The sequence below is a fragment of the Hyla sarda genome, chromosome 6, assembly GCF_029499605.1.
Source record: "Hyla sarda isolate aHylSar1 chromosome 6, aHylSar1.hap1, whole genome shotgun sequence".
In the NCBI taxonomy this organism is placed as follows: Eukaryota; Metazoa; Chordata; class Amphibia; order Anura; family Hylidae; genus Hyla; species Hyla sarda.
Genome location: NC_079194.1, coordinates 55,403,614 through 55,475,702, shown reverse-complemented (window position 1 = coordinate 55,475,702; position 72,089 = coordinate 55,403,614). Strand labels below are relative to the sequence as shown.

The 72,089-nt window shown below is 43.4% G+C and overlaps 1 long non-coding RNA gene across 1 annotated transcript; it reads right to left on the bottom strand.

The window, feature by feature from the left end:
* Positions 1 to 25,705: 25,705 nt before the first annotated feature.
* LOC130277418 (uncharacterized) lies at positions 25,706 to 43,932 on the bottom strand. The gene is made up of 3 exons (XR_008845461.1): positions 43,798 to 43,932; positions 26,756 to 26,860; positions 25,706 to 25,903 (listed from the first exon to the last, which is right to left on the bottom strand). It is a non-coding gene; the product is annotated as an uncharacterized LOC130277418 (long non-coding RNA).
* Between the last annotated feature and the right edge of the window lie 28,157 nt (positions 43,933 to 72,089).

Below are 72,089 nucleotides of genomic sequence, written 5' to 3'. Positions count from 1 at the left end.
ACCCAGGTCTCATGGGTGTGGCGTCTCTTGTTGCCAAGTCGGCTTCTCCACGTCTCACGGTGCCCGTACGGATTTCTCCTTCAGCCAACTCCTCCCTCTCAGCCGTGGCCTGCTTGGACTCCGGTGCCTCTGGGAATTTTATTCTGGATTCCTTGGTGAATAAATTCCGCATCCCGGTGACCCGTCTCGTCAAGCCACTCTACATTTCCGCGGTCAACGGAGTCAGGTTGGATTGCACCGTGCGTTACCGCACGGAGCCCCTCCTAATGTGCATCGGACCTCATCACGAAAAAATTGAGTTTTTGGTCCTCTCCAATTGCACTTCCGAAATTCTCCTTGGACTACCCTGGCTTCAACACCATTCCCCAACCCTGGATTGGTCCACAGGGGAGATCAAGAGCTGGGGTACCTCTTGTTTCAAGGACTGCCTTAAACCGGTTCCCAGTACTCCCTGCCGTGCCCCTGTGGTTCCTCCTGTAACCGGTCTCCCTAAGGTCTTTACGGACTCTGCCTGCCATAAGAAGTGCCTCTCCCCCCCTCCCAGTCCAGTCAGGCAAGCCTCGGTGCCTCCTCATGGCCCCCGTCCTGGTGTCACACTGCCCCGTGCCAGGCCTCGCCCTCTGCCCTCCCTCCCCATTCCCACTCCTGCTGTACTGCCTGCTGTTGAGGAAACCCTCCATTCTTTCCCGGTGTCCTCATCCCAGGGGAGGCAGTTACCGGACAAAGAGAAGGGGAGACCTAAGGGGGGGGGTACTGTTACGCCTAGCGCTCCGGGTCCCCGCTCCTCCCCGGAGCGCTTACGGCGTCTCTCTCTCCGCAGCGTCCCGGTCGGTCCCGCTGACCGGGAGCGCTGCACTGTCATGGCCGTCGGGGATGCGATTCGCACAGCGGGACGCGCCCGCTCGCGAATCGCATCCCAGGTCACTTACCCGTCCCGGTCCCCTGCTGTCATGTGCTGGCACGCGCGGCTCCGCTCTCTAGGGCGCGCGCGCGCCAGCTCCCTGAGACTTAAAGGGCCAGTGCACCAATGATTGGTGCCTGGCCCAATTAGCTTAATTGGCTCCCACCTGCTCCCAGACTATATCTGATCACTGCCCCTGCACTCCCCTGCCGGATCTTGTTGCCTTAGAGCCTGGTGAAAGCGTTACTGTGTTTGTCCATACTGTGTACTTGACCTCCTGCTATTGCCTTATTGACTACGATTCTTGCTGCCTGCCCCGACCTTCTGCTACGTCCGACCTTGCTTCTGTCTACTCCCTTGTACCGCGCCTATCTTCAGCAGTCAGAGAGGTTGAGCCGTTGCTAGTGGATACGACCTGGTCACTACCGCCGCAGCAAGACCATCCCGCTTTGCGGCGGGCTCTGGTGAACACCAGTAGTGACTTAGAACCGGTCCACTAGCACGGTCCACGCCAATCCCTCTCTGGCACAGAGGATCCACCTCCTGCCAGCCGGCATCGTGACAGGCTGTTGAAGGTGTGCACAGAGTAAGACCTGCGAGAGGATGGACGATGGGGCAGATAGGCATCGGCCAACTGACTACGTAGGATGTCTCTATAGTAGGTCAGTTTGTCCTCCCTCTCAGTGGGTGTGAAAAAGGCCCCCATTTTGTGCTGGTAGCGAGGGTCCAATAAGGTGGAGAGCGAGAAGTCATCCTGCTGCCGAATGGTGACAATTTGGCGGTCACTACGCAAGCATTTGTTCATTGTGCCATTTATCCAAGTGATTCGGAGAGACTCCCTGCCTCCATCTCCACTGCATATAGCCACAGTGTGTCTCTGTCCTGTGCCTCGCCTTCTTCATAACCCTCTAGCTCCTCTAGCTGCACCTCCTTTCCTGTCAGACTACTGGAAAAAACGGCCATCTTGTGAAACCTAAACTGTGCTCCACTATGCCCCTCCCCCTCCTCCTCCTCCTCCTCCAGTTCAGCCCCTACAGGGCTCATGTGGCCGTGAGATGTAGGCACCTCATCTCCAGTGATCTGACCAGCCATCGTTTCCAACATGTGTTGTAGTACAGGGTGATCCATTTATATGGATACACCTTAATAAAATGGGAATAGTTGGTGATATTAACTTCCTGTTTGTGGCACATTAGTATATGTGAGGGGGGAATCTTTTCAAGATGGGTGGTGACCATGGCGGCCATTTTGAAGTCGGCTATTTTGAATCCAACTTTTGTTTTTTCAATAGGAAGAGGGTCATGTGACACATCAAACTTATTGGGAATTTCACAAGAAAAACAATGATGTGCTTAGTTTTGCCATAACTTTATTATTTCATTAGTTATTTACAAGTTTCTGACCACTTATAAAATGTGTTCAATGTGCTGCCCATTGTGTTGGATTGTCAATGCAACTCTCTTCTCCCACTCTTCACACACTGATAGCAACACCGCAGGAGAAATGATAGCACAGGCTTCCAGTATGCGTAGTTTCAGGTGCTGCAGAATGGGCAAAACAAGAATTGGAACAGGACCCTCAGTTTACGCAGAAGATTTTGTTCAGTGATGAGGCAAACTTTTATGTGAATGATGAAGTTAACCCGTTAAGGACCAAGCCCATTTTGACCTTAAGGACCAGAGCGTTTTTTGCACATCTGACCACTGTCACTTTAAACCTTAATAACTCTGGAATGCTTTTAGTTATCATTCTGATTCCGAGATTGTTTTTTCGTGACATATTTTACTTTAACATAGTAGTAAATTTTTGTGGTAATTTGCATCCTTTCCTTGTGAAAAATCCTAAAATTTGATGAAAAATTTGAAAATTTTGCATTTTTCTAACTTTGAAGCTCTCTGCTTGTAAGGACTCAAAGTAGGAGGAGCAGGAGCATCTGGAGCGACAGAAGGAGGGTATGACACACAGCTCCCTTCGGCTGAGGTGGTGAAGCCTTGATTGGCTGAAACAGGGAGTGGCGTACCACTGGGTGATGCAGCAGGCTGAACCACCGCATCGGAGCTATGGTTCTCCCAGGCCGCTTTATGGTGATGCTGCATATGTTGACGCAGGGCCGGGGTGCCAACATTGGGATCCTGGCCACGCTACACCTTCTGCCGACATATCTTGCATGTGACCCTGTTAGCCTCTTCCGGATGCTTGATGAAAAACTGCCACACCGCTGAGTAGCTGATTTTCCCACCAAAAGTCCACACTGATTGACTGCTACTACCGCCGACTCCAGGAATCCCTGTTCCACTACCTCCCTGGAAGGTAGGCTGCCGCAAAGCAGGTGGTATACCCTGGGCATGTTTGGCTCCAGACTTTCCACTTCTGCCACCATGCTGACTTCCAACTAGTGTTGCTCACGAATATTCGCAATTTGAATATTATTCGCGAATATAGCGCTATATATTCGTAATTACGAATATTCGTTTTTTTTTTTGGTTTTTTTTTCACAGTACACATCACAGTGATCACCCCTCTCTCCTTCCAGCTTGTGTGGTGTAAAGAAGGCTCTAATACTACTGTGTGAGACTGGCGCGCGAAAATTCGCGTATGCGAAAATTAGTATATGCTAATTTACGCATATGCGAATTTTAGCATATGATAATTTTGTATATGCTAATATTCACATATGCTAATTTTCGCATACGCGAATTTTCGCATATGCGAAAATAAAACGAGAATATAACGAATATGCGAATGTGCGCGAATATATGACGAATATTCGTCCATATATTCGCGAATATTCGTGAATTCAAATATGGCCTATGCCGCTCAACACTACTTCCAACCATGCTACCACCTTGCTGGCTCAGCTGCTGCCTTACGGGCAACCTGTAACCCTCTTCTCCTGATGATGATGAAGCACCTTCTGCCCCCGGCTCCCAAGTGCGATCAGCTTCATCATCATCGAGTTGTGTCTGCACGTCACTGATGTCCTCCTCAGGTTCCTCAAAAGTGTCTGCTTCAGGAGCCTGAACGCTAGCAACACAACCTCCCACGCCACTCTCCTCATCACTACTTGTCCCCCTAACGAAGGAAGCGGCAGATGTCTTCTCCACTTTTTGGCTGGGCAGAAGCTGCTGACTGTCCTCTAGATCGTCCTCACTAAATAGTGGAGCCGAATCCACAGCATAAGATACTTCTGTGGGGGAGGGAACAGCATAGGACAGAGGCAATGGAAGGACAGGGACTGCTCCCGGGCCATGCCAACTAAGGATTGTGTCTGATGAACCCAACAACTGTTGACTGGGGTGTCAGATGTCACTTGTAATGAAGTGGATGATCGTGTTAACCAATCGATGATGGCAGGTGAGTTGCTGGTCGAGAAACGCCTGCTAGCTGATACCGGAAGCCCAGGTTTTTCTCTGCGACTCCTGCTACCACTCACCCCTAGTCTGCTGTGATTTCTGCCTGATGAATTTAGGCCTCTGACACTCCTCTGTGCATGTCCTGGCACTGCTCTGCCTGACATACTTAGTGCGTATATGATGGGAGTACAATACACTCCACTATGCTTAAAACAGTATTTATCTACTACATCAGCAGGTGTGTACTTTTGCCTGGCCGTTTACAGTATCTAGGCCCTTGAGACTTTAACAGGAACAAAATAGTACACCACTTAGATGTACGTATGTGGCATGCACTTATGAAGGGAGGACAATGCGCTACAGTGCGCTTAAAAAAAAGTATTTGTGTACAACACCAGCCAGTGAATACTTTTGCCTGGGCTTTCACAATATCTAGGCCCTTGAGACTTTAACAGGAACAAAATAGTACACAACTTACATGTACGTATGGGGTATGCACTTATGAGGGGAAGGCAATGCACAACAGTGCACTTAAAAAGTATTTGTGTACAACACCAGCCAGTATCTACTTTTTCCTGGTCTTTCACAGTATCTAGGCCCTTGAGACTTTAACAGGAACAACATAGTACACCACTTAGATGTATGTATGTGGTATGCACTTAAGAGGGGAGGACAATGTGCTACAGTACGCTTAAAAAAGTATTTGTTTACAACACCAGCTGGTGAGTACTTTTGCCTTGCCTTTCACAGTACCTAGGCCCTTGAGACTTTCACAGGAACAAAATAGTACACCACTTAGATGCACGTATGTGGTATGCAGTACTTATGAGGGGAGGACAATGCGCTCCAGCACGCTTAAAAAGTATTTGTGTACAACACCAGCTGGTGAGTACTTTTGCCTTGCCTTTCACAGTACCTAGGCCCTTGAGACTTTCACAGGAACAAAATAGTACACCACTTAGATGCACATATGTGGTATGCAGTACTTATGAGGGGAGGACAATGCGCTCCAGTACGCTTAAAAAGTATTTGTGTACAACACCAGCCGGTGTGTACTTTTGCCTGGCCTTTGACAGTATCTAGGCCCTTGAGACTTTAACAGGAACAAAATAGTACACCACTTAAATGTACGTATGTGGTATGCAGTACTTATGAGGGGAGGACAATGCGCTCCAGTACGCTTAAAAAAGTATTTGTGTACCACACCAGCTGGTGAGTACTTTTGCCTTGCCTTTCACAGTAACTAGGCCCTTGAGACTTTAACAGGAACAAAATAGTACACCACTTAGATGTACGTATGTTTTATGCAGTACTTATGAGGGGAGGACAATGCGCTCCAGTACGCTTAAAAATGTATTTATGTACAACACCAGTGTCATGTCTGTATTGGTCTGTGTTCCCACCGAGCCTACTGGTTTTGCTGTGTGTGAATAGTTTTATGTTTCCTGGTCAGGGAAGAGTTAATTCTCTGGCTCTTTCAGCTCCAGCCTCTGTTAGCCAATAGTGCTGCTCGCGAATATTTGCAATGCGAATTTTATTCGCGAATATCGCATATTCGCGAATTCGCGAATATTCGCGAATATAGCACTATATATTCGTAATTCCGAATATTCTTTTTTTTCCACAGTAAACATCACAGTGATCATCCCTCTTTTTCCAGCTTGTGTGGTGTAAAGAAGGCTCTAATACTACTGTGTGAGACTGGCGTGCGAAAATTTTCGCATGTGCGAATTTTCTATTATGCTAATTTTTGTATATGCTAATTTTCGCATATGTTAATTTTCGCATATGCGAAAATAAAACGAGAATATTACGAATATGCAAATTTTGCGAATATATGACGAATATTCATCCACATATTCGCGAATATTCGCGAATTCGAATATGGCCTATGCCGCTCAACACTATTAGCCAATAGTCTTTTGGATGTGTCTATTTATAGTCAGCCCAGCCTAGTCTCAGCGCTGGTGATTATACTAATTTATTCCCTGACTTTCTGCTATGCTGGACATGCTGCTAACTTGCTACTGCCATGTGGCTAATGGAGGCTGGGTGAATCTCTTCATATTTGAGCTTTTAATCTACTATATCTGTTTTAGCATGCACTTTGTATTTTCTGGTTTTAGCCATGTTTTGTCATGCTCTTAGTAGATTTTAAGCTGTGTTTGTTTAGTCGGTTTTAGGATTTGTATATCCTTTCTGTTATGTGTCTGTCCACACTGTGTTTTCTCTTGTATCTGTTTATGTGAAGTTCTGTGTTTTATATTTCTGTTTTCCTACTGGGCCAACATCCTGAGCACACTGCGGTGTGTGTGCCGCTGGTCAGTAATCTATTTGGATTTATTATTAATGGTTATTCCTATAGTGGAGTGGAGTGTCCAGTTTGTGTGTCCAGTGTGAACAGTGTCCTATGTTAGGCATCCCTGTTTTTGCTCCATGGGGACAATCCTGTCTACTGGAGGTTTTCTGAGGGATTGCGATTCCTGTCTTTTTCAGTGTGTACTGTGTTCTATAATTATATCCTGTGTATCTAGATATCCATGTTACCTGTCCATGGGGAATCCGGGGAATTGAGAATTAGTACAAGATATCTCCGTGCTCCAAGGTGGACTCTAAGAGATTGCGTTCTAGTATCAAGACATTCCTGTTTCTAAGGAGGTTATCTAGGGGATTGCGATAATTCCTGTTTAGCTATTGATCCCTGTTTCTGGTCCAGTGGGACTTTGTGTCTATTGGACATTCTGGGGAATTATGCTATATTCCTCTCTGTTCCTATAGTGTGTTGACTTATCTGTTTTCCTGTCGGGTTTTCTGAACTCTATTTGTTATTTAGTTCTTTATTCAGATCTTTGGAGTTCTGTTCATGATCACTTATCTATGAGTCCTCTGTTCATGACCACTGATCTATAGAGTCCTCTGTTCACGGCCACTGAGCCCCCTGTTCGTGTCCACTGATCTATGGTGTCCTCTGTTCACGACCGCTGATTTGTGTCCTCTGTACTACTCTCTGATCTGTGTCCTCTGAACTTATATACTATAGAGTTGTATGTTCCTCTTAGCTTTCTGGTTGGTGACCGACTATTTATTAGTGTGTGTTTTTATTAGTGTGTGTCGGTCCCTCCCTGAACTAGCATTTTAGTTCAGGGAGGGACCGGCACCGAGTTGTCGATTCACTGTTTAGGGTGGATGGGCAAGTAGGCAGGGAGAGATGGTTTTAGGGTCAGTTTAGGGCTCACTCTCCCTGTCCTCCGGTAGGTCCCTGACAACCAGCAAGTGAGTACTTTTGCCTGGCCTTTCACAGTATATAGGCCCTTGAGACTTTAACAGGAACAAAATAGTACACCACTTATCTGTACGTATGTGGTATGCACTTATGAGGGGAGGACAATGCACTCCTGTACACTTAAAAAAGTATTTGTGTACAACACCAGCAGTACACACCAGTGCAGCAGCACACAGTCGCTGTGTACTACACCCAAAATTGTATTTTCTCTCTCAATCTCACTCCCTTCCTTATCAGTGCTTCTAGGCAGGATTTGTGCTTGAGCTGAATCGCTGCTGTTCTGTGCAACACACTGCTCTCTGTCCCTCTCTGTAATAGAACACTGTAGTGACTGGGAGGTGAATCGCTGCAGTAAGAATGCCTTTCTGTGAAACACACACTGCTCTCTGTCCCTCTTTCTGTGCAATAGAACGGTGATGTGACTAGAAGGTGAATCGCTGCTGGAAAAAAGCTTTTTTGGCCAACACACAGTGCTCTCTGTCCCTATCTATCTCTCTGCAATGAAAGGCTGAAGTAACTGGTCGCAATATGGCTGCAGATTATATAGGGCTGTGACATCACAGGGGTGACTGGCTGCTGATAGGCTGCATGCTGCATGTGATTCAGGGTCATCCCGCCTACCCTTGTTCCTGCCTTCGCAGGATTCCTTGCCCCATGTCCTCACATGTGGATCCGCCATTTTAGATGCCCTGGAGCCTGGACCGCACTAAATTGAGTTTAATAAAGCGATTTGCGCGATTGAATCGCACCGATATTCGCATTCGTTGTGAATCAAATTTTTCCTGAAATTCGTAACGAATTTGGATTCGTCAGATTCGATTCCCTCATCCATAGATGGCATCTTAATGATCTTATTACCCCTAACAGATGTCTTAGAAAGCATGGAGACAAGTAAACAGTAGGTTGTAGAAGATAATGGACATTTCACTGTTATAGTGAAAAGAAGCGATTCGTCCATGTGTCTACAGCAGAACAAATGTGCATATTGTATTTAAATAGAGAGGGCTCTGCTACATCTCTGGCATATAACTGTAAGCTAAGTTAAGGTGTTTTACACTTTTATGAGAAGGCTGTACTCATCGGAGAAGCTACAAAATGGGAATTCAATTTGTTACTGTTTAATAAATGATTGCAATACTGTAGATGCTGCAAAATTTAATTGGCTGCAGAAGTAACAGGATAGTTAATGAATGAGATGATTGTTACAAGTGCTGGCAGATTCACCAACTTAAAGGGGTATTCCCATATTTAGGCTCTTTTTATGGACCCATTATCCAGCAAATTCCTAGGGACGATTTTTTGTGCCTAACGGATCTTAAAACGGGTATCTTGGCCATATATACAGTATCTTATAATCACGGTCACACCCCCTTGTGATGTCTCACCACGCCCCCTTTATTCATGTCTATGGGAGGGGGCATGACGTCACGTCCCCTCCCATAGGCATGAATAGAGGGGGTGTGGCGTGACATCACGAGGGGGTCGTGATCGTGACGTCACGTCTCAGTCTCGGAGTCTCTTGAACAGCTCCTCTCAGCGGAGCTCAATGCTGATCGATCAGTAGGCGAACAAGCAAGTTCGTCCGCTGGTTGGATCTTTCATGCGGCACACAAAATTATTATGCATTAGACTGAAAATGATGCATTTGAATGGCCAAACAATTACTTGATCCTTGTAAAGGCTCAGCACACAAGTGGATCACAGCTGGACAGCATTCCTTTTTGTAAAAGGGCCCCTATACACTTATGACATCAATTTCTGGCAGGTGTGAGTCCTGATGGTGGGACCCACATCTGAATCCAGAACAGTGGTAGCATACTTGACATAGTAGACATTTATTGCATAATTGGTGGATAAGCCATGACTGTCTAAGATGGAAATACCATTTTAATACAAAAAAAATACTAAGCAGAATGATGTATTGATAACAGAAGATCTTGGGCAGAGTCTGCACTGCGGTATGAACTGGAATTAGACACATTTTCAAAGCTACAACTGGTCCTTTATCTGGAGATAAGACCAACAGCTGCAGTGCCTGAGGTAAAATACACGGAAGAGACATGAAATCAGCTCTGTATACACAAGACTAAACTCATGTTGGGTCAGTTATTGAGTGACTGAGAAAAGAAGAAACATTAAATCTCTTGAAAATAAGGCACTTCTTTTTGTGTAAAAATAATATTTATAATATCAGCTAAATTATAATGAGTCTAAAATTTTCAAAGCAATAAAAAAAATAACAATGACAGATAGAATAGAACTGTACAAAAATACATAAATTATGTTTATGGTGCTAATTAATAAGGAAAAACCACATGCTACATACCATAGCCCTCCATATGCTACATACCATTACCCTCCATATGCTACATACCATAGCCCTCCACATGCTACATACCATAGCCCTCCACATGCTACATACCATAGCCCTCCACATGCTACATACCATAGCCCTCCACATGCTACGTATCATAGCCCTCCACATGCTACGTACCATAGCCCTCCACATGCTACATACCATAGCCCTCCACATGCTAAATACCATAGCCCTCCACATGCTACATACCATAGCCCTCCACATGCTACATACCATAGCCCTCCACATGCTACATACCATAGCCCTCCACATGCTACATACCATAGCTCTCCACATGCTACATACCATAGCCCTCCACATGCTACATGCCATAGCCCTCCACATGCTACATACCATAGCCCTCCACATGCTACATACCATAGCCCTCCACATGCTACATACCATAGCCCTCCACATGCTACATACCATAGCCCTCCACATGCTACATACCATAGCCCTCCACAAGCTACGTACCATAGCCCTCCACATGCTACATACCATAGCCCTCCAGATGTTGCAAAACGACAACTCTCAGCATGCCCAGACAGCCTTTGGGAGCATGCAGGGAGTTGTAGTTGTGAAACTACAAGGCAGCAGTGAAGATCACTTACCAGATCTACACTGCTGCCTCTATCTCCACTGCCGGTCCTCGCCGCTGATCTTCCCCGCTGCCTGCTGCCGGTCCTCCCCGCTGCCTGCCGCTGGTCCCCCTTCTTCAACGGACCACAGCCATCGCCGCCATCTTCCCCAGCTCTGCCTATACTTCCAGGGGTGGGCAGAGTGGGGGATTTCATCTTTAACCCCCCCTGCCCTGCCATTGGCTGGACAGTCCTGACCGGCAAATTGCAGGGGATAGAAGGAGGTAGCACCTATCCTTTAGGATATTTGGGTCTGTCTGTGACAGACCCGATCATCCGTATTTTCCAGGCAATCAGGTCACTAGAGACCTGATCAGCCCGGAAAAGCCATGATTCGCCTGTCAGAATTGCCTACAAGGGGGGGTTTCAGGACCTCCCTCGGCGAAATGCCGGGATGGCTGCTGATAGATATCAGCAGTCATCCCGTTCTGATCACCAGCGTCTGGAGACACGGTGATCAAGGAACGCTGTGCACTAAGTAGCACTAAGTAGTTCGTTGTTAAGGGGTTAAAGGGGTATTCTAGTGGAAAACTTTTATTTTTAAACCAACTGGTACATAGGAGACTGGTACTTAGGAAATATGCAGAAAGAAGGGACATTTTTAAAGGATCTCTTATACCTGTTTTTCTCTAATGTTTCTAAATATCTGTAACGCCGAGCGCTCCGGGTCCCGCTTCTCCCCCGGAGCGCTCGCAGCATTACTCTCCTGCTTGCAGCGCCCCAGTCAGACTCACTGACCGGGAGCGCTGCTCTCTATCTCTCGGCGGGGATGCGATCCCCGCGGCAGGACGTGCCCGCCCGCGGATCGCATCCTGTGTTTCTCACCGGCCCCGTCCTCCTGCTCAGTCCCAGCGCGCGCGGCCCCGCTCTCTAGGGCGCGCGCCGGGTCTCTCAGATTTAAAGGGCCAGTGCACCTTTAATTGGTGCCTGGCCCAATTAGTTCCAAGCACTCCCTACACTATAAAAACCCACTTCCCTTCCTGTCCCTGCCGGATCTTGTTGCCTTGTGCCAGTGAAAGCATTCCCATGTGTCCTTTGCCAGTGTATCCAGACCCTTGCCGTTGACCTTGACTACGAACCATTGCTGCCTGCCCTGACCTTCTGCTACGTCTGACCTTGCCTTTTGCCTAGTCTTTCTGTACCGCGCCTGACTCAGCAGTCAGTGAGGTTGAGTCGCTATTGGGTGGAACGACCTGGGGGTTACCTGCCGCAGCAAGTCCATCCCGCTTTGCGGCGGGCTCTGGTGAAAACCAGTAACCCCTTAGATTCCGTTCCCCTGGTACGGCCCACGCCATCACCTCACTGACATTGAGGATCCACTACCTGTGTCTGCCCTGCATACCACTCCGGATCCTGACAGTAGATCCGGCCATGGATCCCGCTGAGGTCCCGCTGCCCATTGTCGATGACCTAACCTCCGTGGTCGCCCAGCAATCACAGCAGATCGTGCTACAAGGACAGCAGCTGACTCAGTTGACCGCTATGCTGCAACAGCTTCTGCCGCAACAACAGCAACCATCTCCTCCGCCAGCTCCTGCACCTCCTCCGCAGCGAGTGGATGCTCCCAGATTCCGCCTGTCTCTACCAGATAAGTTTGGTGGGGACTCTAAACCGTGCCGCGGATTCCTGTCCCAGTGTTCCCTACACCTGGAGATGATGTCAGACCAATTTCCTACAGAACGGTCTAAGGTGGCGTTCGTGGTCATCCTGCTGTCTGGAAAGGCCTTGTCATCCGCCACACCGCTTTGGGACAGTAGCGATCCTGCCACTGCTACAATCCAGTCCTTCTTCTCAGAAGTATGTAGTGTCTTTGAGGAGCCAGCCTGGGCTTCCTCAGCCGAGACTGCTTTACTGAATCTTGTCCAAGGGAGTTCTTCAGTGGGCGAATATACCATCCAGTTCCGCATCCTCGCCTCTAAGCTATCCTGGAATAATGAGGCCCTCTGCGCGACCTTCAAGAAAGGCTTATCCAGTCACATCAAAGATGTCCTGGCCGCACGAGAAATTCCTGCGAACCTGTCTGAATTTATAATTTGGCCACCCGCATCGACATGCGTTTCACGGAAAGACGCCAGGAGCTTCGTCAGGAAAAGGATCTTGTTCGCACCAGGCGGTTTCCTTCCCTGGCACCTCTCTTCCAACGTCCTTTGCAATCTGTTCCTGTGCCTCCTGCCCAGGAGGCTATGCAAGTGGATCGGTCTCGCCTGACCCAGCAAGAGAGGACTTGCCTTAGGAATGAAAACCTTTGCCTATACTGTGCTAGCACTGAACATTTCCTAAAAGACTGTCCTATTCATCCTCCGCGTCTGAGAAACGCACACACACACCTAGTTAACGTAGGAGAGAGACTGGTCTGCACCGTGCATTACCGCACTCAACCACTACTCATGAGTGTTGGAGTTCACCATCATGAACATATAGAATTTTTTGTGCTGCTCAACTGCACTTCTGAAATTCTTCTGGGCTTGCCCTGGCTCCAACATCATTCGCCTAGCCTCGACTGGGTCACCGGGGACATTAAGAGTTGGGGAACTTCTTGCCACAAGCGATGTCTCCACCGAGTTTCTTCCTGCCAGGTCTCCATGGCTACTCCATTGCCAGGTCTTCCTAAGGCCTATCAGGACTTTTCGGACATCTTTTGTAAAAAGCAAGCAGAGGTCTTACCTCCACATAGACCCTATAGTACCACATCGCCCCGTGGTAGGATTTACCCACTTTTTGCCCCGGAAACACAAGCTATGTATGAGTACATACCTGAATTGAGTAATCCCCCACTTATGTCTTATCGTAGGGCGACGAACCTAAAAGATAAATTAGTGAAATCTGATGTGTCCCTTGAGAAACCCAAACAAAGGTATTTGACAGTATACAATAAGGGCTCTTTTCCATGTTGCACCTGCGTCAACTGCACCTTCATGATGAAGGGAAAAGAATTCATTCATCCTCACACTGGTAAAAGATATACAAATTGATACTATCTTACATGTAACTCGAACCACGTTACATATATCTTGCAATGCCCTTGCAATTTAATATAAGTGGGTGAGACCACACTAGATGCCAAGACAAGATTAAATTAGCATCGTTATTCCATTCGCAAACACCGGACTGATTTACCAGTCCCTAGTCATTTTATGGAATATGGACATTGTGAAAAAGACTTAAAATTTATGTTAATCAATCATGTACCAATACCCAAATGGGGTGGCAATAGAGTGGCAATGCTGAAACATAAAGAATTACGATGGATCTATGAACTTAACACTTTGAGACCCTCTGGCCTTAATGTAGATTTCCATGTAACACATGAAATTTACAATGCATAACCAATTTGACTGTATTCTTGCTTGCTAACCCTCTGTATTCTTGAAAATATACTTATCTGAATATTTTTATGTTATTTTTTCTAGATTACTGGACACTGGAGATGGGATTCACTCACTCAAGAATTCTACACTCTATCTTCTGATTTGATTTTTTTAGAACAGCACACGCCTTCACAATAGGAACTGTATCACAAAGGATGCATTACATCATGAAGCCATCAATATGTATGAAAGCCACCCGAATTACATCCAAAGAAAGAGGATGCACTTCTTCATATGGTGCCAAACAGCGCCCCCGAAACCCGGTGACATCAGGGTAACTGGTGCTCAGGACAGTAGGAGGTATAGGTTTGCCAGACTGAGACGGGAATCTGCCTATAGTCTTGCTACATCTTGCGCTTGATCACGCACTGAAGATTGCTGTGCTCCCTGCAACGATGTGGACGGGTGTGCCCACAACTAAGATGGCCGACAATGTGTATGTTTATGTAGGGCGCATGCGCTACATCGCTCTACTAGCAAGGTCAAGTGATTCTCTGACAGAGCCGCAGCCTCCGGCTTCGGAATAGCGGCGTGTGCTGTCTCCCCTGGCAATGGCGTCCTCGTGGTGCCTCATGTGTACATTCCTGGTGAGTGGACTCATCTCTCCGCCCAGTTAATGATGATTTTAATCTTCACCTGTGCACCAATATTATGTAATTAATATTGTACATTGTATACTGTTAACGTTGATATATTTGGGGACAGGATCGGTTCTCTGGATTGTGTACCCCATATATATATGCGTCTTAAACACTTCACTATTGTTATATTTATTGCTATTTATATATTTTTTACACTTTTGTACACTAATTAATGTATTGGATCTTAATGATTGTATACCCTATATATATCTAACACTGAGAGTCATTTATTGCTTGAAAATGGCTGGGTGAGCCAGCTGAAACGTTGCCTAACACGTTTTTTTTTTTATTAAATCAGCTTTCTTTTTCGTCACTTGGTGTGCCACTGTTCATTTTGCTTACAGTATTAAAAGGGCTATAAGTTCAGTCCGTGTGTCTTGCAACAGCTGGAGGCACCCCGGTTGGGAGGGAACCGCTGGTTAAATGGGGTATTCCGGTGTAAAACTTAATTTCCTTCAAGCAACTAACTACAGTATTAAAAGGGCTATAAGTTCAGTCTGTGTGTCTTGCAACAGCTGGAGGCACCCTGGTTGGGAGGGAACCGCTGGTTAAATGGGGTACTCCGGTGTAAAACTTAATTTCCTTCAAGCAACTAACTACAGTATTAAAAGGGCTATAAGTTCATTCTGTGTGTCTTGCAACTGCTGGAGGCTCCCTGGTTGGGGACCTCTGCTTAAAAGGGTAACGCCGCTGGCAACCTTTTTTGCTCATTGTCACACTAGTGCAAATCACATTTGGTGTGACACTTGTTCAAATAAAGAAAAAATGTTTACCTTTTTTGGCTGTGAAATAAAACCAGTGCTACCTAAAGGGGGATCTCAATATGAGCTGCGTAAAGGGTAAAGGGGGCTCTATGTGCTGCCTAAAGGGAGGCTTTAACTATGTGCTGCCTAATATGGGGGAATCTATGTGCTGCCTAAAGGGGGGCTCTATGTGCTGCCTAAAGGGGGGCTCTATGTGCTGCCTAAAGGGGGGCTCTAACTATGTGCTGCCTAACATGGGGGAATCTATGTGCTGCCTAAAGGGGGATCTAACTTTGTGCTGCCTAAAGGGGTCTCTATGTGCTGCCTAAAGGGAGGCTCTACCTATGTGCTTCCTAAAGGGGGATCTAACTATGTGATGCCTGAAGGGGGCTCTATGTGCTGCCTAAAGGGGGCTAAAGCACGTTTTTCAAAATAATTTAGGAATGATAGGTGATTTAGGCCCTTTATGGATTAAAACCAGACTCTGCATCAACTATGTAATTTTCCATGGGAGTTTTGCCATGGATCCCCCTCCAGCACGCCACAGTCCAGGTATTAGTCCCCTTGAAACAACTTTTAAATCACTATTGTGGCCAGAAAAAGTCCCTGTGGATTTTAAAATTCTCCTGCCCATTGAAGTCAATGGCGGTTCGCCCAGTTCGCCAGTTCGCCGGTTCGCGAACATTTGCGGAAGTTCGCGTTCGCCGTTCGCGAACCGAAAATTTTATGTTCGCGACATCACTAATGGACATCTCAAATCACAAACAATAAAACATCCTGGATTAGCAACATGATGCATTTCAGGTCATGTGACCCTTAATCAGATGCATCATCTTGGAATACAATAAAAGGTTTATCATACTGCTGGCTTCTGCATTTCTTCTTGAGTTGGAGGCTTCGATTTGCCGTGTGGAGGATCAGGTGAGCTGACATCCTTTGCATTGATACAAGATTTGTAAATTACTTCTATTTAAAAATCTTAATCCTTCCAGTACTTATCAGCTGCTGTATGCTCCACAGGAAGTGTTTTTCTTTTTGAATTTCTTATCTGTCTCACCACAGTGCTCTCTGTTGAAACCTCTGTCTGGTAGGGTGGGGTGGGGGGGGGTTAAAGGTGAGATCCCCCACTCTGCCCACGCCTGGGAGTCCGGGCAGAGCTGGAGAAGATGGAGGCAACGGCTGCCGGTCGTTGAAGAAGGGGGACCGGCAGCAGGCAGCAGGAAGGATCGGCAGCGAGGACAGGTGGCGGAGATAGAGGCAGCAGTGAAGATCTGGTAAGTGATCTTCACTGCTGCCTTGTAGTTTCACATACAACTCCCTGCATGCTCCCAAAGGCTATCTGGGCATGCTGGGAGTTGTAGTTTTGCAACATCTGGAGGGCTACAGTTTGGAGACCACTGTATAGTGGTCTCCAAACTCTGCACTTCCAGATGCTGCAAAACTACAACTCCCAGCATGCCAGGACTGTCCAGGCATGCTGAGTATTGTAGTTTGGCAACATCTGAAGGGCTTTCGGCTGTCTGGGTATGCTGGGACTTGTACTTTTGCAACAACTGGAGGCACACTAGTCGGGAAACACTGTCTGTTTCCTAACTCAGTGTTTCCCAACCCGTGTGCCACCAGCTGTTGCAAAACTACAACTCCCAGCATGCACTGACAGACCATGCATGCTGGGAGTTGTAGTTTTGCAACAGCTGGAGGTACACTGGTGCGGAAACACTGCAGTAGTCTGTTACCTAACTTAGTGTTTCCCAACCAGTGTGCCTCCAGCTTTTGCATAACTACAACTCCCAGCATGCACGGTCTGTCAGTGCATGCTGGGAGGGGTAGTTTTGCAACAGTTGAAGGTTAGCCCCCCCCCCCCCCCCTACCCATGTGAATGTACAGGGTACATTCATTCGGATGGGGGTTTACAGTGAGTTTCGTGCTTTAAGTTTGAGCTGCAACTAATTTTCCGCCACAGCTCAAACTCCCAGCGGGAGAACCCCCGCCCATGTGAATGTACCCTAAATACACTACACTACACTACACCAAAATAAAGGATAAAACACTACATATACATTCACCCTTACACTGCCCCCCCCCCCCCCAATAAAAATTTTTAACTTCTCATATGGCAGTGTTTCCAAAACAGCGTAGGGTGTTTTGACGGTGGAGGCAAGCGCTATGATTGCATACGGGTCCACCCCTATGCAAATCCCTAGTTTAGGCCTCAAATGCGCATGGAGCTCTCTCATTCCGTGAGGGGTGTAGATTCCAAAATGGGGTCACATGTGGAGGGATCCACTGTTCTGACACCATGGGAGCTTTTGTAAATGCACATGGCCCGACTTCTATTCCAATCAAATTCTCTCTCCAAAAGCCCAATTGCACTCCTTCTCTTCTGAGCATTGTAGTTTGCCCGCAGAGCACTTTACATCCACATATGATGTTTTTCTATACTCATAAGAAATGGTGTTACAAATTTTGGGGGGCTCTTTCTCCGATTACCCCTTGTAAAATAAAAAAATTTGGGGTAACACCAGCATTTTAATGAAAAAAATTAAATTTTTCATTTTCACGTCCAACTTTAGTGAATTCGTCAAACACCTGTGGGGTTTTAAGGCTCACTGTACCCCTTGTTACGTTCCTTGAGGGGTGTAGTTCCCCAAATAGTGTGTCATGTGTTTTTTTTTCTGCTCTGGCACCACGGGGGCTTTCTAAATGTGACATGCCCCCCAAAAACCATTTCAGCAAAATTCGCTCTCCAAAATCCCATTGTCGCTCCTTCTCTTCTGAGCCCTCTAGTGCACCCACAGAGCACTTTACATCCACATATGAGGTATTTCCTTACTTGAGAGAAATGGGGTTACAAATTTTGGGGGACATTTTTACCAATTACCCCTTGTAAAAATGAAACACAGAATGGGTGTACAAGAACATGTTAGTGTTAAAAATGAAGATTTTTAATTTTCTCCTCCACTTTGCAGCTATTCCTGTGAAACACCTAAAGGGTTCACAAACTTTCTGAATATCGTGTTGAATACTTTGAGGGGTGTAGTTTTCATAATGGAGTCCATTATAGGGTATTTCTAACATAAAGACCCTCAAATTCACTTTGAATCTGAACTGGTCCCTGAAAAATTCCGATTTTCAAATTGTCATGAAAAATTTGAAAATTGCTTCTAAACTTTGAAGCCCTCTAATGTCTTCAAAAAGTAAAAACATGTCAACTTTATGATACAAACACAAACTAGACATATTGTATATGTGAATCAACATATAATTTATTTGGAATGTCTACTTTCCTTACAAGCAGAGAGCTTCAAAGTTAGAAACATTTTTTCATAACATTTTGGAATTTTTCACCAAGAAATGATGCAAGTATTGAAGAAAATTTACCACTATCATAAAGTAGAATATATCACGAAAAAACTATATCGGAGCCAAATTAATATGTTAAAGCTTCCCAGAGTTATTAAAGGGGTATTTCAGGCAAAAACTTTATTTTATATATCAACTGGCTCCGGAAAGTTAAACAGATTTGTAATTTACTTCTATTAAAAAATCTTAATCCTTTAGGATTAGGTTCTGAAGTTGAGTTGCTGTTTTCTGTCTAACTGCTTTCTGATGACTCCGGTCCCGGGAGCTGTTCAGCTCCTATGGGGATATTTTCCCATCATGCAAGGGATATTCTCCCATCATGCACAGCTCCCAGGACGTGACATCATCATTGAGCAGTTAGACAGAAAACTTCAGAAGCTAATAATTATTGGAAGGATTAAGATTTTTTAATAGAAGTAAATTACAAATCTGTTTAACTTTGAAATCTGTTTAACTTTATGGAGCCAGTTGATATATAAAAAAAAGTTTTTGCCTGGAATACCCCTTTAATGCTTAAAGTGACAGAGGTCAGATTTGCAAAAAACGGCTGCGTCCCTAAGGTCAAAATGAGCTGTGTCCTAAAGAGGTTAATGGACTGAACATAGGCTCCGTCAATTTCCAACAAGTATACATTTACTTGGAGATTGTTTAAATGGAGAGAAAATAAAGACTAGGGGGGATATTTATCAAAACCCGTCCAGAGGAAAAGTTGCTGAGTTGCCCATAGCAACCAATCAGATCGCTTCTTTCATTTTTCAGAGGCCTTTTTAAAAAAGAAAGAAGCAATCTGATTGGTTGCTATGGGCAACTGGGCAAGTTTTCCTCTGGAAAGGTTTTGATAAATCTCCCCCCAGTTGTCCATATTTGGTTCATTAATCTTCCTGAACCCTCGGACAATACACCAAGTACGATATTCAAGTTGGGGCCCTTGATACTTTTGCCCATATCTGATGCAGTTTCTAAAAGCTCAAAGGCCAAATTGCAAAAAAAATAAAAAAATAAATACTAATCATGAAATGGTATAAATTACATAAAAATAAACTTCTGCATTGTAGTTGGTGTATTGGCTAATGGCTCATTATGGTCCAAGAACACGGAAAACTCTTAGTCCATATCTATGTATATGAAAACAAAATCAGCTTCAACAGGCCCCTATGGAGTTATTTATTTATGTATGGATTCACATTGGCAATGTTAGAAGTGGATTAAGCATCATGAATATTTGGACATAAATGGACATTGAGTCTTATATTTATCCTTGGTATTAATTTGTTACAGGGTTTGTCTGGGGAATCTTTTCTTTAGTTGAATATGACCAGGACAGGGTAGAAATAAAAATAACTTGTACTCACCTGCCCTGATCCCCTGCCAATCCAAAGTTGCCCAGTCCTGCTGCTTGGCACTCCCTGGTCTGAGTCTACGAGTGGGCACTGGCTGAATGGGAACATCCTTGTGTTGAGACCAAGAGTTGAAAGTGCCACGCAGCAGGATCGGGCACCAATGGAGTGGCAGTCAAAGAAGGCAGCACACGTTTTTTTTTTACCCCGAACTGGCCAGAAAAGGACATACCTTTTTGTCTTTGCTTTCTATCAAGCTTCTACTTTTCAGTTCCTACTAAAAGAGCATTTAAGCTTATTAAAGTAATAAAATCTATGAACCCTAATAAAATATTAATTTGATAATAAACATTGGTTATTCATTTTAGGTTGTTTTATTTGAAATCAAAACAGATAAAACAATTAATTATTATAACATGAGTTGAGAGTTGAGTTTGGTGGACTGGCTGAACATTTGGAAAAAGTTTGGCTTGTGGCGAGATTCAAACTACAGAATTTTCGAGTGGAATTCCCCTTTAAAATTCTGGTGCAGCAGAATCCCATTACTGGCAATAGGATTGTAGAACTACAGAATTTCAGCAGCGGACATTCCGCCATCTTGCTCATTCTTTTAATGGAATCCAAGCCTGGAATACATTGCCATCTATGGGGAAAGCAATGCGCAGTCGGAATCTCCGGGTGGAATTTTTTCAGCTGGAGATTCTGTAGTGTGAGGCTCTAATTATAAAGACATTGCAAATTTGAAGTCTTACTGAACATTATTCTTCAAATTTGACTAGTTTTCCCAATTAACTTTCAAACATAATTACTTGTTAATAGTCACAGGCCACGAAGGATGCTGAAAGGTCCTTGACTGCCCCACACTACCAGGACGGTAGGTATAAACACAAGCGTTAGATCTGGCCGGTTCTCTCCAGTTCTCCCAGGCCAGTTATTAATATTTAGGCCCATTTGAGGAGCCAAGGAGGAGAGCAATCCTGACCTGTTTTTCCTGAACTGAATTATAACCATATACAATGTCTCTGCTAAATGTTTATGTGTTCTCAATGGAAAGAGGAGGCAGATTATCCTTCTGAGAACAATGGGGTCGGGCAGTTGAAATCCAACATACGTAACCCTTCTCATCACAGACATCTGTTGGGGGAGAGTTGGAAGGTTCTTTAGACAGAAGGCCAGTCCTGCCTAAGGCTAGTCCTGCTTAATGCTAAATCATTCCAATTATGGGAGTGGAGCAGATAAGAAAATGCTGCTGTTTTTTTTTCTTTGCTCAATTCCTGGGAAACAACAAAACTAGACAAGCGCCATTCAAAGGCAGGTCCATTGTTTGCCACAACACACTCTGCAATGAAGCTCCCGGATGGAGCTCCATTGACTCATATGTGAACACAAAAGTGGCTGCATCATCCAACATTTGACTAAAGTTTATGGGTACCTTAAAGGGGTACTCCACTGCCCAAGCGTATGGCACATTTAGTTCCAAACGCTGGGTGCTGGCTGTGGAGGTCGTGACGTCATGACCACGCCAATCATGATATCACACAACGCCCCCTCAAATGCAAAGTACCCCTTTAAGTTTATGGATACCTTAACTAATAGGTCGACCAATAAGAGGGCTAATGCAGCCTTTGTAATATAAAGAAAAGCAACATATATAAAAAGTAAAAAAAAAATAAATAAACTTTATTTTTGGACTAGAATGTTCCTTTACTACTAGACTTCTTTCTGTAATGCATTTAGTATATCATCATTTTGTTTATTATTAGTTACTGGTTACATCCAATCCGGATGACACGGAATATTAAAGAGATGGCTGAAAAATTTATTTCGGTAGGCAGTTTCGCTCAGTAGATCAAGTTTCTCTGTCTCTCACTTCAGCCTAGGATGGATGGGTACTTGCTCCCACTGCTGCTTGTTATGCGAGGTGCTGGTTTGCAGAATGCCAAGCTGGTTGCTGTTGCTTGGCAACAAGAGAACAATACAAAGAGTGCTGCCTTGCCCAGGTACCTCAGCAGGAGATCATCTTATCCATTGTTACAGTAAATACAGGCTGAAAGTAATCACTTGTACCATACTTGTACCAGAACAAAATGAGGGCAAATACCTGAACTCTGTAACGTTTCATAAAAAAAAAAACATTAAACATGGTTGAAGAGAGAGGTTTCTGTCTTTCGCTTGTAGTCACAGATGTACATGTTGCTCCACAGTAATATAATACTCAGGCCAGACAAGAAGCCAAACAATGTGCGTGCAAACTCTATAAACGTTTCTCTCCCAGAAAAAGTCTCTATTATTTATTTCTCCATTTTTATCTATTGTTTTCCAATGGTCGACCATCACCAACCAGAACTTTATGAGGTCCTCTAAATCCAGACCAATTTTTGCATCATTGCTCAGTATATCTTTGTCTTCTGTACCCAGGCTAACATCACATTAAGCACAAAATGAGTCTGTTGTGCTGTTAACCCCTTAAAGGGTACCCCGCCCCTAGACAGTGTCCCACCGCTTTGGACCCCCGCGGCTGTGACACCCCAGACATCTGGCGCACGGAGCGAACTTCGCTCCATGCCGGATGACTGGCAATGGGGGGTGGAGGCTCGTGATGTCATGGCTGCACCCCGTTCGTGACGTCACGGCCATGCCCCCTCCCATAGACTTGCATTGAGGGGGCATGGCCGTGACGTCATGAACGGGGTGCAGCCGTCACGTCCCAAGCCTCCGGCGCTGCACCAGATGCTCTAAACGAACACCGGGTGCAGCAGGGAGATCGCGGGGGTCCCGAATGGTGGGACCACCGCGGTTAGACATCTTATCCCCTATCCTTTGGATAGGGAATAAGATGTCTATGGGCGGAGTATCCTTTTAGGACACAGCCCATTTTCATTTTTGCACCTTTGCTTTTTCCTCCTTGCCCTTTAAGAGACATAAACCTTTTATATTTCCTTTTACGCAGCCATATGATAATTTTGCACAACCAGTTGTTCTTTGCAATGACACCTTTAACGTTACCATAAAAAGTACGATGAAACTTAAAAATAAAAATTTATGATCAGAAATTGGAAAAAACTTAATTTTGAAATTTTGGAAGGATTTTGTTTTTATTCAGTGCACTTTACGGTTAAACTGACTTGTTATACATATTCTGCAGGTTGATGCTATTAAAATGATTCCTATATTTACATAGCTCTTGTATTATTAGATTACTTTGAAAAAGCCAAACTTTTTTTGGACAAAATGAGTATGCTTAAAATTGCTGTATTCTGACCTCTATTACTTGTTTATTTTTGCGTATACGGGGCTGTATGAGTGCTTTTTTCTTGCGCCATGATTCGCGCTGAGAGAGGTCTAATAAGTGCACTGAACTTACCGGCACCTTCAATTTTACACGTTAGATGCCACGGCATTAATCATGCAATCTAAAGGGTTAATGGTGAACATCAGCATGATTGCTGATGTCAGTCATTAGCGGTGAGTCCCAGCTGTTGATAGCAGCTGTCACTCCCCGTCTATGAAGCTCCTGCAGCTTCTGCACTTGCTTCTTAGACAGTAAACACTGAAGGACGTACATGTACATCCTGTGTCATCTTGGGCTTAACATTGCCAACTGTGTTATACAATGGACATTTGCCAGCAGTGGCTGTGATCGGAGATAACTATAGTCCATGCTGCTTAACTACCTAGATGCTGCAGCTTTAATGGCCTGGATGGTCACTGTTCCACTCCTCTTCCAATGTGCAGCATGATAACAGGGTCCCGAGTTTATTACATGGCTGCAGGGGCCTAGTGAAGGGGGCCCTTAGGTCTCCCATTTAGGTACCTCTAGTTCACCTAGTACTAGGAGAGCTGGGGAAGTACAATAGACTTGCATTGTATTGTACCAGTGATCAAGCAATTGCTTGCTTAAGTAAAATATAGTTTAAAAAATATTTCAAAAAATTAAAACCATTGCCTAATAATCATGCAAAAAAAATTACAACATAAATATAATTGGTATTGCTGTATCATAAACATCTTAAACGTTAACGTGTAACTGTCATTTAGATAAACTTTCGAGATGTCACACAGTCCAATCTTCAGATCAGTTGGGGTCTCGGTGCTGAGGGAAAAAAGGTAGGTTTTCCAGCTTCCATAACAACAATACATTTATTTCAACCTGTAACACGTTTCTGAAGACAGGAACACCGGTGAATGGGGATCCGCTGGACCTGTGTGGCAGATGACTCGGACCGTATCAGGGAGCGGAGTCTAAGTTTTCACCAGAGCCAGCCACAAAGCGGGATGGACTTGCTGCTGCAAGCAACACCCAGGTCGCTACCTCTGGCACGGCTCGACCACACAGGCGGCTGAGGAGATGCGAGGCCCAGGAGGGATAAGGCAGCTTGTAGTCTGGATAGCAGAAGGTCAGGGCAGGTGGCACAGTAGCGTAGTCTAGACAAAGCAGGAGGTCAGTAGGCAGGCGGCAGAGGAGCAAGGTCAAGTCACAAAGCAAGAGATCAGAGACACGGCAAGGCAATGACAGGAATGCTTTCTCTCAGGCTCAGGGCAACAAGGATTCAGCAGGAAACTGAGGAGGGTGGAGGAATTTATAAATGAGCCACAGGTGGATTACACTAATGAGCATACTGGCCCTTTAAATCTTAAAGCTCCGGCGCGCGCGCACCCTAGGGGACGGGGACACCCGTGCCGGAGCAGAGAAGCAGAGGCAGAGGCAGGAGAAACACCCGTGGAGTGATGGACTGGGACTACAGCAGGTAAGGGGACCATGCACATGTGCGTCCGGAGCACATAACGTAACACAATCCATTAAAAAAGTGCAAAAAACGTAAATATAATGTGCAGATAAAAGCCAAATGAATCGCTGACGCATTTCAGTTTATTAATAAAACTTATTCATAACGAATGCTAAGACCCCCTCTGTTCATTAGTTGTAGCCAGGTAAAGCGCTCGGCACTTCACTCCCCTAATACCATGGAGTTATAATGCATTCAGTCATCTTTGCTAAAAGTTTGCTTCAGCTAGAACTCAAACTTCGGGGTGTTCAGTTCTGCAGAACTTACTAAAATAACATCAGTCACATGGTATAAAGGAGAAAGAATCACATGACCTCAGGGAATTCCCTCATTTTTCCAGGCATTTTTTCTGGAATTTTATCAACATATTTTTGGCTGCCAAACTCCAGAGCTAGATGCCAGCTCAAAGCCAATATGGAAAGATACATTGCACTAAAAACAATGGCCTTTTTGTATTGTTTTTGGAGTCGCTGACAGGTTATTCAAAACGAAGGCGGTTTAGGCAGGGTACTTCTCTCATAGACTTCTGCCAATTTTTTTTTTTTGCAACTGCTGGGGCACACTGGTTGGAAAACACTGTTCTACACCATGCTGGGAGTTGTAGTTTTGAGAAACTCTTTGGATATGTAAACACGGCGGAATTTTTACAGAATATCCATGTGGAAAATTCCGCACAAATATTGATTTCTGCTGCGCTGTTTAGACGGCAGAATCTCTACGCCAGATGTTTCTCCCGCACAAAATTCTGATTCCGGCATCCGCAGAAAGAACAGACACATGTCTATTCTTTCTGTGGACACTGCAAAGAAATGCATTGCCGTCTATGAGATTTTGCATTTCCATGCGGTCCTAGTGCCGGCCCGATCAGGCAATTGTGTGGAATGTCCTATCCTGTTTTCCATGCGGACATTCCATGTGAACCTGACCTTTGGGGACCCCTGATGTAGAACAATGGGGGAAAAAATCACAGGTGTGAATCTAGTCTAACTCAACAGACTTGTGTTCCCCTTCCGCATTTTATTTGGTCATGGTGTTGGTGTGGTACTATGGGTGATGTAGGGAAATACCTTGTTACTTCGTGATGCCAGGGCGCCGATAGCCTATACACGGTCCAAAGTTGGAGACAGCTTCTCCTGGGCCAGACAAAGGGATTAAAAGAACACACCGATGTCAGGTTACGGATATCTGTCTTTACTGAGCTGGGTGCAGATGTTAATACACACAGACAGTATGGTGCAGAGTGAAAGGATGCAGCGTAACCCTTTGGGAGCCCTGCTGCCTTTTTGGGACTTGTGGTGCTTTCACCCAATAGATTGATACTGACTTGAGAGACTTGAAGATTGATCCTGGTAGCAAGGGTTCTGTCAAAGTCTTGTAGCTTTCTCCGCCAGGGCATGAACTTCCACCGCGGGGGTGATCCTTGCAGAATGACCGGATAAAGTAGATTTGATCTGGGCCTTTCCTTAGAGCACACAACACACCTTACACCTTTACGACACTTGGTCATACTTAGAACTAGGCTGAACTGGGGCAACTCCTCCCCTATTACACTATATGGGGAAGAATTTCAGAGTTCCTATTGGCAAGCAGGGTCACATGGGGTACACTGCTCCTCTGCTTAAAGGCAAAGTAACATATAAATAACATACAGGAGGATAACAACAACAAAAATAATTATTAAAATATAATAATTCTTACTTAAGTGCAAACATAATTAATGTGGTGAGAAGTCCTTATGTGGACCCAACACCTATGCTGCTGGTCTGCCTGAAGCAGTTCAAAGCCACACGACAGCCTTTGGTGCTGGGACACCACATTGGATTATTATTACTACATCAGTGATCCCAAACTGTGGCCCTCCAGATGTTGCAAAACTTCAACTACCAGCATGCCCGGACAGCCAACGGCTGTCCGGGCATGCTGAGAGTTGAAGTTTTGCAACATCTGGAGGGCCACAGTTTGAGACCACTGTACTACGCTATTACCTTATAAATAGAATTGCACAGGAGACACAAATCTTCATCCTCTGAACTAGGAGATTCTGCGAGGGCATCATTATGTTTTGTTTGCTTCCATGGCAACCACCAATTCTGCATTTAAGAAAAAGATTTCAGTAGGAGTTTTACAATTCAATGGACCAGAAAAACATTATTTCAGCTTCTTGACAGATTTCTACAATGCCGGTGACAGAATTAACTCGACCTACAATCAAAGTGAGGACACTTAGTTACATATTATTGATTCTATAAATAAGGGAACAAGAAGGAGACAGTTCCACTGGTCAAAAAGACCAGAACTTCCTATTACCATGTACAGTCAATTGACCAAATAGAGGTTAAAGGGGTACTCCACCCCTAAAGTTTGTGGTGACCGCGGGGTGTTGCAGTGAGTGGTGGGGTCGGATGGTATTAACCCCTGGGGCAAGATTTTGTTAACCCCTAATGTTTGTGACGCCAGGATGTGATTGTATGGTGTATGGCACTGCCGACAACCAACCCAAAACGGCATGTGATGAATGAGAGTCCAAAGCAGAGATTTGATGCAACTTGAACTTTTACTTGAAGAAGGCAGATAATTTGCTTTACAAACAGCCAACTTCCACAGAGGTGACCGGGACACAGAGATTACACAGCACATGACATATCACATGACCTTAGGAAGGTCCTATACAGGGTAAATATCCTCATAACCTTTATATACAGTTTAAATTCACTGTACAATACTTATATTATAGGTACATACTTATTATACAATAGAATACCATATGATTGAGGGGGAACCCTGCAGGAGAGCCCTATGGACCTGAGGGACTCTACCTGAGGGGACTCCGGTGAAAACCTTTTTTCTTTTAAATCAACTGGTGGCAGAAAGTTAAACATATTTGTAAATTACTTCTATTAAAAAATCTTAATCCTTCCTCTACTTATTAGCTGCTAAACACTACAGAGGAAATAATTTTCTTTTTGGAATGCTCTCTAATGACATCACGACCACAGTTCTCTCTGCTGACGTTATTATAATAATAATGACGCTTTATTTATTGTTGTCCTTAGTGGGATTTGAACCCAAGTCCCCAGCACTGCAAGGCAGCAGTGCTAACCACAGAGTGACCATGCTGCCCTTAGCTAACATCTGCTATGCATCGTTGCTAAAATGGACAGAGATGTCAGCAGAGAGCACTGTGCTCGTGATGTCATCAGCGTTCCAAAAAGAAAGGAATTTCCTCTGTAGCATTCAGCAGCTAATAAGTACTGGAAGGATTAAGATTTTTTAATAGAAGTAATTTAGAAATATGTTTAACTTTCTGCCACCAGTTGATTTAAAAGAAAAAAGGTTTTCACCGGAGTACCTCTTTAAGGACTGTACAGAACCAGACAATGTTCTGTACCGAGACACCTAAACTTCTTATCCCTTATCCAAAGGATAGGAGATAAGATGTCTGATCGCGGGGGATCCAGCCGCTAGGACCTCCCACGGTGTTCTGAACACAGAAACTTGAAGCTTCCGTGTTCGTGATGTCCCCTCTTGCCCTCTTCATTCATGTCTGTGGAAGGGAGCATGACGGCTAGTACACAGCCGTCACGCTTACTCCAATAGATATGAATGGACAACTGTGGTCGCCCGTCATTAGGCAAGGAGCGGAGTTTGCTCCGTCCACCACACGACCGGGGTGCCACGCCGGAGATCGCTGGGGGTCCCAGCTGACGGACCCCCCGTGATCAGACAGGCCCTTCTGTGTACAGTAACTATCAGTGTTGTTAGTTTTTGCCCCAAAAACTTACAAAGAACCTTCATAGCCAACTGGGTGGTCACCACTGGTCAGTTCTCAAGACTCATTGCAGTGGTGGCCTCCCCCTTGGCTATCTAGGTCCTTCTTAGCATACTGAGCCCCTAAACTAAAAGCAATGATCGTTAGGGAAAAGGGGGGCCTAAAAATAAATAAATGAATAAAAAGGGCCATGGAGTAAAGGCTTCACATAGATCATGATGACGCAAGTTTTATAAAGAAGCCACGGATCTTCTCTGACTTCTCTTTGAGAAAAAATGCTGTGGCAAGATGTTTGCTGTAGGTCAATAGGGGACTTTGAACCAACTACAAACATTGCTTTTTTTGTACAGTTTTTTTCCGACTTTTAATGTGATTTTGGTTGGGTCCATATGTTTTTTTTTTCATGCAACAGGGAGGTTTTTCAAATATTGTTCCATATACTTTTTCATATAAGAAAAACACAATTTAAAAGAATGCTTGTAAAAAAACACATGAAATTCTTAGTATTTTTACTGGTCAAAAAAATATATATTTGAAGGAAACCTTACAAGGTTTTGCAGCAATTGTCATTTATCATCTATCCACAGTGGCGAGACCATTAGCGTTCAGACTTTTACAACTTTTCCTGTGGTTATTTTTTTAATTTGTGCTATAAAAACAAACTTATAAGTAAGATAGAAATACATTCATAGTTCCCAGACTTGTGTGAACGCAGCCTTAAATGGGTATTCCAGGCAAAACCTTTTTTTATATGTCAACTGAGTCCGGAAAGTTAAACAGATTTGTCAATTACTACTATTAAAAAAATCTTAATCCTTCCAATAGTTATTAGCTTCTGAAGTTTTCTGTCTAACTGCTCAATGATGATGTCACGTCCTGGGAGCTGTGCATGATGGGAGAATATCCCCATAGGAACTGCACAGAGCAGTTAAGACAGAAAACAACAACTCAACTCCAGAAGCTAATAACTATTGGAAGGATTAAGATGTTTTAATAGAAGTAATTTACAAATCTGTTAAACTTTCTGGAGCCAGTTGATATATAAAAAAAAGTTTTGGCCTGGAATACCCCTTTAAAGTGTCATCATGTCGTTATACAAAACTTTTGACTTGTCACAGCAATTTGTAAAAAGTTTTGATTGTTCGGGATCTAAGTGTTCAGATTCCTACCGATCCTTAGATATAGCCTGATGACGTACACAGTATTGCTCTTCACTTTCCAGCTGGCCACAATCTTTGTCCAGTTGCAGGAGACTGCTCCATTTTAAATATATGTAGGGTCCTCTTAAAGGGATACTGACAGGCTGTTCACTAAACCTAAAATACTGGGCTATAATGCGGTTAAACTGCTTGAAAAACATTGGTCACTTACATTAAACTGTGGTGTAGTATCAGAGTTCTGGCTGTTTATCCATCCATGGTTACTGTGCTACTGTGTGCAATAGAGGTGGGGAGCCGGCTAGCCGAGCTCCCCTGCCTCCTTAATATTCACTGCCCGTCCCTATAATAAATATTCAAATTTCTTCACTCCCCTTGAAACATGAGTGCTCTGCATATTCATCACAGTAACGGGCTGAACAGTGAATATTGAGGCAGTGGAGCCCCACGAGCAAGCTCCCCATCTCCATTGAGCACAGGAGCACAATAGACATGGATGGATACATGGCCAGAACTCTGATACTACACAAAGGATTAAAGTAAGTGGCCAATGTTTTAAAGTGGTTCATCTGCACTATAACCCAGCATATTTTCCTTTAACCCATACAGGATGCAGGGCATACAGGTATGCCAATGCATCCTGGTACTTAAGGATGCAGGGCGTACATGTATGCCCTGGTCCCGTTACCAGTGTTTGAAGTAAAAAAAATAAGTAAAAAGTGCAAAAAAAATAAGTTAATAAATGGGAATAAGCCTAATAAAAGATTGAATCACCCCCCATTTCCCATTTATTAATTAAAATATGTAATGTAATTAAAAATAAACATAAACATATGTGGTATCACCACATGTGTAAATGTCTGAACTATCAAAATATAAGGCCAGTTAAGCCGCACAGTTGATGGTGTACACGTAAAAAAAATACCAAAATCCAAAATTGTGCATTCATGGTAACAAATTTTGGTGCATGTAGTTATATTTTCTAGTAAAAGTAGTAAAATAAAATAAAACCTGCATAAATTAGGTATCCTTGTAACCATATGGAACTGCAGAGTAAAGATAAAGAGTCATTTTTACCGAAAAGTGCACTGCGTAGAAACGGAAGCCCTTAAAATTTACAAACCAGTGTTTTTTTTATTTCACCACACAAATAATTATTTTTTATTTTGCCACAAATTATGTTATAAAATAAGTGATGTCATTACAAAGTACAATTAGTGACGCAAAACACAAGCCCTTATGTGGATCTGTAGGTGAAAAATTTAAAGCTATATGATTTTTAGAAGGGAAGGAGAAAAAAACAAAAGTGCAAAAATTAAAATTAGCCGGGTTCTTAAGGGTTTAAGGTTCTCTTAAAGGGGTACTCCACTGCTCAGCGTTTGGAACAAACTGTTCTGAATGCTGGAGCCGATGTTGGGAGCTCTTGACATCATAGCTACGCCCCTCATGTCATGCCCCACCCCGTAAATGCAAGTCTATGGGAGGGGGCGTGATGGCTGTCACGTCCCCTGCCATAGACTTGCATTGAGGAGGCGGGACGTGACATCATGAGGGGGCGGGGCTATGACATCCCGAGCTCCCAGTGTCGGCCCCAGCGTTCGGAACAGTTTGTTCCAAATGCTGAGCAGCGGAGTACAAAGGGGTTGGGGAGTTTTCACAAACAGCTTTTTACCCAACAGCAGAGCAAAAGCTCTGGCAAGATGGCTACCTCCATAATAATGTATAAAAAAAATCCATAATAATGTATACAAAAATATTTAAAAATATATATATAAAAAAAATAGAAACAGAAAAAAAAACAAGAAAAAGAAAAATGTTTCAGTATTTGGCTGTAATCAGTAGAAACAAATTTAGGTGACACATTCCCTTTCACATTGAGCTGTCAAATTAAATAATGAAAGGTTTTTTATATTTTTGTACAGCTAATGATTGATTTATCAGCCCAAATAAATTCATTGTAGTTGTATGCAATCTTGTGGACTGCAGCTGTCACTCAATAGTTAAAGTCAATTAGTGGCGCTACAAAAACTCTCCGTGTAGCCCTCGCCTTAATTAACCTGGATTTTTGTAAGAACGCGCCCCACAATTACTACCTTGGCCTGTTTTGTCTGCACCGGATCTACTGTGGCATTTTCATTAATTAGCATAACTGATTAATTTTTTCCACCTGTTTATGATGTGACAGCTCAGCACCATCTCACTTCGCTCATGTACTTACTGTATATTTCCTTATAATACAGACAATATGCAGCGCCTTGTGTTGTGATTACAAAATAATGTTTCACATTCTACTGAGTCTATTTTTACGCCTTTCTTATTACCTTGTAAGACATAAAAATTATTTTGATTGTTTAAAATAAACTTTACCATGGATCATTGCTGCTAATTACAACTTTTCCCCAACCAGTGGGTAGCATTATTACTGCCCAAGAAAAGATAGAATGGTTGCTATGCACCTGTGTGAGTATGGGGGCCTCCCAACCAGGGGTATACAGATCCTGTGTATAGCTGGTATCTACCTCTATATGGCCTTGTATATAATCACTTATATGGTATACAAATCCTGTGTACAGCTGGTATCTTCCTCTATATGCTCCTGTACATATTCACTTATATGGTATACAGAATTTTTTAGCTGATATCTACCTCTGTATAGTCTTGTTGATATTTACTTATATGGTATACAGACCCTGTGTACAGCTGGCATCTACCTCTGTATGGTCCTATAGATAATAACTTATATGTTATACAGACCCTGTGTGCAGCTAGTAAAAACATTTTTTATGGTCCTGTATATAATCACTTATATGATATACAAATCCTGTGTACAGCTGGTATCTATCGCTATATGGTCCTGTATATAATCATTTATACGACATACAGATCATGTGTATAGCTGGTATCTATCTTTATATGGTCCTGTATGGGAAGTATACCAGTCTGTATACAGTGGTTTTATTCACTAACAGTCTGGCGCATTAGTCAGTCACTTTGTGATGTATAGTGTTTTTCTACGCCAGTATTATTTGTACGCCAGTATTATTTGGCCCTTATGTTCTGGTAATACTGTATTGGTATTGTTAGTCTGTGTATAGTGGTTTTTACTCAGTATGGTGTTATTATCCAGCCTTTGTGTAGTAGTATATTTTGTTCCATGTATACCTGTATAATGATCCTAGTATAAAGATTTTGGTTAGTAATAGCATGATTGTAATCTGTATAATGATAATATTCCTCCTTGTAAACTGGTAATTTTGGTCTTGGAAAATTATCTTGGGCAGGCCTTGCTCCCAACTCTCCCCTGACAGATTATATTCGGAGAGAGAGGAAGAACACATGTTGAATTTCAGCTCCCCAGTCATTTTATTCCTGTGGAGATAGGTCACCACCAGAAGCACCTGCCAGCCCCTTATCCTTACCCTTCAGCATGAACACATGAACTGAGCATTCATGTGTATGGGGAAACCAGGAAAGATATATTTCTGCTAAGAAACATTTTACCAACAGCTATATGCCTAAAAGATACCCAACACACAAACATTGATGAAAAGTTGGCCGAGCGCATCAGTCGTTAATGAGTCTACTAAAAATAGTAGATACATGCTGCTATGCTGGGTGTCTCTCCGCCACCACCAGGCATCCACTACATATGAGTCAGCCCGTGAGTCCCTCCTCCACCCCCAGACCTCCACCCTGTACTTACCATCCAAGTCAATCTAGGGGTGGGGTCCCTCCGCCACTGGTAGGAGTTAGTATGGAGGGGAGAGCACTCCTCCACCACCAAAATTATACCCTGTTAGAGTCGTCTGATGAGGCATCCCTCCACCACCAAAAGGCTTGTGCGCTGTACGAGTCAGCCACCACCAGCCATCCACCGAGTATAAGTCAGCTCGGTGGCCTCTCTGCCACCACCGAGTTTCTGCCCCATTTTAGTCAACCAGAGGCTGGGGAGGTCACTTGCTCACCACCTGCCATAAGTCAAATACAAGTCAGTTGGCTGACTCGCATACGCATACTTCCACCACCACCAGGAATCTGTCCCATATTAGTCAATCGAGAGGTCCTCTGCTACCAGGCTTGCCCTCCAGATAGGTCAAATCAGCCCTGTACCAGTCAGTCCAGTGGCATGGGGGGGGGGTCTCTTGGCCGAAACCAGCCTTCCACCCTATAAAATCAGTGGGTCCTTCTGTCCCTCCCCCCCCCAGCAGATATCCACCCCATACTTCCCGTACCAGTCAGCTCGGGAGCAGAGGATTCCTCGGCCACCACCAGCTGCCTGCCCCATATGAGTCAGCCTGGGGAGGAGTGACCCCTCTGCCACCACCAGACATCCACCCTGCACTTCCTGTATGAGCCACCACCAGGCTTGTACACCATACAAGTCAGTCACAACCCTTTACCACCACCAAGCATCCACCCCATACAAGTCAGCACCTTTCCCTCCCAATACTTTTAATATGAATCATCCGTTTGGCCTTTGCCACCATCAGGAATCTTCCCCAAATGAGTCAGCTGAGGGGTTTCTCCGCCATCTCCAGGCTTGCAAGCTGTATGAGTCAGTCATCACCCTCTACCACCTCCAGCCGTCTACCCTGACAAAGTAAGCCCAGAGCCCACCCTGTACCAGTCAGCCAGGGGGGGCCCTCGGCCACCACTAGCCGTCTGCCCTGTACAAGTCCAGGGGAGGTCCCTCCACAATCACTAGACTCCCACCCCATACTTCCCTGACAAGTCAGCCCCAAGGGGGCCCTCTGCCACCACCAGAAATTTTCCCCATATAAGTTAACTATTGGGCACTCCACCACCAGGCTTGCACACCGTACAAGTCAGCCACCCTCTGCCACCACCGACCATCCACTCCCTACGAATCAGCCCAGGGGTCTCTCCGCTACCACTAGGTGTACACCCCGTACCGCTCAGCCCGGGGTTGAGGGGTCCCTTGGCCACCACCAGCTGCCCACCCTTTACGAGTCAGCCCAGGGGGAAGGGTTCATCATCAGACATCTACCCCTTACTTCCAGTACGAGTCCCTTGGCCACCACAAGCTGTCCACCCTTTACGAGTCAGCCCGGATGGGAGGCCTCTGCCACCTCCAGGAATCTGCCCAGTATAAGTCAGCCAATTGGTCCCTCCACCATCACCACCAGGTTTGAGCACCGTATGAGTCAATAACCACCCTATGCCATCACCAGCCTTTCACCCCTTACAAGTCAGCCCGAAGGTCTCTCTGTCCCCACCAGCTGTCCACCCCATAAGAATCAGCCCAAAGGAGAGGGGCCCTTCTGCTGCCACCAGGAATCTTCCCTGTATGAATCATCCAAAGGGTTCCTCCACCACCACTGTATGAGTCAGTCACCACCCTCCCCCACCACCAACCATCCATCCCATAGGAGTCAGCCTGGAGGTACCTCCTCCACCACCAGACCTCCACCTTGTATTTCTTTAGTCAACATGGAAGGGCTGGCACTCTGACGCTACTGGGAATCTGCCCCATACCAGTCAGCCAATAGATCCCTCCGCCATGCCAGGCTTGCCTGCCGTACAAGTCAACAACCACCCACCGCCACCACCAGCCATGCTCCCTGTACAAGTAGGCTCGGGGGTCCCTAAGCCACCATCAGAATTATGCCCTGTACAAGTCAGCCTGGAGAGGGAGTCCCTCTGCCACCACAAGCCATCTGTCTTATACGTGTCAGCCTGGAGGGGCACGCATATTTCATGCTACGGATGCGCAGAGGAACTGCAGAACAAGCTTCTGGCTTTAGCCTGTGTGTCCGGTGGTAGTGATAGATTACTTGCGTCTACGATTGGACACAAAGACCTACCCAGCCACAGCTTAGAGCTTGCCCTGCAGGCCCTCTGTGACTGCCGTCGGTGCATACGCAGCATAAAATTTGCAGTGGATGCACTCCGTGTCACCCTGCCGTTAAGTTGATTTTTTTTAATAAATAAATTGTGATTTGGAGATTTCCTGTAGCCACACCTCTTTTTGTGTTTTTTGAGGTTTTGGTGTAGAATTTGGGTTGTATTTTTGCTGAACACAATAGTGAATCAGGGCCACTGGGTTTCACCAGAAAAGCAATGATGAAGTTATTTGTACTTGCACATATTCCTATAGTGATGAATGATTGCGCTACTGTGTGGTATTGTAGTACGCAGCTGTTAGGAAGTAATTCTTCTTCTACAGTCTGTTTTCTCAAGGACTGCACTATTGTGTGAGGTAAGCTAGTTTATTTCTCTGTTTAAATGGTACCTGTCACCATTAATGAAATTTAATATATTATAGATTGGCCTATTTGAATTTATTTTCTAATATACTTCTTAATACAATTTTGTAGCTTTATGTGTTAAATTAACCCCTAAAAGTATGGCCACCAGGGGTCCTCCTTTTAGTACTGCTTGCAGATTGTCTCCTGTAGCGACTTGGCAGAGACAAAAGTCAGGAAATGCAGGTGGGACTTTAGCTCAACATAGTGTATTGAGTGTATAGAGCATAATATTTCAGCTCTCTTGAGCTGAGCTTTACTGTAGAGCAGCAGCTGTTGCTGGAGGCACCCTGGTTGGGAAACACTGCTGTAGAGTCATGATTCCCTTAGTGCATAGTGCTAAACATTTTGTTGGATATTTCTTCTCCCTTTTGCAGCTGCTGGACAGAGCTGACAAAATGTAGAGTTCAGGGCAGAGAGCTTGGGGGGGGGGGGGGGGAATTGGTCTCAGCCAATTACAGCCCATCTCATACTGAACTGCTCTTGACCCCGCGATTAGACATCTTATCCCCTATCCTTCGGATTAAATGAACCTGTTGTTGTTAATTTAGCGGAGTACTCCTTTAAGCATGTCAATTCTTGGGCATACAGAGAATCCTAAGGAAAAGCACCTGTTAAAATGCTGCATTCTGAATAAAGCCACAAAAGGTGCACCAAAATTATATAAATCTGCCAAAAACATTTTTCGGAGGAATTTATAATTTGTGCAATGGAGTTTGTATGTTTTCTCCGTGTTTGTTTAGATTTCTTTCAGGTACTCCAGTTTCCTGCCGCACTCCAAAAATGGTCAGTGGGTATGTTCATACAGAAAAAATATGGCTGTTTTTTTTTTTTTTTTTATCTATGATGTTGTTATCTGTAAATAGCAAAAAAAAAATTATAAAAAGATTGTTTTTGATGGCAATTATTTTAGCAATTAACTGATAAAAATATATCAGTAAATAATGTACAGCCATATTGTTTATGTTATATTGTGTGTGTATAAGTGAACAAAATAAGAAATAAATGTACATTTGATCTTTTTATAGTTTTTTTTTATTGTGCGCGCAACGGGTGAAAAGTTGCAACATTTTTGCGTGAAAGCATTTAAACTCTTAAGAAAACAACTTGAATGTAGGGTGACATGGTTCGCTTTTTTGCAGCAGTTGGTTGTTACTTTTTTATATTGTTGCAAAACTTGAATGGTTGCTATGGGCAACTGCACCACTCCACAGATTTTAATACATCTCCCCCATTGAGTGGAGTGAAATTGCACAGAAATTGGTGTGAAAAGTACTAAAGTGACACCTATGCTCTTTTTTTTATTCCCCCAAAAGCCAAGCCCCTCTTAGAGTAGAAGCCATGTCCCTTTATCAGACATGACAAATTGTATTTTGGGCAATTGTGTCCGTATTCTGCCTCAGCAACAGAATAATCACCAATCCTAACAATGGTGCCAGCTGTATGACTCTACCAGCACTCACCATGTATGGAGCAGGCCAAGCTCCTCAGCCTGCTCCATACTTACTTAATGGTGCAACAATGTCCATGTATGGCAAGGAGTGTTCAGGGTTTAAAGGGGTATACCGGGCAAAAATATTTTATCCCCTATCCAAAGGATAGGGGATAAGATGTCTGATCGCAGGGGGGCCCGCTGCTGAGACTAAAACGCGATCTCCCTGCAGCATCCACAGGTGGGAGCTGAATCTCCAGTTTCGGAAACCTCCGGGTTTCTGGGACTGGGGACTTGACCTCATGCCATGCCCCCTCCATTCATGTCCATGGGAGGGGGCGTGACGGCCGTCACGCCCCCTCCCATAGACATGAATGGAGGGGGCATGGCCTGCAGGGAGATCGTGGGGGGTCTCAGCAGTGGGCCCCAACGATCAGACATCTTATCCCCTATCCTTTGGATAGGGGATAAAATGTTTTTGCCCGGAATACCCCTTTAAGGAAACTGCCAGGAAAGTGTTCACGAAGCCCTAAAAAATATCACTTTCACTCTATTTAGTGACAATTCTTTATTTTTTGGCTAATAAAAAGCACAATATAAAGATCACTTTGTGAACTAACGTGACCTTTCCTTGTCCAGTGGCTCATGAACCATGTCATCCCTTTATGCTCATGGGAAGCTGTTCCACTTCTTCGTCTATACTGTAAACACTGTATTTCTGCTTCCACTATGTTGGCAGGAGGGAAGACACTGAACAATTTGCGTCTCTTACTAGTTCAGCGTCTTCACCGAATGGAATGAGCTAAATTTAGGCTCCAGATATTTGGCACGTTGCCTGCTCTGAAGATGATTGGTTCAGGGCAGTAACTCTCACGGCTCATTATGCCTTGACTTACTGAGGCTCACCTACATTTAGGAAATCTGCATGTGGTTTTCTATGCATAAGTGTGTGTTCGAAGACCTGTTAAAAGGTCACATGTACAGAAACATTATTTACATTATGTACATTTTACCATAATAACAATCAGAATATCTGTGTACCGTGGGTGAATGTTAAGTCTTATTTTCTTCTTATGTAAATACCTAAGTAACCCTGGATGGCGAAGGTATCTCCAGTCTTATGACCAGTAACATTAAAGGGGTACTTTGGTGGAAAACATTTTTTTTAAATGAAGTGGTGCTAGAAAGGTAAACAGATTTGTCAATTACTTCTATTTAAAAATTGTAATCCTTCCAGTACTTATCAGCTGCTGTATGCTCCAGAGGAAGTTGTGTAGTTCTTTTCTGTCTGACCACAGTGCTCTCTGCTGACACCTCTGTCCATGTCAGGAACTGTCCGGAGCAGGAGAGGTTTGCTATGAGGATTTGCTCTTACTCTGGACAGTTCCTGACACGGACAGAGGTGGCAGCAGAGAGCACTGTGGTCAGACAGAAAAGAACTACATCACTTCCTCTGTAGCATACAGCAGCTGATAAGTAATGGAAGGATTAAGATTTACAAATCTGTTTAACTTTCTGGCACCAGTTGATTTGAAAAAAATTGTACATTTGATACATTGTATACTTGTATGTTTGTTTGCTACTTTCCCAGGTAACACAAGGAACATCATGATGTGCTAATAAAGTTTTTTTTTTTATTATTAGACTACCAAAGCATTTTATATTAACAAATAGGAAAAAATTGACTAAGGCTCTGTTTGCACCGCCACACCGTTCCCACCAGCAGTGCCAGACCTGTGGAAAGACATTGGGGAAGATTTATCAAAACCTTTGTAGAGGAAGAGTGGTACAGTTGCCCATAGCAGCCAATCCAATTGCTTCTTTCATTTTTTTTAGAGGCAATCTTATTGGTTGCTATGGGCAACTGCACCACTCTTCCTCTACAAAGGTTTCAATTAATCTCCCGCATCAACTTTGCTTGATTGTTCCATCGTAATGTCCATAATTTTGACTGGAAGACTACTGCACCATGCCACACTTTTAGGGAATTACCATTGAAGACTCTCAAAAAAAAAAAAAGGCTCAGATGATAGGGTGAATGGACAGATGTGAATAGAATGTTCCATGTTTATTAAGAAATCCACTTGCAACTTGTATCCTCTTTAATACACATTAACCCCTTAAGGACTCAGGGTTTTTCCGTTTTTGCACTTTCGTTTTTTCCTCCTTACATTTAAAACATCATAATTCTTTCAATTTTCCACCTAAAAATCCATATTATGGCTTATTTTTTGCATCGCCAATTCTACTTTGCAGTGACATTAGTCATTTTACCCAACAATGCACGGCGAAACGGAAAAAAAAATCATTGTGCGACAAAATCGAAAAAAAAACGCCATTTTGTAACTTTTGGGGGCTTCCGTTTCTACGCAGTGCATATTTCGGTAAAAATTACACCTTATCTTTATTCTGTAGGTCCATACGATTAAAATGATCCCCTACTTATATAGGTTTGATTTTGTCGCACTTCTGGAAAAAATCATAACTACATGCAGGAAAATTTATACGTTTAAAAATGTCATCTTCTGACCCCTATAACTTTTTTATTTTTCCACGTACAGGGCGGTATGAGGGCTCATTTTTTGCGCCGTGATCTGAAGTTTTTATTGGTATGATGTTTGTTTTGATCGAACTTTTTGATCACTTTTTATTCATTTTTTAATGTTATAAAAAGTGACCAAAATACGCTTTTTTGGACTTTGGAATTTTTTTGCGCGTACGCCATTGACCGTACGGCTTAATTAATGATATATTTTTATAGTTCGGACATTTACACACGCAGCGATACCACATATGTTTATTTATTTATTTTTTTACACTGTTTTATTTTTTTTTATGGGAAAAGGGGGGTGATTCAAACTTTTATTAGGGAAGGGGTTAAATGACCTTTATTAACACTTTTTTTTTACTTTTTTTTTGCAGTGTTATAGGTCCCATAGGGACCTATAACACTGCACACACTGATCGCTCATCCTGATCACAGGCGTGTATTAACACGCCTGTGATCAGCATTATCGGCGCTTGACTGCTCCTGCCTGGATCTCAGGCACGGAGCAGTCATTCGTCGATCGGACACCGAGGAGGCAGGTAAGGGCCCTCCCAGTGTCCGATCAGCTGTTCGGGACGCCGCGATTTCACCGCGGCGGTCCTGAACAGCCCGACTGAGCAGCCGGGATACTTTCAGTTTCACTTTAGAAGCGGCGGTCAGCTTTGACCGCCGCTTCTAAAGGGTTAATACCGCACATCGCCGCGATCGGCGATGTGTGGTATTAGCCGCGGGTCCCGGCCGTTGAGTAGCGCCGGGACCGATGCGATATGATGCGGGATCGCGGCGCGATCCCGCTTCATATTGCGGGAGCCGGCGCAGGACGTAAATATACGCCCTGCGTCGTTAAGGGGTTAAAGGGGTACTCTGGTGAAAAACTTTTTTTTTTTTTTTTTATCAACTGTTGCCAGAAAGTTAAACAGATTTGTAAATTACTTCTATTAAAAAATCTTAACCCTTCCTGTACATATTAGCTGCTGAATACTACAGTGGAAATTCTTTTCCGTTTGAAACACAGAGCTCTCTGCTGACATCACGGGCACAATGCTCTCTGCTGACATCTCTGTCCATTTTAGGAACTGTCCAGGCTAGAAGAAAATCCCCATAGCAAACATATGCTGCTCTGGACAGTTCGTAAAATGGACAGAAATGTCAGCAGAGAGCACTGTGCTCATGATGTCAGCAGACAGCTCTGTGTTTTGAAAAGAAAAGAATTTCCGCTGTAGTATTCAGCAGCTAATAAGTACAGGAAGGATTAAGATTTTTTTAATAGAAGTAATGTACAAATCTGTTTAACTTTCTGGCACCAGTTGATTAAAAAAAAAAAAAACGTTTTTCACCGGAGTACCCCTTTAAATAGTTGTTGGCCAAATGTTTGTTCAGCCAATTCTACTGTATCTCCTCCCATCTCTGTACACACATGAACATTCACCACTGCCCAACATTCATGTCTTCCCAATGGGGGGGAGTAGTATGCTCTATGAGAGAAATAGTCAACAGGCCACATTACACATTTGAGTAGTGGTCTCAAACTGTGGCCCTCCAGATGTTATAAAACTTCCACTCCCAGAATGCCCGAATAGCCAACGCCCGGGTCCCATGCTGGTGATCGCAGGGGGTCTGACTGCTGGACAGGGGATACGTTTATTTTCGCTGGAGTATTCCTTTAAATGGGGTCCGTCAGGGATCCGGTAGTTTACTGGAGTTTCACAGAGAAAATAAATGTGCATGCACTATTTTTATTCTCCGCGAAACTCCCGAAGTTTAGCGGAGTCTGATGGCTCTGATGTAAACCTCGCCTTAGTCTTTTATCACTTTTTTATGTAGTGAACATTGATTCACTTACCATGTAAAATGAGAAGATACAAGAAGTTAAAGTGGTACTCCACCCCTAGACATCTTATCCCCTATCCAAAGCATAGGGGATAAGATGTCTGATCACGGGGGGTCCCGCCGCTGGAGGGTCTGGGTCGTGACCATGGGAACGGAAGTCCGTGACGTCATGACTCTGCCTCCGTGTGACGTCATGCCCCGTCCCCTCAATGCAAGGCTATGGGAGGGGGCGTCCCGCCCCCTCCCATAGACTTGCATTGAGGGGACGGGGCGTGACATCACACGGGGGAGGAGTCATGACATCACGGACTTCCGTTCCCATGGTCACGACCCAGACCCTCCAGCGGCGGGACCCCCCGTGATCAGACATCTTATCCCCTATGCTTTGGATAGGGGATAAGATGTCTAGGGGTGGAGTACCACTTTAACCCCTTAACAACTGTCCATACATGTTCCAATTTCTGCCAATCTGGGGCTTCACTTTTTGATAAAAATATAGGCCCTGGCTTTCAGCGACAACTAGAAGCACAGTTGGGAACACAGCCGCCCTTCTTTAGCTTCTTGTATCTTCTCATTTTACATGGTAAGTGAATCAATGTTCAGACCCAGACCCTCCAGCGCTTCCGGACAAGAAACAGGTGGGTGCCGCATGCTATATTGCGGGGGTTCCGCCAGGGGTATTGCGGGGGTCCCGCCGCATGCTATATTGCGGGCCCCCTCCCATAGACTTGCATTGAGGGGACGGGGCATGACGTCACACGGGGGCGGAGTCATTACGTCACAGACTTCCGTTCCCGTGGTCGGAACCCAGACCCTCCAGCGCTTCCGGACAAGAAACAGGTGGTGCCGTATGCTATATTGCGGGGATCTCCCGCCGGGGGTATTGCGCGGGTCCCGCCGCATGCTATATTGCGGGCGTCCCGCCCCCTCCCATAGACTTGCATTGAGGGGACGGGGCGTGACGTCACACGGGGGCGGAGTCATGACATCACGGACTTCGGTTCCCGTGGTCGGGACCCAGACCCTCCAGCGCTTCCGGACAAGAAACAGGTGGGTGCCGCATGCTATATTGCGGGGGTCCCGCCAGGGGTATTGCGGGGGTCCCGCCGCATGCTATATTGCGGGCCCCCTCCCATAGACTTGCATTGAGGGGACGGGGCATGACGTCACACGGGGGCGGAGTCATGACGTCACGGCCTTCCGTTCCCGTGGTCGGGACCCAGACCCTCCAGCGCTTCCGGACAAGAAACAGGTGGGTGCCGCATGCTATATTGCGGGGGTCCCGCCGGGGGTATTGCGGGGGTCCCGCCCCCTCCCATAGACTTGCATTGAGGGGACGGGGCGTGACGTCACACGGGGGCGGAGTCATTATGTCACGGACATCCGTTCCCGTCGTCGGGACCCAGACCCTCCAGCGCTTCCGGACAAGAAACAGGTGGGTGCCGCATGCTATATTCCCCAGCGGCGGGACCCCCGCGATCAGACATCTCATCCCCTATCCTTTGGATAGGGGATAAGATGTCTAGGGGTGGAGTACCCCTTTACGGAAGTTCTTAAAAGTAAGTGTGATTTATCTTAAAAAAGATAGAGAAGCGGCAGAGGAATGCAACATGTTACTCTACAGAGGTTAAATGTCTGAAGCTAAAGAACATTATTGGAAGTAATTATAACTAGAGGAGGCATCTAGAAATTGCATGTCATTCTCTGGAAGCCATTGTACTGTGCAAGCTGCTCTGTTATTCGCTAGGTAGCTATGTCATTACCCCCAACTGGATATACTTTCTCCTGAAATTGCTGTTTCTAAGCAACTAAAACAGCAGCCTCAGATGAAAAGAATGAGAGAGAGAGAGAGAGAAAAAAATAACTATTTTGAATAAGAATCTTTCTGACCAGTAAGTACCACCTCCCGCAGCACGTGGGCGTCTTACAAGCCAAGAACGCTGAGGTTACGGCGTGAAGAAGAAGTGTTTAAACTGTGCAGCAAACAATGAACGGGGGCAAGCAAAATCATGAGAGGTCACTTACCGGCTACATTATGTTACTAGAGCCTTTTGTGTCGGCGGCTTAGAACAATTTTGGATTCAAATGTTTGACAAAATTTACAGGAAAAGCCTTATTTGGATCATTGGCTACACATGTACCTGATAAGGAGCAACCTCCCCCCCCCCCCAGATTATGCTCTGCACTCTATGATAAAGGGGGGTGAAGGGCCTGTGATGTTGATCATGTGACAGGAGTAGGTGGAGCTCAGCAGTAGGAGAGAATAAAGGGTGGTGAAGGGCCTGTGATGTTGATCATGTGACAGGAGTAGGTGGAGCTCAGCAGTAGGAGAGAATAAAGGGTGGTGAAGGGCCTGTGATGTTGATCATGTGACAGGAGTAGGTGGAGCTTAGCAGTAGGAGAGAATAAAGGGTGGTGAAGGGCCTGTGATGTTGATCATGTGACAGGAGTAGGTGGAGCTCAGCAGTAGGAGAGAATAAAGGATGGTGAAGGGCCTGTGATGTTGATCATGTGACAGGAGTAGGTGGAGCTCAGCAGTAGGAGAGAATAAAGGGGGGTGAAGGGCCTGTGATGTTGATCATGTGACAGGAGTAGGTGGAGCTCAGCAGTAGGAGAGAATAAAGGGGGTGAAGGGCCTGTGATGTTGATCATGTGACAGGAGTAGGTGGAGCTCAGCAGTAGGTGAGAATAAAGGGGGGTGAAGGGCCTGTGATGTTGATCATGTGACAGGAGTAGGTGGAGCTCAGCAGTAGGAGAGAATAAAGGGTGGTGAAGGGCCTGTGATGTTGATCATGTGACAGGAGTAGGTGGAGCTCAGCAGTAGGAGAGAATAAAGGGTGGTGAAGGGCCTGTGATGTTGATCATGTGACAGGAGTAGGTGGAGCTCAGCAGTAGGAGAGAATAAAGGGGGGTGAAGGGCCTGTGATGTTGATCATGTGACAGGAGTAGGTGGAGCTCAGCAGTAGAAGAGAATAAAGGGTGGTGAAGGGCCTGTGATGTTGATCATGTGACAGGAGTAGGTGGAGCTTAGCAGTAGGAGAGAATAAAGGGTGGTGAAGGGCCTGTGATGTTGATGTTGATCATGTGACAGGAGTAGGTGGAGCTCAGCAGTAGGAGAGAATAAAGGATGGTGAAGGGCCTGTGATGTTGATCATGTGACAGGAGTAGGTGGAGCTCAGCAGTAGGAGAGAATAAAGGGGGGTGAAGGGCCTGTGATGTTGATCATGTGACAGGAGTAGGTGGAGCTCAGCAGTAGGAGAGAATAAAGGGGGTGAAGGGCCTGTGATGTTGATCATGTGACAGGAGTAGGTGGAGCTCAGCAGTAGGAGAGAATAAAGGGGGGTGAAGGGCCTGTGATGTTGATCATGTGACAGGAGTAGGTGGAGCTCAGCAGTAGGAGAGAATAAAGGGTGGTGAAGGGCCTGTGATGTTGATCATGTGACAGGAGTAGGTGGAGCTCAGCAGTAGGTGAGAATAAAGGGGGGTGAAGGGCCTGTGATGTTGATCATGTGACAGGAGTAGGTGGAGCTCAGCAGTAGGAGAGAATAAAGGGTGGTGAAGGGCCTGTGATGTTGATCATGTGACAGGAGTAGGTGGAGCTCAGCAGTTGGAGAGAATAAAGGATGGTGAAGGGCCTGTGATGTTGATCATGTGACAGGAGTAGGTGGAGCTCAGCAGTAGGAGAGAATAAAGGGGGGTGAAGGGCCTGTGATGTTGATCATGTGACAGGAGTAGGTGGAGCTCAGCAGTAGGAGAGAATAAAGGGGGGGTGAAGGGCCGGTGATGTTGATCATGTGACAGGAGTAGGTGGAGCTCAGCAGTAGGAGAGAATAAAGGGTGGTGAAGGGCCTGTGATGTTGATCATGTGACAGGAGTAGGTGGAGCTCAGCAGTAGGAGAGAATAAAGGGGGGTGAAGGGCCTGTGATGTTGATCATGTGACAGGAGTAGGTGGAGCTCAGCAGTAGGAGAGAATAAAGGGGGTGAAGGGCCTGTGATGTTGATCATGTGACAGGAGTAGGTGGAGCTCAGCAGTAGGAGAGAATAAAGGGGGGTGAAGGGCCTGTGATGTTGATCATGTGACAGGAGTAGGTGGAGTTTAGCAGTAGGAGAGAATAAAGGGTGGTGAAGGGCCTGTGATGTTGATCATGTGACAGGAGTAGGTGGAGCTCAGCAGTAGGAGAGAATAAAGGGGGGTGAAGGGCCTGTGATGTTGATCATGTGACAGGAGTAGGTGGAGCTCAGCAGTAGGAGAGAATAAAGGGTGGTGAAGGGCCTGTGATGTTGATCATGTGACAGGAGTAGGTGGAGCTCAGCAGTAGGAGAGAATAAAGGGTGGTGAAGGGCCTGTGATGTTGATCATGTGACAGGAGTAGGTGGAGCTCAGCAGTAGGAGAGTGAGAACTTGATTTAAAAAAAAAAGTATAGGTCTCATGTTTCCTGTCTAGAGTGGAGCTCCAGTCGGGAAGAGGAGGGAAGGGGACCTACCTACTCTAGACAAACTACCTATAGGGGGGGACATATCTACTGGGTGCACACAATCTACAGTGGGGGACCTACCTACAGAATGGGGGTCTGTGACAGGACAGAAAGTACATTAAGGGGACCTACATACACAGGTAAACTACCTATATGGGTCTACCTACAAGGGGACCTCTGTACTAGAGGGAAACTACATACTGGGTTCATCTGCCAAATAGGGGAAACCTGTGGCGACCTGTCTACCTTATGAGAGGAACCTACCTACTTCTCCTCAACCCACCTAAACCTCTCGCTGGTGTATTTACCTACACACTTTACTGTGCGGGACATCATGGAGAGGGTCCTGGAAAAGAGCAGAACCTTAGATGTTTGTCCGGAAGGTTCTGCAGAGACAAGTGAAGGCTGGATGAAGTCGCAATGATGGTCTGGGGTAATTACTTATATGGCCTACAGTGGTAGTGATAGCAGTCATGGTGTGGTGCCTAGTTCAGTATGGAGGTAAAGCTCTTGGTGTAATGGAAACAATGTTATGGGATTATATATGTTTGTAGTTTTTTTTATGTGTTGGGACTAGTGTTGCTCGCGAATATTCGCAATTCAAATTTATTCGCGAATATCGCATATTCGCGAATATTCGCGAAAATAGCACTATATATTCGAAATTACGAATATTCCCTTTTTTTTTTACTTTCACAGTACACATCACAGTGATCATCCCTCTCTGCTTCCAGCTTGTGTGGTCTAAAGAAGGCTCTAATACTACTGTGTGAGACCGCCGGGCGAATATTCGCATATGCGAATATTAGCATATGTGAATATTCGTGAATATTGATCCTTCCCTTCTGCTGCTTCTATCAAGTTACACTGGTATACTTGCTATAAAGTTCATAAATTTTCATATATGCGAATTTACGCATATGCGAAAAAATGCGAATATTACGAATATGCAAATTTAGCGAATATATGCCGAATATTCGTCCATATATTCGCGAAATATTGCGAATTCGAATATGGCCCATGCCGCTCAACACTAGTGGCGACGTACTCTATAATCTGACTCTTTGAGTTAGTTTCTGGAATGCCCACTCTGCACCACGCAAGCATAAATTTGCATTAAAATGTGTAGGTTTTTCTGTGCTTCCTCCTCCCCCTCTGCTGTGTCCCCACTGTCCTAGGCAATCGATTTGCCCAGAAGTTGGTTAGCTTTTAGTTTTTTTCCTTCCCCCAAAGTATCCTGCTCATAAACATTTTCTCCCTGACTTTTCCGTCTAATGGCCTATCCTCAGGATGAATTAATATCAACAATATAAGATAGGTTGGAGTGCCCCCATCTTTTTAGCTGTATTAGGGTATGTTCACACTGCAGAACTGTAGCTGAATCTCCGCTCGCGGAATTCAGCGAGCAGAGATTCAGCCTGGCAGCCAGCGGCGGCATCACCATTGATGACTATGCAGTGCTCGCGGACTTCTGCGCAAAGAATGAACATGTCCTTGTCCGCCGCTGAAATTCCACAGTGTGAACGGGTCTCGTGGAAGACCCACTCACACAGATGCTAACGTTCACTGTGCGGAATTTTACTCATGGAATTCCGCACACGGAATTCTGTGGGTATTCCGCAGTGTGAACATACCCTTAAGGGGTTACAGCACAATTATATTTTTGTCTTGGCCCCCAATGTGCTCCCCCCCCCCCCCCCCCAAAAAAAAAAAAATATATATGAAAGCCTGAGTCGCCAATGCTAAGACCATTCGTCCATAGGATATTCCAAGTTTGTTAACCTCAAAGTAGTCTCCATTACCAACAGGTGGCAAGTAGATAGGCTGAAGTCGCCATATAATGGAACCAAAGCTGCAAGCAGGGACTATAGTCAGATGATGCGCTGGTCAAAACAGCCAGAGTTTGATCAGAAGCAACAGACAGGAAAAGGTCAGTATGGGCAGCAGACCAGAAGGCTTGGTCAAGATTAGAAGCCAGGTGGAGGACAAACAGACCTGGAGCAAATAGAAAGGATTTATCGGCACCTCCTTACCATGAGAACATGTTTATCTATTCATTTAATTTTAAAAGCATTCCATACTAACCATTCAACAAAACAGCAATGTCAGTATAGTGTGAGTACATAGCTGACGTGTTTCTGACCCATCAGAGTCATTAATCATGGTTCAGGGTCAGAGACATGTCAGTACTCAGCCTATACTAGTATTGATGTTTTGCTGAATTATCAGTACAAAGTGTTTTTAAAAATAAAGAAATAAAGAAACATGTTTTTACAGTAATGAACTGCTGGTCAATGCTTCAAATTTTCCTACAAGGAAAGTACATGTACAATTTGAAACAGTTGCCATGGATAGCTGTTCGGACATTGGACACTGGAGCAAACACAACTTTGCAGACTTAGGAACCTATGGGACATTGTCACTTAGGCAAGACGTGAAAGAGTAATGGTCCATAATAAGCCTGTTGCACTTTGGCATTAGCTAATGTTAGACATTTAGAAGGCTGGCATCCAGTGCACATGCATAACCCAAGTGCAAAGTGTAGTGATAAAGCATTAGAGTAGTGTCCGGGAAAAGGAAGAACCAGCAATTGAGTAGCCCACTTTTACTTTCCCACATTTTTACCTTTTAGGTAAATGGTGAAATTTGTGGACCAGGGACCTTTATACCCTGAACCAAAGAATGCCACTGGCACTTGAATGAGAAGAGATCCAAATTTTTGTATATCCGGGGGACCTGCCAGCTAAGAAGGATGTCTTCAAGAAAGTATTTGTCTTTCCCCATAGCAAACATATGAGCACTGTGCTCGTGATGTCAGCAGAGAGCACTGTGTTCCAAAAAGAAAATAATTTCCTCTGTAGTATTCAGCAGCTAATAAGTCATGGAAGGAGTAAGATTTTTTTTTATAGAAGTAATGTACAAATCGGTTTAACTTTCTGGCAGAGAAAAAAAGAAAGAAACCAGCGTTATTGGCAATTCAGTAATTGGACAGCAGAACTTCTTTATTTAAAGATGCAACAACGTACATGATTGAGGTGGTTCTGAGGACAATCCCCGTGTATACCTAGCAGAGCGGTGTGGCAGGGACACTCACCGAAGCACAACGGTGCCGTTTCACGCCGATGGGCGTTTCTTCAGTTGCACTCGGTGACCTCATCTCGCTACAGGTACGTGACTTAAATACATGTGTGTTACCATGGTAACTTATATTAACAAAAACATTTCACCAACATAAAATTCCTGTTAAAATCAGCAAATACCTGGTAAACTTAGAGGAAGACGTTCAGTTCATTCCTGTCATTGAAGCCCAAAGGGCCAGCAGCGTCTAGTTTGCTGATCCATTTGGCCTCATGACAGAGTAAATCTTTCTTTCTGTCCCCTCCTCTTGGGTGGATCTTAACGCACTCAATCCCTGCAAATTTTACGCACTTTGCGTTATTTGCATGGACCTGTTCCATATGTGTTATAAATCTGCTTGCTCCTACTTTGGTTTTTAATCATCTAAGATGTTCCTTAATGCAAATATGTAATTTCCTTTCCGTTTTCCCTATATAGAACATTCCGCAGGGACAAATCATAACATAAACTACATATTTGGTTTGGCAGGTAATTAGTTCTTTCACCGTAATATCTTTACCCCCTATGTTTAGGTGGGATACTGCTAGGTTTTGGTTACAGATGCTACAGTTGTGACATTTAAAGTTACCTTTGGGTTGCAGTTTTTCCAGCCAATTTTTCTCTCTTTTTTTTGGGTTGTCTCTTTTCTCTTTTTAATGAAATTACCGATGGTTCTATTGCGGCGGTAGGAAGGGGCCTTCTTCTAGCTCGTTTTATTACATGGTTTAACCCCTTAAGGACACATGACGTACTGGAACGTCATGTGTCCACTCCCGATCTATAACGCGGGGCCACGGCGTGGCCCCGCGTCATAGCGGTTCGGGCCCGGCCTCTAACAACGGCCGGGACCCGTGGCTAATAGTGCGCGGCATTGATCGCTGTGCCGCGCGCTATTAACCCTTTAGACGCGGCGTTCAAAGTTGAACGCCGCGTCTAAAGTGAAACCGAAAGCATGCCGGCTAGCTCAGTGGGCTGTTCGGGATAGCCGCGGTGAAATCGCGGCATCCCGAACAGCTGACAGGACAGCGGGAGGGCCCCTACCTGCCTCCTCGCTGTCCGATCGCCGAATGACTGCTCAGTGCCTGAGATCCAGGCATGAGCAGTCATGCGGCAGAATCATCGATCACTGGTTTCTTATGAGAAACCAGTGATCAATGTAAAAGATCAGTGTGTGCAGTGTTATAGGTCCCTATGGGACCTATAACACTGCAAAAAAAAAGTGCAAAAAAAAAGTGAATAAACATCATTTAACCCCTTCCCTATTAAAAGTTTGAATCACCCCCCTTTTCCCATAAAAGAAAAAACACAGTGTAAATAAAAATAAACATAAATGGTATCGCCGCGTGCGGAAATGTCCGAATTATAAAAATATATCGTTAATTAAACCGCACGGTCAATGGCGTGCGCGCAAAAAAATTCCAAAGTCCAAAATAGTGCATTTTTGGTCACTTTTTATATCATGAAAAAATGAATAAAAAGTGAAACCGAAAGCATGCCGGCTAGCTCAGTGGGCTGTTCGGGATAGCCGCGGTGAAATCGCGGCATCCCGAACAGCTGACAGGACAGCGGGAGGGCCCCTACCTGCCTCCTCGCTGTCCGATCGCCGAATGACTGCTCAGTGCCTGAGATCCAGGCATGAGCAGTCATGCGGCAGAATCATCGATCACTGGTTTCTTATGAGAAACCAGTGATCAATGTAAAAGATCAGTGTGTGCAGTGTTATAGGTCCCTATGGGACCTATAACACTGCAAAAAATGGTATCGCCGCGTGCGGAAATGTCCGAATTATAAAAATATATCGTTAATTAAACCGCACGGTCAATGGCGTGCGCGCAAAAAAATTCCAAAGTCCAAAATAGTGCATTTTTGGTCACTTTTTATATCATGAAAAAATGAATAAAAAGCGATCAATAAGTCCTATCAATGCAAAAATGGTACCGTTAAAAACTTCAGATCACGGCGCAAAAAATGAGCCCTCATACCGCCCCATACACGGAAAAATAAAAAAGTTATAGGGGTCAGAAGATGACAATTTTAAACGTATTAATTTTCCTGCATGTAGTTATGATTTTTTCCAGAAGTCCGACAAAATCAAACCTATATAAGTAGGGTATCATTTTAATCGTATGGACCTACAGAATACATATCAGGTGTCATTTTTACCGAAAAATGTACTACGTAGAAACGGAAGCCCCCAAAAGTTACAAAACAGCGGTTTTTTTTAAATTTTGTCGCACAATGATTTTTTTTCCCGCTTCACCATAGATTTTTGGGCAAAATGACTGACGTCATTACAAAGTAGAATTGGTGGCGCAAAAAATAAGCCATCATATGGATTTTTAGGTGTAAATTTGAAAGAGTTATGATTTTTTAAAGGCAAGGAGCAAAAAACGAAAATGCAAAAACGGAAAAACCTCCGGTCCTTAAGGGGTTAAGGGAGTATTATCAAATGAGAAGCATACTCTTTCCTTCTTATTGATATTAATACCTGTATGAAACAATAACTCATTATGTGCTTTATTTTCAGCCTTGATGTATGCCTCTTCAATTGTATCTTTGGGGGTAACCCCTTTCTCTAAGTCTGATTTTTAAGATCCTCAGCTTGTTGTCTATATAAATCGGGACTGCTGTTAATCCGCTTAAGTCTAAGGAACTGGCTGTAAGGAATGCTCCTCTTCACATGCACCGGTTGGGAACTGGCATAGTGAAGAAGAGCATTCCTTGATATCTCCTTCCTAAATCCTGTAGTGGCCAGTTGATTATCTCTTACCCAAATCTTGGTGTCCAGGAATTCCAGGGATTCTCCTCCATAGCTAGTAGTAAATGTCATGTTCGTTTCATTTTGATTAAGATATTGGGCGTGTTTCAGGGTGCTAAAAACGACCCCTTCCTCAGTAGGCGAATGTCACATTCGCCTACTGAGGAAGGGGTCGTTTTTAGCACCCTGAAACACGTCTAGGCTGATATCTAATCTGAACAGAGCACAATTTGCACGCACCACCTAGACTGAAGCCGGCCCAGAACTTTGTGCACCACTTGCTGCATTCATCAAACATCCTCTCCAACTGAGCGCATTACCAACCTGCTGCCTGCACTACCAGAACCCAGCCACGATCTCTCCAGCGAAGGTCCGATACACATCCAGGTATTTGCCGATACCACGGACCGTTCCCGAGAGAGTCTCCTGCCGGAGGCCATATCCATCCAGGCTCTCACGCCAGGATTGCTGCAGCCAACACAAGAATTTCAACTATCGGCCCGTCGCAGTACGGGACCAGCAGCCAGGGTGAGGTTGAACTTTGCATTTGTCTAATAACTGTGGGCAGCTTTTTATACATCTATACATCAGTCCATCAAGGGACTTTGCCTTTTCCATTACAAGTGCCGGACTATCAGCCCTTTTTTATTCATCATAGGTGCCGGACTAATAGTCGACTCCGGATCATTATATACCGTTGAAAAATTGCATTTGTTTTTTACATCTATAGATTATTCTATATTAGGTGGTTGCTATACATATATTCATATTTTCTAAATCTGTCATTAGGGCCCAATGACAGTTTAAGATAACATTGACATTGCTCTGATATTTTTAACCATTTAGGTTTTTATTGTTTTAATAAAATCTGCACTTTTTTTCAAAACTTTATGTCTCAAACAATTATTCACTGTGTACCCTAGGGTAGTATTCTTGAGGTGTGGTTAATCTTTGTTTTAATTTACAAATCTGTTTAACTTTCTGCCACCAGTTGATTTGAAAAAAATTATGTTTTCCACCGGAGTACCCCTTTAACCTAACTAATTTTGGCCCCAATAACTTCTTGCTATTAATAAGCATACGGTGCTGAACAAAATAAAAGTTTTTTTGTTTTTTTGTGGATTGAAATAACAGCCTAATAGAACACTTGCATGGTAGTAACAGTTATTTAGAGTCCCATAGCACAGTATAAGCAGTTTTATAAGGTAAAACCTTGTGATAGGTCCCCTTTAAGATAGGTGTTAATCATTTAACTATACGGGGATGGTAAGCCAATATTTCCCCAACTTGTTTCATAAATTTTTCATCATCCTCCCAATTAAAAAAATGTAAAATAATGTTTTCCCTTTATGGTTCTTTTTTTCACCAGCCAATTATGTTAATATAGATGCTACTTTAAATTTATTTCATTTGTTTTTACTTTTGTAAAAACCTGTTTCTGATAGATTCCATCCTCTACTGGTTACTGTTTAGCTCATAGCTGAACTCTGCTCTCTATCTCCCTGATGGGACCACAAAGCTGAATTTTTCAACAAAGATATTCCTGGAAAAATTGCTCCTAAAGACAAATAACACCTCTATAAATGTTCATGCTGAATGATTTATGGCTAGTCACTACCCTATTTTCGATAGATACTGTATGTGTAGAACATTAGACTTATATATCAATATTGGTACCAGTAATATTATATAAAGCAATTAAAGGGGTACTCCGCCCCTAGACATCTTATCCCCTATCCGAAGGATAGGAGATAAGATGTCTGATTGAGGGAGTCCTGCTGCTGGGGACCCCCACGATCTTGGCTGCGGCACCCCAGACATCTGGTGCATGGTGTGAACTTTGATCTGTGCCGGATGACTGGCGATGCGGGGCGGAGGCTCATGACATCATGGCCACACCCTGCTCATAACGTCACCACCACGCCCCCTCAATGAAAGTGTATGGGAGGGGGTGTGATGCCTGTCATGCCCCCCTCCCATAGACTTGCATTGAGGGGGCGTGGCCATGACATCACGAGTCTCTGGCGCACCCCCCGATGCTCTAAACGAACGTCGGGTGCAGCAGTGAGATAGCAGGGGTCCCCAGCAGCAGAACCTCTGCGATCAGACATCTTATCCCCTATCCTTTGGATAGGGGATAAGATGTCTAGGGGCGGAGTACCTCTTTAAGGCAATTAAAGGATTTTTTTTTATCTGCTAGGGATATAAAATAATATACTCAGCTTGAGTCCATCACTGGTGCTCCAGTCTACTGCGGTCCCTCGATTATTCCCTGCATGACGCGCTCTCTTCTCCCAGCTTTCCTGATGTGATGTCCAAACACATTGCAGCCAATTAAGTTCGAAACAGAACCAGAGGCACCAGGGTGGACCTGAGCATTAATGTAGCGCACAGTGAATATGATGTATTTTATTATTTTACATCCTTGCAGGCTGTCATTTGTCTTTATTGAAATCAGAGAACCAATTTGATGGTGGACTTACTGAGTTATTTAGGCATTAACTTGGGGTCAGAATAACGTTCCGGAGTCTAAGACCACTTTCACATGACCCTTTTTTGCACCCTTGTTAGATTCTTGTTTTTCAGAGATACAGAGCCAATGTTAACCTATGGTCCTATCCAAATGGACACATAAAATATGTGCATGTTTTAAGAATAAAGCATTCGCTACTTTGATCTGGATGGAAAATGCCCATTAAGATTTTTGGAGAGGGATTATAATATGCATGTGTTCCATATTGGATCTGTATTGTATCAGTATGTCATCACTAATTTATTAGTATTGTATCTTTTTTTTCATTTTTATCTTTTTATCCAATCTAAATTTTCACTGAAAAACACCCTTTATATTAAAATGTAACTTTTATTCTCTACTATTAAAATTGTTCAAAGAAAAAAGCCCCGTGCATATATAATCAATTATGATACTCAAGATAAAAGTAACATATCTCCATCAAATGTACAAAAAGCGTGTGGAGCGCCCAGTCCAACATAAATAGAACAATGGACTGGTAGAATCCCAACACACAATTTCCGGCTATACACCAAAAAACATTCAAATGCACCCACAAATAATAAATGTTATTTGAAGAAAAATCAACTCTCAACACGTTTCACCCCTCTATTATCGGGGATCCTCAGGAGAGACACCGGACAAATACAGTATACAGATTAAAACTTAAGCGTCAGCTGGGACAATACCCCAAACATATATGAGCACTCACGAGACCCCGCGTCTATGATGATCAGATGGAGGCTTGGTCTGACTCACAATCACTTGTTTAAATACAGCTGGATGGCGCCAAAATAGAATAGAAGGCGGCGTTTTCCTACCATCTTAGTACTCGCCTGGCGTCTGCGCAGACGTCCCGCCAAAGCTCCGGAATATGCGAAGCATCGGAGGTGTATGTATGACAACTTCCGGTCCGGCAGAGACGTCCGCGCAGGCGCCTTAAGCAGTGCCGATAGAGATACCGGAGCTGTCTATAGCTGTGGTTCGCCGGGCTGCACATGCGCCCAATTATACAGGCGCTACACTAAATATAAGGTTAGTAACGATATAAGTTATTAAATATATATGGATCCTAATCAATGATATACCATGATAATATGACAGCATAAAATAATATGCAATATTAATATTTCATTTTAATATAGGACCAAAATATTTAAATAATAGCCTAATTAAGATAAATTAAATGATGGGCCAATAGGGACACATTATTTATTATTTAAAATAAACCGGGTATATGATAATAAACTTTTTTTTAAATTAATCTAAAGAATGACCAAAAATTACACATTGCAGGTATCCTTTAGGCACTGTCAAGTGAACAAACTTTTTATAGAACAATAGTACAAGCAAATATAAGAAACTATGTAATATATTTTATTAGACAAAAATGTTTCTTTGTCCTATTATAAAACTCCCCCCCCCCCCCCCCACTACTGCTCAAATCTTCTTCACTGAAAATCAGCTAACCAAGCTGCCCGCAACCATTGTGCGGTGACAGTGTGGGCTCCCCTGGACCACGGCACCACTGTATCCCTTGTCCGATGCCGTCAGCAGCTAGGTCTGGCTGCGTTGTATTAGAGCTTGTTTTGTCCAGAACTTGGTACCATGAGTAGTGACCTGGGGACTTATCTGCTTAACATGGCGGGTTTTGTTTATGCAATTTCACCTTTGGAGATTCTTTTGAGGCCAAAAGTCTAAACTAACGGTTTGGCTTTCCCAGAGGTGTCTAATGCTATTATTGTTTTTGTGTTTGGGGAGACACAAATGCTAGTACTCAACTGACAACTGATGTGGGTACATGAGAGTAATTTGTCACTGGACATTTGCGGACATCACAGTCTGGTGGTAAGTGACCCAGGAATGTGTGTGTTTTCACAATACACCTTTATTTTTATACACTTCACTGTATATACTTCTGTTAAGTAAATTGTCCCTTATCATTGCTCTACTGTACAATATTCCCCTCTCATAATCCCCTGAGAATTCCACTTCAATCTGTGGATGAAACACGTAGGGAGTTGAAGGCAATAATTGGACCTTTCTAGGGACAGGTTTCTGGGTGGAACCACCTTTTTTAAGGCGATGCAACACTAGCTAAGAAGGGTGGACTATGTGTCAGACTAGGGCCAAATCATTAGAGCCCAACCCCCCACCTATACTTTTGGCCCCACATGTGAACGCTTATGCTCTATCATTTGGATAGGGGATAGGATATCTAGGGGCAGAGTACCCCTTTAAGGTGGGGAGGAAAGAACCTCCCTGGGGGATATCGGCTGCACTGTTTTTCACCTGGTAAAAGGCGTTAGAAACAGGGTCCCCTGTACCATTTACCTGTATATTCAGTGCGGTGACTCTGCTGTCAGTTTCCCTTTAAATGGGATATATCTATTTACCAGACACATAATAATTTTGACAACTATATACAGAAGCAAAGCGGAAATTTAGATTTTCAAAAAGGCTTGGCATACAGTACATGGCTTGACCTCAGCAAACCTGGAATGTAAGTGTTCTTTTTATGACATAATTTATATCAGTTTAATGACAACAGGAAGGACCAATAATAACATTTACCCCTGGGCAGACGTATAATCTAGAACAATGATGGTCTGTGCTGTTTATGCACCATTAGTATGGTTAATCTATATATACCGTATACTTGCATTTTATTCATTTACAGGACACTGTTCATCCCATTTCCTTTGTTTTTCTCTCGAACAGAAAGTCGATTTGGTCCTGATAAAAAAAAAAATGGTTTGTGTACGAACAAACAATTGTAGAAATAAAGATTTAGAATCAAAATCTCTGTTAATAAACAAAAACAAAGGTTGCCTAGTGCTTGCATCTGCTTTTAAAAAAAGTAGGGAAAACAGGAAAAATTCTAAAATGTTTCAGGTGTACATGACACCCTTAGTCGTACTATAGATACATTCAAGATACATCCATAGATACATTCAATTTTACATCCCAAAAATTTCATGATTTGTTTACTTTCTGTGATGGTCTCTTCCTCCAAAGGTAGATTAACCCTCTTGATGCTGCATAATTGGATCTTGAAGCTGGCCTCCAGAACACCTTATAGGACTGAGGTCGCTCAGCACAATGCGTTTTTATTCACAATATAATATCTATTGTTTATTATTTGGTGTTAGATGAGACTCAAAGCGTACCTGTCATATCACAAATAAAATAATGCTCATAAATGTTACTCACTCGATTGTACTGCTGCTTTACATGTCTTTTTATGTGTCTAGCCTCTGCATTTGGCTTACAAATCCCTCTGTTCTGCTGCTCACTCATTCTGACATCCACCGCTCAGAAAGGGGCATGTCCGAGGTGAGAACTGATCCCGCCCTCACTGCAGGTTGCCCTATAACCCCCTCCTCTCTGTGTTCATGCTGCAGTTTGATAGGACAGGAGTGAGCACAGAAGAGTGCTAGTCCTGCCCCCATTTCCTGGACTTTGTCCCAGCCTGTGCTTCTGCTAGAACAAAGATGATGTTGCATGGTATATATAGTGTTATATATATAGTGTATATACAGTGTTTCTGTAGTCCTGCTTGTTTTCATAGATTGTTGTATATATGACCTCATACATGACATTAATTAGAGGTTAATATTCAACAGGAAACCGATTGGTTAAATCAGGCATATGACTTCTATTTAAACTTGGCCTCTTGAATGTATATTAAGTATGAATAAGAGTGTCATGTATACCTGAAGTGTGTTGCCTTTTCACCTGTTTCCTTGCTGTTTGTATCTTGCAAAAAAATTCCAAATAAATCTGGAAATTTTTCAGTAACACATCCAAGCGCTTTTGTTTGCTTGCGCTAATAATGTTGGCCGGCACCAGTCTGGTTTATCCCAGTTGAGCCAAAAACTACTTTTATTTAAACCAAATGTCTCATATTGTAGAGGTCTTTTTAGACTGTACAACTATTAAGTCTCTGATGTAGAGCAACACAGGGGATTACTGTGCCCCTTGTCACAATGACCTAGTGCCAGAATGACTTCACAAATTTTCCAGTTTGGCCCAAGAAGAGACCCTGAGGAGGAATCTGTCTATGTCCTTCACAGCGTTGATGCACAGTTGCAGTCTTTTATTCCTCTTTTATTTGTGTTTATGGGTGAGAGGGATACAAGTATATTTCTTTTATGGTCGCAAAGTTAAGAGCCTCTTTCCTGAGGTCATTGTAGGTGTGCAGGACTATCCCTTATATAGCACTGTTGTTGGGATTCTGATTGGACTCCAGACATTCTACTGATAAGGCTTCTGACCTTTAGCATTGACGGCAGCATCTAGAGGGCTATATAACCAACCCGCTTTGTGCCGGTTACAGGCCGTGGTTGCCAGCTGCTGAATGCAGACCACAGCCAACAGCTATGGAGAGAGCTCAGCCCCCAAGCCATCTTCATGCCTCTTAAGCGGCACCATGATGTAAATATATCCATAGTGAATAGAAAAGGACTTACAACATAAAAGAAACATTTTTGTTTTTCAAAGCGAAAATGTGTGCGGGATAATATAGCACATAGGTTCATTTCTTCACATTTTTTTTTGTTTAGTCAATTTTAATTTCCATACTCATACATGTACTTCACATAGTATAAAGAATAGTTTTTTAAAGCTCACAACTCATACGAGCTCCATACCTTTCTTCCAATGCAGCCTTAACCCCTTAAGGACTCAGGGTTTTTCCATTTTTTTCCTCCTTACTTTTAAAACATCATAATTCTTTCAATTTTGCACCTAAAGATCCATATGATGGTTTATTTTTTGTGCCACCAATTCTACTTGGTAATGACATCAGTAATTTTACCCAAAAATCTACAGCGAAACGGAAAAAAAAACCTTGTGTGACAAAATTGAAGAAAAAACTGGATTTTGTAATTTTTGGGGGCTTCCGTTTCTAGGCAGTACATTTTTCGGTAAAAATGACACCTTCTCTTTATTCTGTAGGTCCATACGATTAAAATGATACCCTACTTATATAGATTTGATTTTGTCGTACTTCTGGAATAAATCATAACTACATGCATGAAAATTCATACATTTTAAAATAGTCCTCTTCTGACCCCTATACCTTTTTTATTTTTCCGCGTACAGGGTGGTATGAGGGCTAATTTTTTGCGCCGTCATCTGAAGTTTTTAGTAATTTCATTTTTTTGCATTGATCGGACTTTTTCAACGCTTCTTATTCATTTTTTCATTATATAAAAAGTGCCCAAAAATACTCTTTTTTGGACTTTGCGTTCACCATTGACCCTGCAGTTTAATTAACAATATATTTTTTTAATTCGGACATTTCCGCATGCGGCAATACCACATATGTTTTTTTTTATTTACATTTTTTTTATGGGAAAAGGGGGGTGATTCAAACTTTTATTAGGGAAGGGGTTAAATGATCTTAACTTTTTCTATCTGGTTCAAAAACAAAATACAGTAGGAAAATGAGCTTATTGAAGACATTTGACTCAATGGGGTACAGCGCGTGATATGGTAGGAGGCAGTTTTGAAATTCTCCCGCTGTATCCGGCTGCCAGATTTGCAAAATGAGATGTGAGAAAGATATTCGTTTCAAGTATGATCCTACTTCTAACACCAAGTGTAACACTGAGTGCTTCCTAATAATCCTAATGAACAAATCCGTACCTCAAAGCCAAGCCTCATAGAAGATAAAGGAAAGATTTATTTCAGCATAAGATTGAAAAATAACAGTATAAAAGATTAGTTAAAGGTTTACAAAATAAAGCATAAATCATTAGTAAAATCACAATTTACTTGGCTCCAATCCTAGAGGAGCATTGGCTCTGGGGCAGGAAGATAAGTGGTCAATAGCTGCACAATGGTGAGCATAAAAGAACACCTACTGTGGGGCACAATCTCCAACATTTCATAATATAGGAAGAAATAACCATATTTTTTCAGCAACAAGAATTCCTTCAATTACATTCCTTTCTCTACTACAACTATCATAATAAGAGTGCCTATAACATAAAGTAGGTGAATCTAGACCAAAGAGCAATACGCCAAGCTTTTATTGTCTTTGCAGTTACATGTCAAATGGTAGATTAAGAAATGGAGTATGATTTCACACAAAAGGGAAAGAGTCATAACCTTGTATAATTCACTACACTGCTTCCTTTGATTCTTTCATTCAAAGTCACTTTGCATAATATTTATGGCCACCATTGACATAGACGTAGTCCAAGGATCTTTAGATGTGGTATACTTTACCAAAAACAGTTGGCCTGCCGTGGTCATGTGACATCACAGCTCAGCATTTAAAACTGCCTTGATTCTTCATGGCATACTTTCTACAAGGTGCTCGAAACATTCCTCAGAGAGTTTGCTCCATATGGACATGATGACATCACACAGATTATATGGACATGATGACATCACACAGTTCCGGCATATAGACATGATGAAATCACACAGATGCCTTAGATTTGTCGGCTGCACATTTATGATGTGAATCTTCTGTTCCACCACATTCCAGTGGTGATCTATTGGATTAAGATCTGGTGACTGTGGAGGCCATTGGAGTCCAGTGACCTCATTGTCTTGTACTAGATGATGTGATGTGACATGGTACATTATCATGCAGGAAGTAGCCATCAGATGGGTCCACTGTGGTCATAAAGAGATGGACATGGTCAGCAACAATACTCAGGTAGGCTGTCACATTTAAACAATGCTCAACTGGTATTAAGATGCCCAAAGTAAGCCAGGAACATGCTCTGCGGGCGCACAACAAGGCTCAGGAGTGAGAGCGCACTATGTACATTTTAGGCCTAAATTGGTGATTTGCACAAGGGTGGCTGATTTTACAGCGGCTCTGACATAAACGCAAAAAAATAAATACCCACATGTGACCCCATTTTGGAAACGAAACATAACAAGGGGTATAGTGAGCCTAAACACCCCACAGGTGTTTGAAGAATTTTCGTTAAAGTTGGATGGGAAAATGTAAATTTTTTTTTTTTTTTACTAAAATGCTGGTGTTACCCTAAATTTCTCATTTTTACAAGAGCAAATAGGAAAAAAGCCCCCCAAAATTTGTAACCCAATTTCTTCTGAGTAAGAACATACCCCATATGTGGATGTAAAGTGCTCTGCGGGCGAACTACAATGCTCAGAAGAGAAGGAGCACCATTGGGATTTTGAGAATATTTGTCCGGAATTGAAGGCCACGTGTGTTTACAAAGCCCCCATAGTGCCAGAACAATGGACCCCCCCACATTGGACCCCATTTTGGAAACTACACCCCTCATTTAATGTAATAAGGGGTGCAGTGAGCATTTAAGCCCCACAGGTGTCTGAGAGATTTTTGGAACAGTGGTCCATGAAAATAAAAAATAAAAAATTTCAGTTGCACAGCCCACTGTTCCAAAGATCTGTCAAACGCCAGTGGGGTGTAAGTTTCCAAAATGGGGTCACATGTGGGGGGGTCCCCTGTTCTTGCACCATGGGGGGCTTTGTAAATGCACAAGGCCCCGACTTCTATTCCAACCAAATTCTCTCTCCATAATCTCAATGGCGCTCCTTCTCTTCTGAGCATTGTAGTGTGCCAGCAGTGCACTTGACGTCCACATATGGGGTATTTCCATACTCTGAAGAAATGGGGTTACAAATTTAGGTTGGCATTTTCTCCTATTACCCCTTGTAGAAATGTAAAATTTGGGGAAAAACCAGCAATTTAGTGAAAAAAAATTCATTTACACATCCAACTTTAACTAAAAGTCGTCAAACACCTGTGGGGTGTAAAGGCGTACTGTACCCATTGTTACGTTCCTTGAGGGGTGTAGTTTCCAAAATAATATGCCATGTGAATTTCTTTTTGCTGTTCTTGCACCATGGGAGCTTCCTAAAGGTGACATGCCCCCAAAAACCATTTCAGCAAAATTTGCTTTCCAAAAGCCAAATGTGACTCCTTCTCTTCTGAGCATTGTAGTGCGCCCGCAGTGCACTTGAAATCCACACATGGAGTATTTCCATACTCAGAAGTGATGGGGTTACAAATTTTGAGGGGGGAAAAACAGCATTTTAGTGAATTTTTTTAATTTTATTTACACGTCCAACTTTAACAAAAAGTCGTCAAACACCTGTGGGGTGTTAAGGCTCACTGGACCCCTTGTTACGTTCCCTGAGGGGTGTAGTTTCCAAAATAGTATGCCATGTGGGGGTTTTCTTGCTGTTATGGCACCATAGGGGCTTCCTAAATGTGACATGCCCCCCAAAAACCATTTCAGAAAAACTCACTCTCCAAAATCCCATTGTCGCTCCTTCCCTTCTGAGCCCTCTAGTGCACCCACAGAACACTTTACATACACATGTGAGATATTTCCTTACTTGAGAGAAATTGGGTTACAAATTTTAGGACGATTTTTCTCCTTTTACCCCTTGTAAAAATTCAAAAACTGGGTCTACAAGAACATGCCAGTGTAAACAATGAAGATTTTGAATATTCTCCTTCACTTTGCTGCTATTCCTGTGAAACACCTAAAGGGTTAACACACTTTCTGAATGTCATTTTGAATACTTTGAGGGGTGCAGTTTTTATAATGGGGTAATTTGTGGGGTATTTCTAATATGAAGGCCCCTCAAATCCACTTCAAAACTGAACTGGTCCCTGAAAAATTCTGATTTTGAAAATTTTGTGGAAAATTGATATATTTGAAGCCCTCTGATGTCTTCCAAAAGTAAGTAAAAGTTTCCTTATACACTGGGAATCAGTGCCTCAGTGTAATGTGTGCTGGACCCCCCTTGCAACAGCGCACCTGAGGTGATTGCCTCACTCGCTTCATCGGAGCTACAGCCCTGATTACGGAACATGCAAGTGCAAAAAATACAAACTTAAAAAATAAAAATAAAATCTGTGATAAAAGTGCTATAAAAAAAGAGCCAGTATTATATGTGACAAGGTTATTAAGGGTGGATTTAAAAGGGTGGCAGTTAAGGTTGTAGAAATTTCTGCCACAGTCCGTTGCATAAACCTGAGTGAGGGAAACTCTGAGATTATTGTTTTGCCACCAGTTGGTTTCAAAACAATTTTATCCAGATTTATAATTTTCTTCTACTTAAAAATCTTAACACTTCCACTACTTGGAGATGGAATAACTGTGGCTGCTGACACCAGACTTGCCCTCAATGGGTCCTCAAAAAAAGGATAAAAAATGTTTTTAATAAATAAAAATGTATTTATAATTAAATTAAAAAATCTCTTTAATCTCTTCAATTGTGATGCCATATGGTCTCCTGACCCTGCTGTATATGAGGGGAGTACAATACGCTTCACTATGCTTAAAACAGTATTTGTCTACAACACCAGCAGGTGTGTACTTTTGCCTTGCCTTTCACAGTATCTAGGCCCTTAAGACTTTAACAGGAACAAAACAGTACACCACTTAGATATACGCATGTGGTTTGCACTTATGAGGGGAGAAAAATTCACTACAGTACCCTTAAAAAAGTATGTGTGTACACCGCCAGCCAGTGCGTACTTTTGACTGGCCTTTCACAGTATCTAGGCCCTTGAGACTTTAACAGGAACAAAATAGTACACCACTTAGATGTATGTATGTGGTATGCACTTATGAGGGGAGAAAAATGCGCTACAGTACGCTTAAAAAGTATTTGTGCACAAAACCAGCAGTCAAAATTGCACTTTCTCTCTCAATCTCACTCACTGCCCTATCAGTGCTTCTTGGCAGGATTTGTGCTTTAGGCAAATCGCTGCTGTTCTGTGCAACACACTGTGCAACACATTGCTCTCTGTCCCTCTCTGTAATAGAACACTGTAGACAGTGACTGGGAGGTGAATCGCTGCAGTAAGAATGTTTTTCTTTGAAACACACACTGCTCTCTGTCCCTTTCTCTGTGCAACAGAACGCTGATGCGACTAGGAGGTGAATTGCTGCTGGAAAAAAGCTTTTCTGTGCAACACACAGCGCTGTCTGTCCCTCTCTATCTCTCTGCAGTGAAAGGCTGAAGCAGGCTTTGACATCACAGGGGTGACCGGCTGCTGATAGGCTGCATGCTGCATGTGATTCAGGGTCATCCCGCCTATCCTTGTTCTCGCCTTCCCAGGATTCCTTGCCCTATGTCCTCACATGTGGATCCGCCATTTTAAATGCCCTGGGGCCTGGACTGCACTAAATGGAGTTTAATGAAGCGATTCGCACGGTAGATTTGCGGTGATATTCGCATTCCTTGCGAATTGAATTTTCCCTGAAATTTGCTCGATTCGCTCATCTCTAGTTGTAACAAGTGGTTATTTGAGTTACTGTTGCCTTTATGTCATCTGAAACCAGTCTGCCCATTCTCCTCATCCCTCTCTGCTCTTCGCATATGCTAAATTCACAAATATTGAGCCCTCCCTTCTTTAATGGGCTATTAGTGCATTTACTCTGTGATTTTTTGCCCATTGAAACAAATAGGCCCATTCTGGTCTATGGGGATCTTTCGGTATGTAAAACTGTATGATAAGCAGGAGGGTCTCGGCAGTACAGTGGATAGGAGACCGTGCGGTGGTTCGAGTCCTGGGGTGGGATGGAGTGTTACAGTGTTGTGGTTTAAATTGTTTACTTGTGATTGACAAATGTAGGTCAACTGGTAATTAAGAAAGCCTTTGAACCGTGGGAACTAGGTCAATTGGCAATTAACTGAGTGTTTGAACCGTGGAAACTAGGTTAATGGGGTACCAAATATGGGTATTGGGGTTAATTGAAACTGGATGTAATGTGTAAGGCTGGGTATGAATGAATGGGAGGTTAAGGAACATAATTTTATTGATAAATTTATCAATACCTGTGCAGAGTAAAGGTTGCCCAGTTGCCCATAGCAACCAATCAGATTGCTTCTTTCATTTTTCAAAGGCCTTGTTAAAAATGAAAGAAGCAATCTGGTTGCTATGGGCAACTGCACCACTCTTCCTCTACACTGGTTTTGATGAATCTCCCCCATAGAAGGAGATTTATCAAAACCTGTCCAGAGGAAAAGTTCCTGAGTTGCCCATAGCAACCAATCAGATTGCTTCCTTCATTTTTCAGAAGCCTTTTCAAAAATGAAAGAAGCAATCTGATTGGTTGCTATGGGCAACTCAAAAACTTTTTCTCTGGACAGGTTTTGATAAATGTTGTCCAGTTGCCCATAGCAACCAATCAGATCGCTTCTTTCCTTTTACAGAGGCCTTGTGAAAAATGAAAGAAGCGATCTGATTGGTTGCTATGGACAACTCAGCAGCTTTTCCTGGAAAGTAAAGTTTAACCACAACACTGTAAACACTCCATCCCACCCCGGGACTTGAACCTCACAGTCTCCCATCCACTGTACTGCCGAGACCCTCCTGCTTATCTTATAGTTTTACATACTGTGAGATCCCCATAGACCACAATGGACCTATTGGTTTCAACAGGCAAAAAATCACAGAGTTAATGCACTACCCCATCAGTTCCCTATACCATTAAACGGAGGGCTCAATATTCGCGAATATGCACACATGCGCTTAAATTTTTGCATATGTGCATACATTTTCGCAAATGCACATAGAAAAAATATATAACGAATATGCGAATTTTGCTAATATATGACGAATATTCGACCATATATTGGCCAAATATCGCGAATTTGAATACGGCCTATGCCGCTCATCACTATTCAATAACCCCTTGTAAGCAATATTAATATTATAATTTTCATAAGGTCTGTACCCTCCCTCTTATTTCCCACCTTGGTGCTGATCGATAGCCTGATACAAGTTAATAACATCACAGATTCAATCAGCACTAAGTCATCCATTAAATGGGCACATCATTCATGGACCCATATGCCCTCTGATCACATACATAACATCTACATACTCACCACACAAATGTATTCCAGTGTATTCTAAAAAAAAATGATATTCTGCTGGAGCAGGGGAGAAATGGGAAAAAGGCATACTTACCTATCCTTGGTATTCCCCCCCCCCCCAACGGTGTTCTGTCACTACCATTGGCTGAGCAGGCATGTCCTGCACCAATTTCTTGTATTGGAAGCAAGAAGAAGAGGGGAGGTCGGGGGACTGGACAGAGGTAAACATAAACAGGAGCTTTTTTCTATTTTGCCCCAGCAGAATATATTTTATTAGAAATTGCTGGATTGCCCTATTAACTCAAATTAAATTTTACCTGAAATTTGTAACAAATTCGGATTTTTCTGATTTGATTCGCTCATCCCTAATGTTGTTTCCTATCCTTTGGATAGGGGATGACATGTCTATGGGCGGAGTACCTTTTTAAATATTATAAATGTTTTTTTATCAATACATAATTCCATGCAATTTGGATCTGGTCATTTGCCTATTTCCAAAAGTAACATAGACAAGCAAAAGCACATATTAAGGCGCACACCAATAATATCTCACAAATACTTTATCATAGTACACAACATGTAGCAAATTAGACCACACAATTAAAAACACTAGTACTATAATAAAGTATTGATGAGATATTACTGGTGTGCACCTTAATATGTGCTTTTGCTTGTCTATGTTACTTTTGTGTTTTGGATATTAGCACAGGTAGCAGCACCCTTATGGATATTATTTCATAGGTTAAGCCAACTATCTCTTGTTTCTGATTTGCCTATTTCCATCTTTTTAAGTCAGCACTGCACTATTTCATTTTCCTTAGAAAAATGAAATTGTGCAGCGAAGAAAAAAATATTTAATAAAATTAGCTTTCTCCTTCTCACCTTGAACAGCTACCCTCTAATTGCTTTTTAAAGGGCCAACATATTCATAATTTTAATCTTTTTATTATTTTTATAATTGAGGGACATTTGGCATTACATTTTTCTTCCTCCAACTTTGCTGCTTTTATCTTTTTTACATAATTTATATTTCCTCTTTTTAGTGCTTCCTCACTGTCTTTCTGTTTTAACCCCTTCCCGACCTATGACATACCTGTACGTCATGGGTGGCAAGGTGTTCCCGACCCATGACATACAGGTACGTCATGGATATTACTGCTGCTACTCGCGGCATCCCGCAGCGCCCGGAAAGATGGTGGCTATCACTGATAGCCAGCCATCTTACCGTGCGACCACGGGGGGTTTCGTCCCCCACCCCCCCCAGCGATCGCTGCTATCAGCTGGTCAAATCTGAGTAGCTGATAGCAGCGTTTCGCTATGAAAATACTTAGCAGCGCGGTGTGTGAGTTCCGATCACGGGGATCGGGACACACACCGCTCTGCTAAGTGTCCCTGTCCCGTCCCCCGGCGTCACTTACCCGTCGGAGCGGTGTCCCGAGCGGTCCCGGCGTCCTCCGTGCGGTCCCGACGTCCTCCATGCGGTCCCGGCTGCGCTGCGTCCCGGAGGTGAGTTTCCGGCAGCAGTGCGGCATCTTCATTGGCAGCAGTGAGATCGCCGTAAAGCGATCTCACTGCTGCCTCTGAGAGTTTCAAAACTGCAACTCCCAGCATGCCCAGACAGCCTTTGGCTTTCTGGGCATGCTGGGAGTTGTAGTTTTGCAACATCTGGAGGTCCACAGTTTGGAGACCACTGTATAATGGTCTCCAATCTGTGCTCTTCCAGATGTTGCAAAACTACAAATCTCAGCATGCTCAGTCTGTCCAGGCATGCTGGGAGTTGTAGTTCTCTAACATCTGGAAGAGCACAGATTGGAGACCATTATACAGTGGTCTCCAAACTGTGGACCTCCAGATGTTGCAAAACTACAACTCCCAGCATGCCCAGACTGCCCAGGCATGCTGGAAGTTGTAGTTCAGCAACATCTGATCCTTCAGATATTGCCGAACTACAACTTCCAGCATGCCTTGGCAGTCTGGGCATGCTGGGAGTTGTAGTTTTGCAACATCTGGAGGCACACTAGTTGGGAAACATTGTCCGTTTCCTACCTCAGTGCCTCCAGCTGTTGCAATTGTTGCAAAACTATAACTCCCAGCATGCACTGACAGACCATGCATGCTGGGAGTTGTAGTTTTGCAACAGCTGGAGGCACACTGGTTTGGAAACACTAAGTTTGGTTGCAAAACACTTGAAAGTTTATTACTTAACTTAGTGTTTCCAAACCAGTGTTCCTCCAGCTGTTGCAGCCAAAGGGCATGCTCGGAGTTTGCAACAGCTGGATGTTTGCCCCCTCCCCCCAATGTGAATGTACAGGGTACACTCACATGGGCGGAGGTTTACAGTGAGTGCTGCAAGTTTGAGATGGCGCAAATTTTGCGCTGCAGCTCAAACTTCCAGCGGCAAACTTGCTGTGAACCTCTGCCCATGTGACTGTACCCTAAAAACACTACACTACACTGACACTAACCTAAAATAAAAAGTAAAAAACACTACATATACACATACCCCTACACAGCCCCCCTCCCCCCAAAAAATGAAAAACGTCTGATACGCTACTGTTTCCAAAACGGAGCCTCCAGCTGTTGCAAAATAATAACTCCCAGTATTGCCGGACAGCCATTGACTGTCCAGGCATGCTGGGAGTTTTGCAACAGCTGGAGGCACCCTGTTTGGGAATCACTGGCGTAGAATACCCCTATGTCCACCCCTATGCAAATCCCTAATTCAGGCCTCAAATGCGCATGGCGCTCTCTCACTTTGGAGCCCTGTCGTATTTCAGGGCAACAGTTTTGGGACACATATGGGGTATCGCCGTACTCGGGAGAAATTGCCTTACAAATTTTGGGGGGCTTTTTTTCTTTAACCCCTTATGAAAAGGTGAAGTTGGGGTCTACACCAGCATGTTAGTGTAAAAAAATAAATTTTTTACACTGACATGCTGGTGTTGCCCTATACTTTTCATTTTCACAAGAGGTAAAAGGGAAAAAAGACCCTCTAAATTTGTAACGCAATTTCTCCTGAGTACGGAGATACCCCATATGTGGGTGCAAAGTGCTCTGAGGGCGCACAACAAGGCCCAGAAGGGAGAGTGCACCATGTACATTTGAGGCGATTTGCACAGGGGTGGCTGATTGTTACAGCAGTTCTGACAAACGCAAAACAATAAATATCCATATGTGACCCCATTTTGGAAACTACACCCCTCACGGAATGTAATAAGGGGTGCAGTGAGCATTTACACCCCACTGGTGTATGACAGATTTTTGGAACAGTGGTCTGTGAAAATGAAAAATAAAATTTTTGATTTGCACAGTCCACCGTTTCAAATATCTGTCAAACGCCAGTGGGGTGTAAATGCTCACTGTACCCCTTATTACATTCCATGAGGGGTATAGTTTCCAAAATGGGGTCACATGTGGGGGGGTCCACTGTTCTGGCACCATAGGGGCTTCCTAAATGGGACATGCCCCCCAAAAACCCTTTCAGAAAAACTCACTCTCCAAAATCCCATTGTCGCTCCTTCCCTTCTGAGCCCTCTACTGCGCCCACCGAAAATTTTACATACGCATATGAGGTGTTTCCTTACTCGAGAGAAATTGGGTTACAAATTTTAGGGTGATTTCTCTCCTTTTACCCCTTGTAAAAATTAAAAAATTGGGTCTACAAGAAAATGCGAGTGTAAAAAATGAAGATTTAGAATTTTCTCCTTCACTTTGCTGCTATTCCTGTGAAACACCTAAAGGGTTAAAACACTTACTGAATGTCATTTTGAATACTTTGGGGGGTGCAGTTTTTATAATGGGGTCATTTATGGGGTATTTCTAATATGAAGATCCTTAAAATCCACTTCCAACCTGAACTGGGCCCTGAAAAATTAAGATTTTGAAAATCTTGAGAAAAATTGGAAAATTGCTGCGGAACTTTGAAGCCCTCTGATGTCTTCCAAAAGTAAAAAATTGTCAATTTTTTAATGCAAACACAAAGTAGGCATATTGTATATGTGAATCAATATGTAATTTATTTGGAATATCCATTTTCCTTTCAAGCAGAGACTTTCAAAGTTAGAAAAATGCTAAATTTTCAACATTTTCATGAAATTTTTAGATTTTTTACCAAGAAAGGATACAAATATCAGTGAAATTTTACCGATAAAATAAAGTAGAATATGTCACGAAAAAACAATCTCGGAATCAGAATGATAAGTAAAAGCATTCCAAAGTTATGTATGTTTAAAGTGACAGTGGTCAGATTTTCAAAAAATGCCCAGGTCATGAAGGTGAAAATGGGCTGGGTCATGAAGGGGTTAAAAATGTTGTTTTATTTTCTTTAGCCCCTTTTACACTTACAAGTATCCACCTTCTTTTTATCTGGTTTAACCCTGTTATTTCCATAAATCTGACAATTCAAATATTTAAGATGCTTTTAAAAATATTCTTTAAATATCATTGAGTATCTGTATTTTAGAGACAATAGGGGAGATTTATCAAAACTTGCGCAGAGGAAAAGTTGCCCAGTTGCCCATAACAACCAATCAGATCGCTTATTTCATTTTTCAGAAGCCTTTTTAAAAAATTAGAGAGACTTGGTTGCTATAGGCAGCTGTTCAACTTTTCCTCTTCACAAGTTTTGATAAATCTTCCCCAATGAGATTAAAGAGGTATTCCAGGCCCAAACTTTTTTATATATATATCAACTGGCCCTGGAAAGTTAAACAGATTTGTAAATTACTTCTATTAAAAATTCTTAATGCTTCCAATAGTTATTAGCTTCTGAAGTTGAGTTGTTGTTTTCTGTCTAACTGCTCTCTGATGACTCACGTCCCGGGAGCTGTGCAGTTCCTATGGGGATATTCTCCCATCATGCACAGCTCCCGGGACGTGACATCATCATTGAGCGGTTAGACAGAAAACTTCAGAAGCTAATAACTATTGGAAGGATTCCGATTTTTTAATAGAAGTAATTTACAAATCTGTTAAACTTTACGGAGCCAGTTGATATATATATATATATATATATATATATATATATATATATATATATATATATATAAAGGTTTCGCCTGGAATACCCCTTTAAGAACACCTCTAAGTTGATCAAATTTCAACTCCCTGTCACATGTAGTCAGAAGACAAGTTTGGATTTATTATATTCTGGTCACTATTTCCTTGGTGCTCGCCAGTTTACAGATTTTTTCCATTACATTAAATTAATTCCAAAAGGGCCCTTCCTCTAGTTGGGTCCTTTAACAGGAAATTATGTTTAGTTATTGAAAACACAAAAACCAAGAAAATGTGTGTGCTACAACTGTAATGTATGTGCAACTTTCCAATACACTCCTACAGCATAAGCTATGGACCACATAAAAATAAGGGGGACTGCTGAACGCAGCTATAAACTACCAAACCTACAAACACTGATACTGAAGCAGACCAAGGTGTAACAATCACAAAATACAATCCTTATTGAATACAGAAAAATACCTAAAAACATGATAAAAAAAAGAGACAATAGCAACTAAAAAATGGACATCTCTGAAGGCTATACAGACAGTAATATAGATCAGATATTAAGTGGCCCTCTGAGGGTATACAATACATAC